Here is a 60,948-nt window from a genome sequence, read left to right as displayed (position 1 = left end):
AGTTGTGTTATAGATTGAGGAAGTCTGAAAAGCAATAAACGATCAATGCAAATACTTACTTGCATGATTTCACTCTTAGTCAGCCAATCGGAAATGTTGCTATCATAAACGTTGCTTGGTTTAGTTGTGTTTAATATAATAACATGAATAGTTTTCAAAAGTTAGTCCCAAATTAATGTTAAATTTAAAAATGAAATATGAAAATATGTTGCAAATTCTGTATTTGAACTGAAGCATTTTCTCACTTTCGACATGTCACGTTGAAGATGCACGTGAATCCGAAGTCAGACTGAATAGAATAGACGTCTTGGCATATCACATCATTCGTTTTATTTTGACAGTCAAATGTTCTTACAATTTCCCATCGGCGTCGGTAATGTTTAGCCAAAACCTGCAATTTTTGGATGTGAACATGGGACTTTATTCGGTGGTGTTTGTTCTCAGTGAAGCTCCTAAAAGGCACGTAAAGAGGAGTTTGTTATGGTATATCTGCCTTCGGCGGTAGAAAACATCACAGTTCAAGCCAACACATACGTAGATCTGAGAGGCAGATGCTAATGTCTAACTAACGACGGTTTTACGTGAAAGCTAACGTAGTGTTAAAAGTCATTTCCGATCAAAATCACCTGAAGCAAGAATTCAATATGACGCCATCGATGACAAATTTGCTGCAGCAATATAACAAAAACTACGTTTTCATTTCAGAATAAAATTATTATTATTATTTACATGACTTGTGCTGAAGATCAGCAACAATTTTTGGAATCAAATTCTAGTTGAAACTTGTTGTTTGCAATGTGGAATTTAATTGTTTCTATTGCGTGTTTGATTGCTATGAGTCAGAGGGCCGAAGGTAATGCAATTAGAATATTAAAATAATAATAATTTCGAATTTAAATACGATTTTTCTGTAGCAATAATCGTTCAATAATTCCTGGGTTATTTCAATTTCAGGCTGGATTGGCCCCAGTAAGGATCACATATCTGGAGGAAACTACTATTATATATCTGAAGAAGTCGCAACTCAAGTCGATGGTGCCCGAGTTTGTCGATTGAACGGATGGACTTTGGCAAGTGTTTTGAGCCGAAGTCAGCAAAGAACTATTATGATATTGGCACGGGACGCAAACATTGAAAATGATCTTTGGATTGGATTACAATTGTTTCGAAGTAAAGACGGAGACTATGGAGTTTGGAGCGATGGAAAACCTTTTAATTTGTCAAAAGATTCTACAGAGTAAGACGTTTTTTGAATTTTAAATCTATTTCATAACACATGTAGTAAAATTTTTTGTCTTTTTCGACATTGTTATGTTTGAACATAAACAAGCTGATGAAGTATAGCAAAATGAATATAAATTATAGTAACACAATCAATTATTCATAACAAAAATTTCAAGTTGTTCTAAATTTTATGTTATTTTTATATAGTTATAGTTATTGGCATCCACGTGAACCCATCACATACAAAACGTCAACGCAGATAACAATGCCAACATGCGTTAGGTTGTGGAAAGAGCAGCGTTGGTCTTGGGATGATTATTATTGCAATTATACGTTAACACCTCTCAGCCAATATGTATGTCAGGCTAAAGGTAAGAGTATAGTTCATGAAATGCTGAATGAATTGTAAGTTTTATCACGACTGTGAAACTACAAGCGACATGAAAACAAGTCAATATCAAATTGATCGTGCAGCGATGTATCGTGCAATGATATTTTGACAATATTTGTCTTTCCAAAAACATACAAATCTGAGTAAATGTTCTAAATTCAAAGTGTATTGCAAGTATTTAGGTGTTAGATTTAAATAATACCCTCTTCAATAGTATTTTTAGTCAATGTAATATTACTGGTTATTAACGAAACATTTAGGTATAAATATTTAGTTCCTTCACAGTCTTATAAAACGACCGGAAAACGATACAACAATAAGACAAAAGACAACTCACAAACTAGTCCTAATTGTAAATATTCCGGTATAACGAACTGCCAGATCTACGGAGAGGCGTTCTTGTATTATGAACGAGCAAATGAATCTTATTAATTTAACATTTATAAACCTGTTTGAGTCGTGATAGAAATGTTTTTGTGAAGCTAACTTAAAGTTCGAATTAAATTTAAGGTCGGGCTTACTATGATCCCGAAGATCATTTGAGAATTTCTAAAGATTTAATCAAGAACACAAAAGAAGTATCCAGCAACCCATCGAATCTTGAAAGTATATCAAATGCAATCAATGAATTGTTGGGAGTGGATGATGAGTTCCATGAGAACGATAAAAACACATCGCGAGACGTTTTGAATGCTTTTGATGAATTTATAGATAAATTTGACGTGGAAAAGGTAAATTTCGTAAATTAACTGCACGACAGGTGCAACGTTCAAACTTGAAACGCTAAAACACATATTTGGCAACTTGATACATTTAAGTTGCTTTTTATTTTGGTCTATTTAATGGTTAACGCATTCTAGCGCTTTGTTCAAATTAACAATTGACGTTTAATTAAGCAAAAGTAACCAAACTAAAAAAATCATTTTATTTGAAAACCCATTTTTCTGTATTATAAATAAATTTTAACATTGTTTTCGTTTTTTGTTATATGATCAAAATGACTGGAATGGAATGCAATATATAAAATTAAAAATCTTTTCAGAGCGGGGCTTTTCGGACAAACAAAACTAACGTTGAAATCAAAATAAATCTGGCAACGCAAAATGATTCTTACATCACTGGAGAAACTGAGATCGCCAATAACTCCATAAGCAATAACAACATACAAATCTACTTATCATCAGCAGTTTTGAACGAAGCTATTACTCGGGAATCGAAAGAACTGAACAAAACAATCGAAAAAGTGCAGATTAGTTCAATATTTTACCGAAATCCTGCTTTATTTCAAGTTAATGAAAGAAGATACAAAAAGGGATTTTCAGAAGCATCAAACTTAACATACAAATCTCGTGTTCTTGAAACTCCGATGTTTGGAGAAGATCCGAGCTTGGCTCTTGTACCCGTTCTCATCAGCGATGTTTTGTCGGTCGACATAAAAAACGTCAACATGACTGATTTGAAAAATCCCATTTGCGTGACAAATTATGACTACTTTCAGGTAACGCAACGTCAAATAAATAAAACGTGTTCAGATAACGCATTCGAGATGTTATTTTGGATATACATTGCTTTATATAGAAAAAATGAATTATTTTAGATATCAGAAAAAACGAAATATATACGCATCAATTCTCTTTCGTGTAATATTGAATATTATAATTGTACGCAAAATGATCATACTTTGTGTGGAAAAGCTTTCACTTTATTGTGTAAATAATAACTTACCTGATGGTGCCCAACTTTCACATGCTGAAGCATAATCAAATATTATGTAATAAATTAGTTTTGTTGATAATGCATTGAATAAAACTCATTTGCCCTTTTTACAGAACGCAACACCACCGGAAATACCGGACATGAAAGGTAAAATTACTCCAATTTGTGCGTTCTGGAATATTACCGCAAACGAATGGTCGACGAATGGGTGTAGAATACTAAAATCTTTAGAAGAAGAAAGAGTTTGTGGAAATTTAACTCTTTTACAAGACCGAAGAGATCGAATCACATGTATGTGTGATCATATGACCCACTTCTCTGTTTTGCTGGTAAGACGTTCTGAATTTCAATATCTTCGTGTTTTTCACAATTTTGTGTTATTGATAAAGAATAATATTAATATTGCTGCCTGTGATTTAATTTAGTCTGAAAATTTTTTGAGAATTTGGGTAAATGAAGTTGCTTATGTGTGTTAATATGAATATTATTAACGATTTGGTTTTGAACTTTCACCGAAAGCAAATGGTCTTTTCCATTCGAATTCATAGTTCGCAGACGTTTTATCACATTAACATTTGGAACTGGTATTGGTATGCAAATAATATCTATTACTAAATACTAAAAGGTGTCAATTAATGTTGAAATTAACCAAATATAAACTTTACAGGACACGACATATATCTACGCACCAAAATACCTGATTCCTATAACGATATTTGGATGCACTGTCTCGATCATATGTCTGTTTGCTACAATCGTTACTATCCTAAGTTTCAAGTATGTTTTAAACATTTCACGATTTTATTATAAATACAGTTGATAAATGACAAAATGGCTGCTACCCGGAACTCAAATCATATATTTTTTGTTTTAAACGCGACGAGACGTGGCTAAAATCGAAATTTTACCCAAAATGGATGGCTGATAACATTTTCGCTGGTATTTTTTTCGAGAAATAATTTCAATATTGACTATGGTTACCACTGGTTTATAGTTTATTGACGCGTAAATTTGGAATGATTTTTAGTTATTTGACAGCAACGTGACCAAATGACATTAATATGTGTCATGTATCGTCGGCAACAGCCAACTCAAGCGACCCGATCTGTTTTTTTAAATAAGGAGCTCAAATAAATACATTATTCAGACTTGGGTATTGGGTTACATGCGTTTCAGGACATTGCCACCCATGACATATACTTATTCTCGATATATCTTGTTTGAAATATGATTATGAAATCTTGCAATTTCAGACAAATTTCGAGTAGATTTCCATTTTGGGCTGTTTTGGCATTTTGTCTAGAGCATGGTAATTAATGATCTAAAATTAGCCCTAGTTTCGAGCAAGTTAATGCAGAATATTTGTATTCCAGATCGAACAGTAATATCTGGACAAAATGTAATCAATTACTTCAATTACAAAATGTAATCAATTACTGCTTTTATAAAATAATTGTGATTGATAATCAATATATAAAAGTACCTGATCTGTTATGTTTATGCTACTGCAGCTCACCTACTTTCTTTTGCGTAGTAACCTTCACATAACGTATAGTGCGAGGCACAAAATACTTTGTTCTGTATTAATAGTATTTATTCAAACGAAATACTAATAATACCTATCTTGCGTTGATATATGATCAAATTTCTTCTTATTGTGCCGGTATCATTGCAGCTTATATTTTTCAGGCAATTGAGGAGCAAAACCGCTCAACAGATTTTACTCCAACTGTGCATAAACCTTTTCCTCATGAACATATTGTTCTTAGTCGGCATCGATCGCCGAGATGAAATGTTGTTTTGCACTGTCATAGCGGCAATGTTGCATTACTTCCTGTTGGCGGCCTGGGCTTGGATGTTTATTGAAGCAATGTTTCTTTTTCTACGGCTTGTTGTGACATCATATAATGACGGAGTTCGAGGCAAGATCGTTCCCGTTGGAGGACTAATGGCATATGGTATGCTTTCATCCATATAACATACATATTAGAGTTCCGCGATATCCATTAATCCACCTTTCCTATGACAATAGCTATAAATGGAATTACTACTATCACATTTGCATTTACAAATATATTTATTTAGGTTTCCCCGGATTGATCGCTGGATTATCTGTTGGAATAACTAGACCCGATGTATATCTAAGTGAAAAATATTGCTGGTTGGCGATGCCCGTTCTCATTCCATCAGTACTTGTTCCGATTGCGCTGGTTTTATTCAGCAATTTGATCATCTTCGTATGCGTCCTATACACAATAACGTTCAGATCAAAGGTGAGGGGTTTTAATGTTTGCTAGAGTGTGGAACTCACTACGAGTTTGTTAACTTTGTAGGCTTCAGTACATACCGGTACCAACTCAACGTTGGTGAAGCACAATGCGGTTTTTGGTATTGGTAACTATAACTAAAAGCTATGAATGGGAAATGCTGTAATAGACATGGTCAAGATGAAAAAAATAGCATTGAGCTATGAAGTGTGTGTTTAGCCACTATAGACATAAAACACTTTATTTTATGATTTGTCTAACTCAAATGAAACCGAAGATTGATTGTATAGCACGCCACAGTTATTATCAGGGACCGCTTTTTGAGAAGTCAGGTGGCAATATAATACATAATTTTTTGTTTTTATTTGGGGATTAGGCGACGGACCAGCGACTAAAAATATTACCTTTAAAATATATTTTATATTTTTTAGATGTTTCGTAAACGAGTTGATCTTCCAAAAGTAAAACAAACCCTGATCCGAGCATTCTGTATGATTTTCATTCTTGGTATTCCATGGCTGTTCGGATTCTTCATGTTGTTGGCCCAGTCTCCAGAAGCGAAAGAAGTTTTTGCAATCTGCTTTACTGTTTTGAATACCACCCAAGTAAGAATGAATTGTTTTAAACATTCATCGACATAAGCCACGTTTTACGGCAAATAAAAAACTCTTGTGTGAAAGGTCAAGCAAGAACATAAATAAACTTCTTTTTATGCAGGGTGTCGCCATATTTTTCTTTTTCTGTGCGAGACAAGAACAAGTGAGAAAGCTCTGGATAGGACCTATGAATCAAAAATTCAGACGAGTCGTACGCCGAGTTCAATCTGTAAGAAAGAGTAAACGCGAAAGTAGCTCCAGGCACCAAGGAGTAAGTTGTCCACTTCATATGCATGCGTACTTTGAGTTCATTTTGTAAAAAAAAAATTAGGTTGAAAGCAAATTGCTTCGCTGTGGATTATATTGAAATTTCCTAAATTTTATATTTCATTCTAAGTAAGTATGTATAATCTATTTTTTTATATTCTAGTTTGTGAATGATACTGATGGAACAGCGCAAAGTGACGACACCAAGACGAACACATTTACAAACGAAAGATCTCCAGCAGAAATAACAAGCCAGACAACGGATGAGACAAACGTTAACAGCGCTAATTCATCGAGCGGAAGTGCGAAACCTTTCAGACATGGATGGTCGTGAACAAAGACATTTCTTCAGGCATGGTGTAAAAACTCGCGCCACGCTACAGGAAGTTGGAAAAAGTTCAAGACTAAAATCTCTGGATTTCGATATAATGGTTATCCCAAACGAAAGTAGGAAGACTTTCCGAAACCAGATCGGACATTCCGTAACAGTTTATTTTGTGTTCCACAGAAAGTGAAATATATATGAATGTAATTACATTTGAAACTGAAACGTTACAGATAAAAGGAACTCCTAATACACTAATTGTCGTCATGTGATGTCATTATCTATTTCGAATTTGAAAATAGGAAATGCATAGCAGACGACTATTAGGAGATAAATTAACTATATGGAAATTCGTTTTTCAGTCGTAACTTTATGTTTTTTTTATCATAGCTGGCTTTCTTATAAATTAAAATTTTTTGGCTTCTTGTAGAATGTAATGCAATAATATCATAAGATAGCATATAGTAGTGGTATATTTCTAACGTCTCTTTCTCGATTATGGTTTATGATGGGATGCTAAAATAGCTAAACGATGATAGTGTCGGTAAAGTTGCCTTAAGTTCAATGAGATGAGTGTATATTTGTTTATTAAGTGTACAGAATATTTCCTTTTTTTCCCAAAATTAACCCATTTTTGTATGTATAATAAATTAATATAAAAAATGATATTAACGTGGCTACTATGCCTAAGTTATTTTTACTTTATAATGTGAATAAATTTCAACTCAAACTTTAATTGTCAAACATTTAGCATATACCGAAAGAATGGCGGATATTCAGTGAAGTATCAGTGGTTGAGAAAATCAAAACAAAATTAAGTACTACTGAAGTATGCGCACCAAGATGTCGCACAACCTGAACCCTAACCCGATACACAACCTGAGTTCAGGTTGTGCGCCATCTTGGTGCGCATACTTCAGGAGGTCCCAAAATTGTGTAAGCAGATTGCTTAGGAAAATTTGATTTTTTTTTCAAATCTGATAAACTTTAATCAAAATCGATTAATACCAATGAATATGAAAGAAGTAGTAGTAGTTCAAAATCGCCTCACAATATTGTTTCGTCTTCATACGACGTAGGCAATAGTAAAAGACATGAGCAGAGGCAACGATGAGAGGCATTGCCATTAACGATTGATAGATTACGCCAATACCAGATCTTTATTCACAAATCATTCAGAACATTTTTGAGTTTTCTTACCATTGTTTAAATATTTAAAATAATTGAAAAATGTTTTGCTTATTAAGTGGTTTTCGATGAATTTTGCAGCACTTGTTATCATGTAAACTACAAAAACAGTTGACATAGGAATGTTATTCGGAAAACAGTGACTGGGTTTTTACATTGGCACATGCCCGACACTATCCCATTCGTTAACGCTAGCTGTAATATGCAAAACCTAGATAAGATGGAATACTTAGCCTATCATTAGTATAGGATAGGGGTGGCCAACACGTCGATCGCGTTCGACCGGTCGATCGCCACGTCTCGAGCAGTCGATCGCGTCTGATGTTAAGTGAATTTTATTGAAAATACCCCTAAAAATTGCCTCGAACCAGTTGTGTGTTTTACAACAGGAAGAATACATTACTTTACATGTGTAAAATAAAATATATATATACATCAATATTCTATCCAATTAAAGAGTCCAGCTGCACACTAACACAAATGTATTTCTGTAACGTTTCGTCCGACCAGAGTCAGACTTCCTCAGACAAGCAGTTTACGACAATGGCAAGAAATAAATTTGATAAATAAATTTGTAATCTCAAATCAAGTATGACGTAACAATACATAAACATTTAATTTGCATTTAGCCGTAGAAGTAATGATAGAAAAATTAGAACTACAAATATCAGTGGAGCTCATTTCAGATGTGATTAAAAAATATTTTATTGCATTTACGAAAATGATGGGTAACTAAATGTAATTAAGATTATAGGCACTTAGAGAACCATGAGGAAGTTTAGCAGCTGGACTCTTTAATTGGATAGAATAGTCATGTTTATTCCAGCTACAGTATCCTTGTAGTATACGCATACGGATCCACTAGCATAAAATCATGGAGAAAAAATAGGAAGTTAGTCTCGCGCAACCCAACTCAAATATACATCAGTATTTGAGTCTGGGCAAGCCTGATGAAGCATATTATTACGTAACAAATGCAAGTTTTTCCGCTGCCAAGGTTTAAAAAAGAAGTGCCGAATATCGCTCTAGCTCTAGTCTAGAGTCTCTAAAGGTCTAGACTGACAAACGATCCTCCGCGTCTGCAGTATGCGAAAGTTATTGTCTCACTCCAAAAGTAATGTGATAAATTTTATCCGCAATGGTAGCAGTGGCATCAAAATGCCCAAATTGATGCCTAATTCTAAGCAGGCGAAGAATTGCGCTTGGAGGAAATTGTAAATTAGGTACTGTAGTTTGAGCAGTTATTTAACATTCATGGTTTGAGAATATTTATTTTTTGCTGTTTGGATGATACTTGGCAAGGTTTCTTGAAAAATTTTCAACACTTATGACTAAATATTAGGCACGCATTTTATCTGAATTGTATGATTTAAATAAAACCTAAATAAATGATGAAACATTTAATCTGGGTACCATTTATAATTCAAATCAACAACTTAGAATGAAACATAAAAAATACAAATTTTGTGTCGACTTTAATAATAATGTGCCCACTCAACGTTTAATTATACATTCAGACACACGTAAATGATATACATAAAGTCAAACAATTCTAGTCGGTACACATATAAAAATAAATTGATTTTACCGTCGGCCTTGACTCTTATACATAAATGTAAATCGATTATCAGCCATGTGACTTGTTGCGCAATATTGCAATGCGAAAAAAAGGACAATGGCATGTTTAGTGAGCGGTAGAGTGAGTACCTGACAAGCTTTTTGCGAGTAAGGATCGAGCTTATTCGTATTTACTAGTGAAAGTTGCTAAATAATTTAAGACAGGTCTGGGTCCGTGGAAGGTATTGAAGCGTATGAAAGTATCCCATAGAAACTCAACCTCATCAGGGGAAGACAAATGGCTCTGATAAGACAACGTTTGCTAGAATAACTCAGGGGTGAGGAGATTCTGTGACAAGCCCTACCTGAACAAAGGGAACCAGCGATAGATTCTTAAGTCTTACGGCGCCCAGCATTTACATTCATCTATGATGACGTGTCACTTACTCGTACTGTACTCAATTCAATGCTCAATTCTATTCGTCATAGTTCAGATAAATCTTGGTATTTTAGTGGTAGCCCCCAACTCCACTCAAATATCTATCTATCTTCCTATTGTTTGAGTAAGTTCGTGTGACACTGGTTTGAACTATTTTCCTTTAACAAATTGAAATCAGTGGTCAGTGCTTGGATTCAACACTATGATAATTCATATGGTAAATAATTGCCACGCAATAATTCATGTAGCGAAAAAAGAGATTGAATCACTTGGAAAATCGAATAAAATCTTTTCCTCCAACTGCTTTTGAGTTGCATATTTGTGGTCTAATACTTTAAGCATTCAAAGTATATATATTTCTTATTCTGTATCATTTTTTGTACTGTAAAACTATATTTCAAAGTACTTTCCAGTTTGTTGTAATACGATCAATTTCTTTCTAGTGAAAAAAGACTTTATTCACTATAAAATAAATAGTTCGGATTACGCATTAAAAGAAGTTATATATATATCAGAGGCAATAAATCGCATTGTTTTAAAAAATTGTTTTTACGTTTTTGCAGTGTCTTAAACTGGATGTGCGGTGGGTAGCAATAACTTCATTGCCCAAGAAATGATGCATGCACAAATTTTACAGCCATTAAATAGTTGTAGAAAACTATATATATATAATAAATCGCAGTCATGAACGACAACTTTTCCATTATTCGAAACCTAAAGCTCTCCAAATACGTTGAATATCACTCCTGCTATTTTCGAAATAATAAACTTGCCGTTCGGGTGTTCAACCGCCTGCTACAGTTTTATAACGCGAGCTCTTGACTATTACGTATGAGTGATCGTTCACTGGGTTAAGTCGGTTGAATATTGCTGAATCATATCCATCTGCTGCGGTATGGTCGTTCCTCATTACGTAAACGTTGCCATGACGGCGGTGGTGGTGGGAGAGAGGAAGACGTGTCAGTGTTGAGAGTATCTTTGGCATTTTCATCGTGGACCTAAATGGCACATGGGAGCTTGCAATTCGATACTATAAAAGTTCAACTTATTGTTTATACAAGTATTCAAATAAACGCAAATAATGAGCAAAATTATAAATTTTCTTCTCAGAATATATCTTCGTACAGTTCATTTTAATGGTTTCCACAATCTCCTTAATTTGGAGAAATTCCTAAAGCAAAGTTTTATGGTGTTTCTTTGTCGGGCATAATTCTTTGCGTGAACAAATTCTTAAGGTTGCTTACATTGGTCTCGACTCTTTCTTGAAATTTAATCGATGGTACTGTCTTCTTTTGACATGACGTGAAAAGTGAAACGACTTTTTCGCGGAACTTTTCTTGCATCGCACAAAATACCACAAATATTACGATGCCCTGCATATATAAACAATAGTTCGTTACAGAACAATGAATATGTTTTTTTTACATAAAGCAGATTGCTTGATAATATACTATTTCTATATTCAGAAAAGCAATAGAACTATTTTTTTTATTTATCTGTCAGATTTTACAATATTTTGAAAGCGTTAAATGCAATTCACCTACCTGTAACGCGTTACAAACAATGAAGATGATCGAACATACTGATTTTAAAGTTTCATTTTGAGAAAGAAGCATCAAAAACCCAAAGGCCCAAGGGATGCCCAAGAGGAACACCATACAAATTATTCGAACTATTGTCTGTCGTACGTAATTTGGATTAATGACAGTTCGTTTGACCTGTGAAATATGTTTGAATACAATAAAGATAATATGTAAAGAGTGGAAGGTGATTGGAAAAACACTGGGACAAATACAGTGGCGTATCTACGTAATATGGAGCCAATGGCGAATTTTAAAAATACGCGCCCTTGATAGTTAGTTGACAATTTATAATGACTGTTATTGAAATGAGATTCCTATACATTATTATTTGAGTAAAAACACGAGTTCCAGGTATTTCAAATTTGAAAGTATTTTATTGAAACCTTTCGCAGTTTTTGCGCCCCTGTCTAAACGGCGCCCATGGCACGGATCCATGGCTGCCACATCCTAGATACGCCTCTGGATAAAGATCTTCAGTAATACAACATCATGAATGGGAAATAGTCAGAACACGAATAAAAAGAGTTTTAAGTAAATTACCTTCAGTCCACAAGTCATGCCATATATTGCCGATAATAAAGCGACAACGTCGAAAACCAATACACATCCTACTGGAATATTAAATGCAAAATTGATGATTTCTGAAGACAACCAACAATATCTTTTGCTCCGATACGACGTCGACAATAATTTTGACGTAGCTACTACTGCTCCAGGTATCACTGTAAATATTTAGCTTAAAATTATTCGATAATCGTGCTGGCCAATAAATGTTATCACAACTCCGATTCGAAGATTATAAATAAAAGTAGCGAATGTTTACAATTACTCATTCGGTGTTGTCAGATTGGAATTGGAAAGTACCTGCAGAGGCACCGCTCGATAAAACACAACCTTGCTTGAGAATACTTGAAAACAATTTATAGCCTCTTTCTATAACCTATAACCTCTGTACATTTAAATTTACAACCTAAGTGAACCGTTTATATATTATACATTAATCATGAAAAGTGTCTAACACTCACCATAGGCCAACAATCCACCAATGACCATCATTTTTGCACCAGGTCCACCAACATGTTGAGATAAAAACAAAGCATGAAATAGGTAAACAGCTTCCAATAACATCCATGCCCACGCCGTCAGCATGAAGTAATGAAGGGCAATCGACGTGATTTCGCACATGATTTCATTATCATTGTCGTCAATTCCAATCGGAAAAATAACATTGACGATGAATAAATTTGCAGAAATATGTAAGATTATTAAACGAATTTTGTCCGTTCTCATGCTCCTGAAATGACATAAAAAGGAAACAGATTTAATTCTTCTGTCGAAGGAATATGTCAATAAAAATGATATAACTCACTTGAAGCATAAAATTGTGATGACGGTGAAGAAATGAAATGCGGCACTCACGATACATCCAGTCAATGTTAAATAATCCAAATATTTTGGGGCATACGTGTATTCAACATCCTGTAATTTAGATTTCGAATATTTTAGATAAATACTTCAGTAAAACATTCCTGTACCCGTTTCCCGAATTTTTATGCAATTGCTTTCTACCCAAAAAATACCATTCATGGTACATAATTATTTCAAATTCTAAGACTTTTATATACGGAATATAAAAAATATCGCGTTCAGATGGATTTAGGCAGGTATTTTGGTTTTGTATCATCCTTCCAAGTTGAAAGGCTTATTTTACAAAAAACAGTCTGCTGTGCTATTTCCTCAGCTATGAATCGACATGGAAAAGGTAAATGTCATTTAGTTGAAATTAATATTTAAAAATATTGGATTGGCCCCTCTGGATTGACCACAAAAACATCTATTTCTTCAGTTTATCATATACTTACTTGAATTAAAGCAAAATGTGTCAAGTGGTTGCACTGGCAAACTATGTACTGATTTTCAGTTGTAAGATTGACAATGCCGTCGTGACAAACGTGTGTGTTGTCAATTGTTTCTATCATAGCACATCCTTCTTCAGACCAATCGTTCAGATTTGGATCCCAGAATGCACATCGTATTTTCATATTGGGCTTCATATTGTTCAGTTCTGGTAATTCTGCGTCCTGTTAAATCAACAATGTTTGATCGTCTTTGCAACATTTTAGGGGACCTACATACAAATTATAGAAATACAACTCAAAACATTTATTTATTTTTCTGCCCAAATTTAGGCCACGATTCTCGGCCATTTATCTCCAGACAGCTATGCACCTTGTTGCATGGATATTGCAGTAGATTGATTTGTGCCATTCAATACGATATGTTGTTAAACTGATTATTTGAATAAATATACAAATATATCATTTACATTCCTCCATTTATATAAATATATGCGATTGGATTGCATTTATAATATATACTCACGTTATCTTTTTTTTCTACTGATATACAAATTGGACTGGATAAATTCGACATATCCACGTGAAAGACATCAGCCGAAATAATATTCGTCAAAACTGTTGTTGCTAATTTAAGGTTCGGTTCTTCTCCAAAAATAGAAACTTCAAGATCTTTCCCCTCGTAAGTGATATTATTCGCGTCCAGTTTTTCTACGTATTCTGTTTTATTGGCTTGGAACAAACTCGGAGTTTTATAAAGTACAGACCCAACTTGTGCAGTTTGTGAAGGATTCGTTCGTTCATAACGCTTTTGAGCTTCGTTAAGAATGTCTCTGCTTAATTTCAACCTTATTGGTGTCAAATTACTTTCTGCTTTGTTGCTAATATCATCTTTTAAAATTAAGTCAACCCTGTGGTTTATTCGTTTGATGTTGATTTGCAAATTTTCTTTGCTAGAAGAAAAATCTCCGTTCTGAAAAATGTGTTAAATGTGTTCAAAGATGATAAATTCGAGAAAACATTTGAGATTATCAACACTCAATAATTTTGCTGTTTTACAGTAAGACGCGTTATGTAAGTCCTGTTACGTAATATGCAACACCAAGTCACAAAATAAAATAAAAATAGTTATTAACGGCATACTCGCTTACTTTTGTTACGTCATATTTTTCCAGAAAACTATCAAACGAATTGAGAATATTTCTCGACATGTTTTGCTGGTCGTCAAATAAATTAGAATTCGCGTTTAACATATTGTCTAAATCTTGAGAAACTGTCTTCAAATTTTCTGAATTGCTCTCCAGGTGTAAAGTTTTGTTCATGATAGATACTCCCTGTATCTGGAATTCTTCGGGTGACATCGACTTCAATCCTACTTGAGTAAAGTTACAAATTACAAAATTCAAATATATATAGATAATACATTTATATAACCAGTTGAATCCTGATATTGAATTCATCGTTCCTTTCCTTAAATACGGTGCTAAGAGGTTTGGAGTTATTTCGTTTTAACTAACCCATACTCATTCAATTTCGATCCTGAATGTTATAAAATGGGTCAAATAATGCATATCACAACGTGAAAAGTTAATTATAAATATAAATATATGTTCACCTGTTTCCTCGCAAGCGTAAGTAAATCGTTTGTCACAGTACCAATCATCCCATCCAAAAGAAAAATTTTGCCACATGTAAACGCATGGACTTGATATTTTTGATTGCGGTTCACCTTCTTCCCAGTTGTCGAAGCTGTTAGGTTGTTATGATAAGTATAAATTATCAATATGAACATGTATAATTCTGAGATATCATTAAAAAATTAGTTAGAGTATATTTGCAAAAAATTATTTCTCGAGTCTAAAATGTCCATCGGAATTAAATTGGTTACGCTGAGGCCGAATCTGTGAAAAGCACAATGGCATTTGGAATATCTAATACTTCTTTGACTAGTAGTTTTAGTCTAGTTTGGTATAAAATATAAAATTATATTGTTGCTAATATTGCGCATAAAAAATATTGCTACATCATACCTTACGGTGGAGTTGTATGGTGTTCCGTCACTCCACCAACCAGTGCTAATGCCTCCTTCTGGTCCAACCATTCTCATTCTCAGTCCTATCCAAACATTCTTCCCGTATGAAGAAACTAACTCGTTTAAAACTGTTTGTTGTTCCTTATTTTTTATTATCGCAAGCCTCCATTGGTGGCTGAGGCAATTATTGTGGGATCTGTACCAAGTGTCTGGAGCAGCCGATAAATGATATCGCTTTCCATTCACTATTAAACTTGAGGCGATGAATTCCTGGCCTTCAACTGAAAAAAATAATCTCTATAAAGGTGATCAAAATTAATAGCTAGCAATAGTGAATAAGGTTGAATGAAGTGAAATGATTGATAGGATTGCATCAGAGGATGCAAAATACAACGCCATCATTGGCAAAGTGTGTATCCGTTATCGCAAAAGACAAATTGCCTATATAATATCGATCATAGGTCATTGACGAACATGAACTGCTGCAAAATATGTGAAACAATGCGGAAGTCACCAAACAATTCGTACTTAATTTTCCTGATTCATCCTAACTAAATGGACAATTGCTGACAAATCCAAACTCCTATCACCTGAAACCTATTTTCTTAGCTCAAAAAGGTTCCAGCAGACTGATAAAAATATTTAGATCAAAAAACTAGAATTCTGAGATGGGATAAAATTCAAATAAACGAAGGTATATGAAAGTTAAGTGACATCACTTATGCGGCATTTTGTATGCCATTTTTGAAATAAAATACCGAATACGTGAATAAACACAATGTAGTTTTCTCATACTCTCAAGTTTACACTATCTCGTTTGACCACAATTTCTATTTGAAATAGTCAACGAATAACTAAATTCAATCACTTAGCTTTGTCGAGAAATACTGTTTTGCTCTACTTACCTTTGTTGTGAAGAATCAGTAGCAGGAACGCAGAGACGATATTTATGGTAACCATTTGAAATGTTTAAATTAAATATAAAATGTCTGAAAAATAATTAATCTTTACCGGAGAATCGAAAACTGTCTGTTGGAAAGACTAACTACGCAACTCTCAGAACTAGTAATTTTAACAGTTGCGGTTGTTCGTACATAGACCCGTCCGTTAGCAAATAACTAAATGAATGAGCCGCATCGTTTGTATCCCTTCTTTATGATCTACTAACTTCATATGTCAATTGAATCGACAATCTCCGTCAATCGGACACGACTTCCTTTTTCAGTATTCCCTACAGTTACATCAATGACGGACTGAACACTTTCCCAGGTTTTAAACATGAAATGACGAAATACCATTGTCTGATTTTAGTCCCATTATAGAGAATATTAACCACATTGGATGATAAATCGTTAATCTGAACTTTTATGTTGATTTTTTAAAACACCCGATATAACATACGTTGATAAAATAACAGTATATATATAAACATACATGAAAAACAAAATACTCGAATCGTTTCAAAAGGCCATTGCCATTTTATGGAACCATATTGGTCACAACTAACTGCAAAAAAAAGATATATTCGCTTGATATAGATAAAAATATTTGTTTTTGTTCTGGGGAAATTGAGACGATTTGATTAATAAATTACAAAATTATATATATGGTATGGTTTCATTAGGCAACTTACGCGATAAAAGGTAATTTTTACAAGTGCGTCACTTACGTTATACCAAAAATTTTTAAAAAGCCCACTAATACGTATAAAGGGGCTGTAATATTGCTTCAGTAAAATATCGGATATGACGATACTAGGACCGCATTATGTAAGAGAGAAGCAACGGGAAAGAAGGTAATTTTAGATTGTGGAGCTCTTTCGAAAACTTTGAACGATTATTTTTTAGTAAAACTGATGCCAATATTCTAACTCTCCTACATTCACTAAATACGCCTTGTGATCCAACAAGCGTTTACAAGCAATGTTGTCATAATTAGTGAAAACTGCCTCTGCTAAAATGATGATTTTAGTTGAGATACGTATTTAATATGAATTAAATTATATATTTTGTCAAATCTTGAAAGTTGTAAGTAATTACAGCAATAGGTCACTAACATCAGTCAAAATAGCTTTTTTTTTATTGGTGACGTTTGAATGGAGAAATGGGGTTTATGATATCTATTTATAACAACGAAAAAATCCAAAAACATTTCTGAATTTCACTTTCTGCCCTATTGTCGCCTACTTACTTAATCAACGCCGTAGTCTACGTTTAGCCAACCTTACGTCACGCAATCAGTTTAGTACTTCTGTCAGTGAGAATGGCAGTAAAATCAACTATAATTTACAGGTGACAAGAGAATCGAACTGCGTAATAATACTGGGCGTTTTTGCGATCGGGATTTCAATTTATAAAAATGCTTTGCCTGATGGTTTCGTTGAGTTTCGTTCCATTTTCGCTAGTTCCTTTCCTAAAGACCACATGTATAATGATTTCTATATATGATAGTACAAAATATGAAAGTAACAGGTAAATCCCAGGTTTTAGAGGTAAATCCCAAGTTCATGCTGGTTCATTTTAATAGCCCGATTCTAATAATTTGGTAAACGTTACTTCCGCTGATATACGCATGCCCGGATTAGCTACAAAATAACGACTTTAGTGGAAGAACGATAACCGTTGTCTACTTTTTGTGCACAATGAAGCCATGGAAATACGTAGATTGCTATCACGTTTTGTTGAAACAATGGATGCAAAATCAACTATACGGTACTATACAAATATACTACTACGCTACCAAATATCGACTTTAGTGGAAGAACGATAGCCGTTGTATACTTTCTGTGAAAACAAGCCCTTTTTTAATACATGGATTTATATCCCGTTATTGTTTATTTGTTGACATGATATCGTATAGAAAATTGTCCAAACAGTGGAAACGAAATCAGATATACGCTGCTATGGATCTGGGAAGAGACAGTTAGTACAATTATCATGGTAGCTAGCTATTCAATAACATTGTAGTTTCATCTGAGTTAGCTTTAGAACTAACAGCTGGCTAAGGTGTATTTTATTCTATCGAAATGGGATTCAGCTTTTAAAATTCTGACGGGAAATTTACTCGAACGATGATGACATTGATATGATCCCTGATTACGTTTGAGGTCCCTGTGGTTTGACTCTATACAATGCATGATATAAATGAAATATGTCACGTTTATCCCGTTCACGTCTCGGAATTCTGCGAACATTCAATGTTGATTATTTTCATGGATATATTGCTAATCGACCGGATTTTATGACAAATGATATCTATATGACTTGCAATAATTGACAATTCGCTTTTCTGGTCTGGTATATCAGAATAATATATGAGACGTAAGTGAAGCTATTTTGCACAAAATTATACATTTTCGAACGTGGAGGGTGACTCAAAAAAAAAAAAAACGGAAAATTAGGGTAATGGCAGAAGAAACGAATACTGAAAGCCGATGCTTCCGTTTTTCGGTATAATCACATATCCATTCACATTCCTTCAACACAATTCTAAACAATGCTGCTTTTACTGTCGAGTATTCAATAGTTGTGTGCAAATAAAACAGTGAACCTGACCTCTCTGATGGGCAAACTACCAACGCAATGTTCAATACCTTTGCAATATTAAGGATGCACTGACTGAGTACTATTAAACTATCTGAATTATTAAAAGTTATTTCCCTCGTAATAAAAAATCTTCCATTTCCATATCTCACATTATTTCTGAATGTGTTTCCAGCTTCGCCAATATACATGTATGACGTAGACTTTTACACATTTCCGTGTTCGTTGAATGATTTTAACAATTTATTTCAAGTTAATACAGTTGTGTCACAACTTGCGTCATTTTATCATTTATAAAGAAAAGTTACGCAAGAAATTTTCCCCGTATTCCACGAAATACAAGGTATGCGACAGAAATTGATAGTCTCTCACCATGATTTAAAAGCAGTATTTTGTGTTATGTGTGGGATTGATTAGTTTCAGTAACCACGATTTTAATGAAATATAAATAGCAGAAATAAAATTTGGAAGAGGCGATGATAGAACATAAATAACGTACAATCGAATATATCCGCTCTGGTTTAAAAACATGGTACGTCCATAAGTATCGATACATTCAAGTCTTAATGCAATTCGAAAAGAAATCGAATAATTATATGTCTAAAAAATTAAGATGCATACAATACTATTTGTCGGCGTTAAATGTTATGCGAGTAATGTCGAGTGAATGAGTTATTGATTTCAATAATTGGTGGGGGAGGCCATAATCAAATATTTTGGATCAAGAATCAAATAGTTTTTAAATCAAAACAAAAATACTGATATTTTTATAAGGTTGTAATTTTAAACGCAGTTCGCTGATTTAAAAAGCACACAAAAAACAATTTGTCTGATTCGATTTGAATAGTTCAAAATAATAAGAATTGTTATATTGCATTACACTATCTATTGTAAAATATAATAAAATATTACGTGTAATGATTTGTAATCGAATGATGATAGGTCGTGTCTGTCAAATACTAACCTTTGGTTCGAGGTCAGAAAGTCACAAAACCAGAAATTAGTGGGAATAGGCTTATTCATAAAAGTGTATTCGCTATTACCTTGCGTTGTCACTGTGGAAAATCTAAGCTTTCAACAATGCAATACAAAAAATATTCACAAATGATCTGACTATTTTTATATATATTATTTTCTAAACTGACCTTATCATATTAATTTTATTGTAATATTTATTACGGTACAGTTTTCATATTCACTGCAATTAAAATAATTTCATGTCTCAAGTGCCGATTGCTTACTGCCATGGACGTGTACAACAGACCGTTTCAATTTAAGAAATATTACGTTTGGTGTCTACAGTGCAACATTAACTTCAACTATCTCTTTTTTTCTCTCTTCATTTTTTAATAGAAATCGTTAATTACATATTCGACAAATCATTATGCTCGTACACTTTTTAAATTAAGATAAGAACATTATACTGATACTAATACTTGTTTATTCCAAATATCTCCCAGCTCGCCACGCAGATCTTTGATGTATTCAACAGATTTGCTGCCATTATCATCGATGTTAACAACTGGAAAAGTAAACAGGCGCCATGATCCACCCAAGAATTGTACAAAATATAGTAATCAACGAAATCATGATCTCTCAGCGTCACATAGAATACGCGACGCTCGCGTTACAGAGCGCCTCAGCCATTCCACATATGGAATACTCGAAACTAACATTGCAGGTAAAGCGTCGAAAGTTATTAATATAAGTGATATATCTTATTTTAGAATGTTTTAATAATCATTTTGGTGACGTTGAGAAAGTATTTGGATAAGATATTGTTATGGAGTTTGAAAAACGTGTATAAAACTGATTTGTTTTGCATTGCCCGATTTAGTACTGTAGATGTTCTGTATATGTTAAGATTTTCAATTCGATTACATTACAGGACATGATTGGGAGCGAAGTGACGAATAAACTGCGATGCTTCTATTGTTTATTCATAGACAAATATAGGATATTCCTCGTATTGTTCCATACCATACATGGCCATATTTTAAATATGAGTAAGCTTATTTTCCGATTCTGATATTTTTGAATAAATTAATAAGACAGGACTGTACAACCTTTTTTTCTATAGCCGCCGGCATTACGGTTATTTATATGGGCGCCAGTGAGACAGGTCTTTCATGGGTTATGTTTAGTTTGGGTTTATATTTATATATCTTATAGATTTAAACGAATTTACCGAATAAAAAGGAGGGAGGTCGAATATATGTATCGAATAATTTCAACAAATGCTAAATATTCGAATAGTGAATATCCGGAAGCGATACCATGGCTGATGGTCGATATTCCCGCCCTTTTTAATATTGATTTAAGGAGACTTCCTCCGTCGACTTTCTGTCGCGTTATATAAAAATTCCGCAAAGTCGTCATTGCATATGATATGCCTGCACGGTCACCAGTCCGTCAGTGATGCCTCAATGTTATTTTTCCCGTTAAATTACCAACAATAATAATAGAATTGCAAGATAGCAAATTGGTATTTCTTCAAAAATCTCGGAAATTTTAAGTACAATTATTACATGTTTTTTTGTTTTTAAAATTACAAAACGATTACGAAAATTATTGAAATTTGTGCTCTTTTGCTGCGTACTACACTAATTAAAAATTTGAAAAAATATCATGGCAATTAGAAGACAAAATACCACGTACACAACGTAAAGAATGGCACACGTACACACACATGTAGACGATATTGATGTCTCTGCCTATTCGTGAGAGCCAAGTCGCACCGGTTCGTCTGATGTTGACGAGAGCCAAGTGTTCGATTAGCGACGTGCTCTGTCCATTGGATGGCGCGGCCACGTGTTACCAGATATTCGAATAGTGAAATGTCATATTTTAATATTCACTATTCTATATTCAAATATTTTGCCTAGTTCGAATCGTAGCAATTAACTGACTCATTCCCTGATCTTCTTTGTTTGTAGATAATTTAGCCAAATGCGACGAAGACATATAACAACAAAAATGCCGCTTTGCATTATCTGTCTTCACAGTTTTACTACATATAAGATGCATCATGGTATGTTCTGTTGTCACAATTATGAATTGATCCATTTCCCATCTGTGAATAAAGCATAATCTCTCGTGATAATATTTATTTACGCTTTAGATGCATGACACTAGTAAAATTTGATAATATATGTTTATGGCACTGGTAAGATATTTTAATTTGACAATTAAAAGACACAACTACTGTTTTGACCCTACTCAATAGTCAAGCGTCAGCACCCTCAAACTTAAATTTTCTTTGTGACGACCCTTGTTTTATCTGGTAATTGATGTCATGTGATATTTTTGCTATATTTTGTGTTTCCAACACTGATGGCGCTGTGACACTGTCGATCTGCCCTTTGGTATCTTGCTAGCGTGTGCTGTGGTTGATACCGATACAGCGTGGTTGGTTTTCGGTTGGATTCTGGTCATGAGTGTCTGTGGGAGTGCCTCTGGTTTCCGGTGGGTTTTCAGGGATGTTTGTTTGTGGTTTTGTGACTGCGGGATGGGGATTTGTTGGATGTTTTTATGCTAGAGTAGACAGTAGGCTGATATTATTGTTTCAGTACAGTGCCATTGCAGTTATTTTAGAGTTGTATTTTTGATGTGTATATTCTGCTATAGCGGCTTTCCCGAGAAAGTCTTCTGACGTTTGGCATCCCGTATGAGCTCATAACTTTGAAACACTCATATCTCGCGAACCATATATTATATTCAGACAACTTTTAGATCGTGTGAAAGATAATCTACAGGACTAAGTATAATTTTAAAATTGAGATAAAATATCGTGATCATTTTATGAAAAGTGGCAAAATTGAAAAGCATAAGAAACTTCTGAAAAACTCCTAAATCTAATTGAAAAAACTTCAATTTGTTTTCGATTTAACCTAGTAGATTATCGAAAAACATTTGTAGAAGATGAAAATAGCTTTCCAGTGATACCATTAGATTAAAATTATGTTGCACCATTCAAATTTTAGAGGCATTTTTATTCGTGATTTTCTTTGTCGCAAAATCTAGGTGACGTAAATGAAGACCTAACACATTTACGCCGTTACGCAGCGACGTTAAGCAATTACGTCGGCACGTATCACGTTTACGTTCCATACGAAAAACACTTTTCCCCGCATGCTCGTAACGTCATTTACTTAAGTTCGTACTCGTGAAGCGACTAACGACTTGTAAACGATACACGGGGGAATTTACGCATTCCATCCAGCCTCGAAATCTGTTCGACTAAACACACGATATGCAGTGTTATTGCCGTTTTAATTGCATAAAGATATGAAAAATTCGAAAACACAGATTTCTAAAAACGGAATGATGGAACATATCGATGGATGCATTGTTTAGCGCCAATGCTGAACTTTATTGTGTCATATTTTCTTCTTCCGATAGATGAATACTATCCAATATTTCATCTGGACAAAGCTTTCGTTTAAAATCCATTGTAAATATAGCGATATCAGGAATGTAGCGTATATGCATAATCTCGAAAATCGAATGAGGCCGCAAAATGTAAAACACTGACCCGGTGAGCTACTGGTGCCACCATGTCTTCCGCGTTTCTGTTATCAGTTTTGTTTTTATTTAATTTTCATGATATCTAACGGTGACGAATTAGCCCCGATGTTTCCGGCGGAACCTCATAAATGCAAGGGGAACAAATACTTTGGCCATTGATTTTCGTCCCCAGATTGATAGCGCGCACCTTGTGGTGATTCCGCGTTCGTAATCTTGCTATTAGCGGATCTGCGACTGCATGTCAGAGAATCACGTGCTTCGCGAATAAGGATTTTTATGAAGGTACAGTATAGGCAACCGGGGGTCTAGTGTAGTGTACTTCTAGTGGTCGTGGCGTAACTATGTTTGCATATGTCATTCCTGACCCCACCTGACTACGTCACTCCGACGTCTCAATCCCGTCAATACCAAAATGACTATAAACCAAGTGGAGACACCGAGTGCAATGATGCATATCGGACGCCATTTTGGGTCCGACGAATCTCGTGAACGGCGCAGCCTCAGTCTGTTTTAGAGGGAGAGAGTGAGAGTTTATTTCTTTTGTCCACCAGAAAACATATACACAAAGTCAGTCTGCTGATCAGGTTTTGTTTGGAGATTTGTTACTGTTTTATATTTTATTCGGGTAAGTTTAGCATTTTTTTTGCTATTTGCCTAGTTGAACAATACTGGTATCGTGCGGTTTCGTGAAAGTTGCAATAGTTATCTTATTACTGTATCCGGTGTGAGCTATGCAACTTTGAAACCTCATATCTCACGAACCTTGCATTATATTTAGACAAGTTTTATATTGTTCGAGAGACAATCTAGGAGAATATTTATGGGATGGAGATAAAATGTCGCGATTATCGTACAAAAATCGGCAAAATTGAAAAGCGTGAAATTTTTTTGAAAAGCTTTTCAATTAAATAACAAAAAATTCGATTTGTTCTTGTTTTAATCTAATATGATATGGACACATTAGATTGAATTTATCGTGCACCAGTAAAATTGTATTAGCTATATTATTTAATGTTCTCCCATTCTTCATATGTCCGCTGCGCCAATTTGAGTTAAACAGCGACATTCCTTAATTATTTCGTTGCGCAGCGACGTTTTGCAATTACGTTGCAACCAAAGTGTTGCAACGTAGTAGCTCTGCGTTCGTTATGAAAAACACTTATCGCTTTTCCTCGCAAGTGCAAAACGTCATTAACCTAAAGCATACGTTTAAAGCAGGTATTATTGGAACCGCGGCCGATGTTACGATACTGATACAATTGGAACTCCAGCTGTGAACGACAAAATGCGCGATTGCGTAATTTAAAACGTTCCGCAGAGCAACGTCGCGTGAACGTCAATGCCTAATTGTACTCTGCGTGGTTACGAAAGCTTTGTTCTAATCGTTCACCGATTTTGTTTATTCCAGGCGTCAAAATGGGATCTCCAGATGATCCCGCAAAATGATAGTGATTCGCACTCTAGTGATATATGAATATATATGGCGAGTACTCCAGAGCCACGCCACGTAATGATATTGTGATCGTCGCGCAAAAGATAGAGATAGGTAATAAAATATGACTAAATAGCCTACATGTAATTGGAGAGGTAATTGTAATACTATTTTCTTGTAGTACCGGTACTGTGTAATCAATAATTCAATTCACGGTGATAAAGGAATTGCCATCTTTGTATTTGTTGTGAGCACACATGCTGTAACTCCATAATTCATTCACATATATTTTCAATTCACTGTGATACTTGAATTACTATATATATATATATATATATACGTACTTGTTCTGAGCACACATGCAGGAACCCCATAATTTATTCACATATATATATATATTCATGTGGTACTGTAAAATGTGGGATAAATATAACTTTCACCGTGCAATTACGCGTTACCTTACGCGTCACACATTGAACGAAAAGATAGTTGTAGTTAATTGATAGAATCCGGTAAAAATTTATTAAATAGTTCATCTGTAATATTGATTCATATATAATTAGTACTGCTGTAAAATCAATTTTATATTGTTGTGCTTGACGTGCTGCTAAATTCTCATTCCAATGCTTACTATCAAATTTATACTTTATCCAATCAAATTAAAAATAAGAAAAAATATTTTTTAATACTGTTATGTGTATAAAGTGTCTTGTGTATAACTTGCAAAATGTATCAACCTAAAATCCTTTTTTGTTTTTTTTTATTTGATTCAATTCGTCCTATATACCAAACTTCCACCCACAAAAATAAATTCAATGAATTAAAAAATTTATTTAGTTAGTTCCCCTATCCTGGGTCAGATTTGTTGATCGGTCATAATTTCCAAGCGCCTGGATTTGATGGCGAAGGAAGTCGTAAACGACCAGTGGTTGTGAAAACCATCCTGAACCGTTGTAGGGTTCAGTAATTTTCCTGCACATAATCACGGGATGTGACACGCGTAGGGGAATTATCAGAAGTGCTAGGCAAGTTTAGTCCTACGCTTAAGGTTGCCAACTGTGAAAAGTTTCAATGATGGACATAGATTACCGTCATCTTTTATTTTGTAACTTGCAGGAAAGAACATTATGAAATAAAAATTTTATGCAAGCTAAAAATGTATAATAAAACAATCTTCACGTGTTTTTCATATATGAATCAATTACTACTCAATTATAGCTATAATAAAATAGTGGTGGTTTGCCGTATTCAAAGTAAGAAGGCATTCACGTTTCGTGGCAGACTAGAAGCTTGTAAGAAAGATTTATTAAAAATCATTGTCGAGTCAGGTAGGGCATTACTTTTCGATCATTTTTGGCTAAATTGTAATGTCACCAATTTCTACTTTAAACCTAGATAACTTTAATGATTGGTAGTAAATATGGTAGAAACGGCATCGTTACCCACGGTAGACATGTTGGGGTGCGGGATAGATGTTGAAAACATCGATGAAGAGAGTATGGAATCTGTCGAATATGATGTTTACAAAGTATTTTCTACCGTTGGCTTTGTTTTCCACGCAACACGGGTGTAAGCATGTCAGTAACACATTCACATAGTAGTTGCTGTTTGGTAATGAATGTGTGGTCTATATTTTATAATACATAATCTGCGCTTACAGGCGTGAAATACGTTTTGCGTTATTCCTGTCACATTGTTATAGTCCGACAGAATCGTGGCCGAAGATCGTTTTGAGATATAAAGTTATTTTTATTCTTTAGATATAATGTCAATGACATAAATAATGATACCCAAGTGGGTGTGGAGTATATAATGTTGAGCAATTTTTTCTAAGTGGATTTTAAGGCGCTCCGGAAGTATTCGTATCAAAATGACGCACATCCTAAACCCTAACCCGGTACACATACAATGTGCATGTTGTGCGCCATCTTGGTACGAATACTTCGGGAGCACTTTTTTGTTAAAAACAATTATTTCATAACTACATGGGTTAGTTTTGAATACATAGTAACATTGAATCTCACTACAATGCCAGAAATTCAATTTTAGTACAATAAATTGTAGTTTATTTCTCTAATATAAGCCAAGTTCCATCGACAGCATCTAGCCACTTTCTTTTGCACTCTTCAAATTACATTTGTGTTGCCGCGAGCATTTCATTTTTCTGCTCGAAGCTTCCGGACTTGGGAAATATTTTATTAACAAATGGATTGGAATATTCGACCTCGTTTTTCGCTCCGGACAAGGCCGTGTAAAACCATCCACTGGTATCTAACGATGTGTAACGTGTTTTCTATTGGAAGAACCGGAACTTTTCAGGTTCAGCTTTGACTTTGTTCAAATTAATATATTCTTGTGGACATGGTATATATATATATATATATATTAATATATTCTTGTGGAAGGTATGTGTATGCGAAACCGAGATGTGCACCTGTTATGCCAACATACCGGTAGTTGAGTCAAACATTTCAATCACTAGTACATCACACACATTTTCTTGAGTGCTTCGGTTGTACGTGGTAATGCGCACATGCATCAAATTCCACCTGTTTATTGACCTATGGTTTTTGACGAGCTTTTGTGTATGATTTCATCCCATAGAATTTGTATGCTGTTCTAAAGAATATTAGTTTCAGCTTTTTCATTCATTCAAACCGCTTGTTGGAAGTAAGTTTTGTAATATTGCGTGTTGGTTTTCAACTGATTTATTGATATCCATCATTTGACATCCTCAAATCCGGAATGCTAGTAAATCTTTAATACAAAAAAAAGCAGTATCATCTGCGATAAAAACAGCAGTACACACCAAAATGACAGCTGGGGCATGGATACTCATATTATCTGCTCCATCCCGTGGCGTTTCAATATGAGACCTGTCCCGATACCAGTTTACATGAGTGCCAATTGGTATCTAAGCTCAGCCAGAGACAAAAAGTTTCGGACTGCGGTTGGCGTGACGAAATTTTTTTAAATATATATTCTACAATAAGATTGTTTGATTGCATATTACTGAAAGTTCCGCCTTATATGTTTTTTCCCATTGCACTCACTACTCCTTTACTATAATATTCGATAATAGGACGCTCATCTGACATAGTTTTTTAAGTGTTTGAATAGGTATAATATTTTCCACGCAGTTCAGATGGGAATGCTCGAATATATCTAAGAATCGCTAATATTGGTTTGCAATGCGATGAAATCCCATCTTGGCATTTCTGCCTCTCGCAATTGCTGCGTATATTTATCGGAGAAGTTCTGTGGCGTGGTTATCAAATGAAGAAAACATGGTAGTATTTTTTCTACTTCTCTACTACTCTCAAACCTTGACATTTTGGGAAAACTTTTTTTCATTCAATCTTTTTTTGAAACATCCCCAAAAACCACAGTTGATTCTGTCATTAATCTTCCAAAACAAACACCTAAAATCATCAACAGATGCATATCACTATGTTGTAGTGCATGGGTGCACAACCTTTTTGCTATTGGCGGCCACATTGCATTTATTTTTATACAATACGGCCGTCAGGAGGTTAATAGCGCGCCGAGGGCGCGTGAAATTTTTTGGCTTTATGACGTCATAACCGCGTATTTGACCCGTGCGAGGTGCCCTCTGCCCAATTATGAAGTATGTAGGACTACTTGGAAGTATAATATTCGCATTTTATTAGGATTTTTTTTTTGGTGGACCTATTCTAGAGCAGATATATTCAGCAAGTTGCATAATGGTTGCACAATTTTGAAAAAAATCGAAGGTCGGGGAGGGGCGGTCGCCCCCATTTTCTTGTCCCCAAAAGTATAATAAAATGTCAAATATTTTTATGAATTTATTCTATAAAAGTTTGCAAAGAATTGTAGCAATTTAATGACTCCTTTGGTCTTGCATGTGGGCAGATAAACTTGCAAAGTGAGGTAACTGGCAGCAAATACACCATCTAGATTGTGACGCATCATGTCGTCTGACTTTTTTGCAGTGCTTCTGTTTTGCTTCAATATACGCCAGCATAGCCGCCAAATCCTATATTTTGAACTTTTTTTTCATAGGATTTTGTATGTGGACGGCCTCATTTTTTTTCGCGACGGCCGCAGGTTGTGCACCGTTGTTGTAGTGTAACTTTTTTAGCCTCACTTTTTTGATATTTGTAGTTAGATCTCTTGGGATTCTTTCAAGCAAAGTTACATACAAAACATTGGTTGTAAGTTGCAAAACATGATCATGTTGTTGGAATAACTTGGCATTTTACCACCCGTATATCATTACGTATCGATTTCAATCGGTAAGTATGTTGATAGGTATTCGTCTGTTTGTCTGTTAGATGCACGCGATATCTCACGAAAGCGAGATTGAATCTGCTCCAGATTTTGCATGTTTTGATTCTCCAGATGTGCATTCATGATATGTCGTACCAGAAGACTATCGATTTTGAATATGTCGTATAATTAGCGAGTTATTAATTAATTAGTGATGGGACACAAGGTGTCACTATGAAGTAAGAGCGCTGTTTTGGGGGATCCCTAACTTTCGATCGATAAGTCTTCGGTCTCTGACCGATATTCTCGTTCATTAATTGTCGAGAATATTAATGAGATCATAAAATCTAAAACCTTTTCGTGAATTTTTTGTTGTAGCTGAATTCGAGGGACGACAGCATGACAACAGGCAAAAGAAGTACGGTCGCCTCTTTTAATTTATACCAGGGTTTCTTAAGCTATGTATTTTTATAGAAGAGAAGAAGAAAAAGTGTTGAGGGTCTTTGGTAGTTTGAAAAGCATTGGCATGGAACATAAACATGAATTACATTCTTTCCCAGGGACATACTATAAATGTAGCAATTTTATCATTCATGTTCTTGTGATAGCATTATCTTTCACTGCATCGTGGTGATCATCCTGCTGCATAACAATCCTTGCTAACAAATAATTGACTGTTCTCCACCTCCACTGTGCGCAATCCACTTGAACCACTGCCGACTGCATTAGCAGGCTTGTATTGTTAATTGCAACAATAGCAGGTATTTTGAAATAGTACTTCTTATTTGACGCGTATGTTTCAACAGTGTTTCCCTATCTATGCGTCGCGAATCGCGACCCAAAGCTGGGTCGCCTGCAAATATTTCCGGTACGACAAATACCTAAAAGGTATTGATTTTATTTCCTGGTAAATTTGGTGCTTCCGTAGTATGTGCATCAATATGGCGCGCAACGTGAACGTAGTATATGTACCAGGTTAGGGTTCAGGTTGTGCGCCATTATGATGCACAGATTTGACGAAAAACACTATAACAAACATCAAGCCGTAAAAAAATGCTCAATGCTGCAAACTCCACACCCATGTAGAAATGATGGGCAATGAGACTCCAAGATGAATAATCACAAATAAAAAAAACTTCATGTCTGAAGACAATGTTGGGCCCTAAAAGGCCCCTTATCTGCCGGGCTATTAGAAAATCAACGCAATACATAGTATCGATGTAATTCGAGTGAAGTTGGCAGTGTCATATAAATGCATATAAAGTCAAGCATATGAATATACTCAAATTCGTTTGCGTATGAAGACAATCCAATGTGCATAAACAGCCGATCACGTAGTGCACAGACAATGACTTCCTACAAATATACACCCTTGTATTTGACGTCATACATATCGATTGAACCATGGGCAATGTATAATACATTTTTCTTTAAATGCAATTTTGCGGCATTTGCAGTCAGACGTAAATTCTTTTGCCTTTTCCAACATCATTTTACTCTATTCTTAAACGATTCACTGAAAAGTGACTTCCCTGGCTTGCTATCTATAATACTTTCACCAAATGAGATATATGAAAATGCGCGCTTGTATACTACCTTGGATAACTTCTACAGCGAAGGAAGTATGTATAGAAAGATGCTACTGAGCTCACAGAAATATATTAATGGATGTTATATCCGATAAGCAGCACAAAAGCGGATATACGAATCAATTACTACTCAATTATAGCCATAATGAAATAGTGGTGGTTCGCCGTATTCAAAGTAAGAAGGCATTTACGTTTCGTGGCAGACTAGAGGCTTGTATGGAAGATTTAATAAAAGTCGTTGTCGGGTCAGGTAGGGCATTACTTTTCGTTCATTTTTGGCTGAATTGTAATGTTACCAATTTTCCTTTCAACTAGATAACTTTAATGATTGGTAGTAAATATGGTAGAAACGGCATCGTTACCCACAGTAGATATGATGGGGTGCGGGATAGATAATGAAAACATCGATGAAGAGAGTATGGAACCTGTCGGATATGATGTTTACAAAGCATTTTCTACCGTTGGCTTCGTTTATCTACGCAACACGGGTGTAAGCATGTGAGTAACACCTTAACCCAGTATAGTTACTGTTTGGTAATAAATGCGTAGTCTATAATGCGTACTCTGAACTTACCGGCGTTTTACGTTATTCCTGTCACATTGTTAGGAAATTAACGTAATACATAGTATCGATGTAATTCGAGTGAAGTTGGCAGTGTTATATAAATGCATATAAAGCCAAGCATATGAATATATTCAAATCCGTTTGCGTATGAAGACAATTCAATGTGCATATATAGCCGATCAAGTAGTGCACAGACAATAACATCCTACAAATACACATCCTTGTATTTGACGTCAAACATATCGATTAAAACCACGGACAAAGTATAATACTGGACTGTTCATAATATCCCGATAAGTGGAAGAATTTATAAATTCATAATGCACAAACCAATAAGCGTTTTGTGATTGCAAATTACTATAGAGCATATCTTTTCGTGTCGAAGATAAGTATGCAGATTATGCCATGCTATAAAAGCCGCAATTACATCTTGGGTTGATTGTATTGTACCAATCAATACAAAGGCATGGCCGCATGAATATCTATGAAAATTTTCAACTACAATAAATTAAGGACCGTTTATATAGCGAATGATTGCCACCAGATATATTCATCAAGGCAAGTTAAATAAATACAACACTATCAATTTATGATGTAAAGATGTCATCATTGCATTTTAACATACTTTTCTTCGGCACACGAAAGGCGTCATAATCACATTAAAAATTGAAAGTCTGCATCATGACGACGGTTATAAATTTTCCACTTTTTGAGCTGTCAAAGGCAGTCGCAATAATCAATTAAAGCATTTTTAAACGATTTACCAACAAGAATCGAGGGATCTTCTGTACAAAACCTGTGGCCTGAATACAACACTTTTCCTGGAACGATGTCAGCCCATTACACAAAAAAATAAATTCATATTTTGGAACGCCGTAATTAATTTGAAATTCGGAACAGTCCTTCATAACAATCATTATAATTCTTTCAACATTTGCCTGGAATTTAGCCGACATGCGGTGGCCATTTTAGTCAATTCACTTTGTTCTCACACATTTGAGCATTATATTTTGTTTCTTTCGCGCATGAAATATACATCTCTAACCATTGCTAATTTACAGTAAGCTTTCGAAAAGCTTATCGCTTTCAAACTTGAAAAAATCATGACGTACTCCTACCAATAATCTTTCAATGGATCGTGGAGTTTTGTCCTAAACAAAAATTAAAAAGATACAACAACTAAAGAAACCAATGCGGCGTTTGCGAGCATCGCAGCAAGCACTCCAACACGCGAGAAACGGTATAAAAACGGTTCCATTATATTTGAACCCACGACAATTGCACCCGCATACTATTGCACCTATGGAATTTTTTTTGTTTTACGGATATTTGAACCCATACTAACTAACCCTAACCCATGGGTTTTAGCACCCGCATATAGATTGAACCCGCGGATATACACAAGGGTTCAAATGTACGTGGGTTCAAATGTACGGTCACCATAAAAACACGACAGGCACACGCTCACATTTGGTGACTTAATAAACACAATAGCATAAGTTTTGTAGCATGTTTGTGCAAGACAAGAAGTTTGAACAGCTTCAAAGTCATGTAGACTCGCGGGAGGCTTTGAAAATACAACACTCTTGGCTGCATGCAATTCCATCGGCTGTCCGAAACTCAAAGTTTATTTATGAATATTATGTTGCCTGTATTCACGTACTTGGTTAACTGCAATTTAGATTTATGCAATTTCATTGGCTGTTTAAAACTTGAAGAAAGTTTATATATGAACATTGTGTTGCCTGTATTTACGTATTCGATTAGCTGCAATTTGATTGCCCATAAAAGAACATGAATTTTTTAAATGTATATATATATATATATGTTTTTGCTGCACAGCTTTTTTGCTGCTCAAATTATATGTTTTTCAATCATATCATAATGCTTGCTCGGCTACAGTAACCCATTGTCACCATTTGTAACGTAACCATTTTTTCGTTTAGGCGTGACGTTGAGGAAACCATGAAAATATCAAAACAATTTTTTGATCTCAGTCCTGACGTCAAATGCAAATATGTTTACGATGAAAACTACAGCGGATATCATAAGCTTTATACCGAAGGGTATACACTATTGCATAATATAGTAAATTAATATAGATTTATGAGAACATTTTGCAAACTATCTTAGTCTTATATGGACGACAAAAAGTTGTGTGGAAACTTTGCTATAAGCCTGCGCAAACTCTTACTGAACTAGATAAATAAATTATAAATAAATTATAATACATACAGAAAAATTATATTACATTGAACCAGAACCGTTTCAGTGAATTTCCGCTCGATATTCACGTTACCGAAACAATACAAATAATTTTTGTATTTTTTTTCTTGAATTAGCACGAACGTAAATCGACCAAAAGACATAAAAGAGGCCTACAATGTTGGAGGAATGGCACTAGCTTCGGGAAAGGGACATTGGCCAGATGCAGAAGTTGAAGGTTTCTCTGATACGATGGCAAAGTTCTATGACATCTGTCGTCGCTTAACATTGAGAATACTCGAACTATTAGCTGTTGGAATGAAAATAAAAGTAAGTGCTGGTGGAATGACATCCTTGCCGTTCTCTAATATTAACATGCGAGTAGCGGAATATCACGTGAACCGAAGCTTGTCGACTGTATCATTACGCTCAACGCGAGGCCGTACAATTGCTTTTTTCTGTCATTATAATATAACACAGGGCTGTCTGAGCAGTGTGATCGTGATTTTAATTGGGGGGTTTCTTAACAAGTATTAGAAAAATTGCTAAAGAATCGTATGATTTTGCTTGTGGAATAATATATTTTCATATTCAATAATTGGGTTCATTCATATTGAATGTTTGACATCCCTTAATTTCAATGATGAGATCAAACCCCGAGATTTCAATATGGAATTTAAAATGAATCGAAGTATTTATAATTTTAACACAAGGATTCATGCTCTTATACAAGCATTTTCGATTTATTTAAAGGACAAGGAATATTTCATTAAATGTCACTCTAGAATCGGAAAAGAAAGAAATTATACAATACTAAGAACATTGTATTATCCTCCTATTCCCGATGACGTGAAACCAGGACAGATTCGTCTCGGTGAACATTCTGACTACGGGACAATAACTCTGCTATTTCAAGACCATATCGGGGGACTTGAGGTAACAAAATATAATATGACTTGTACTATTTGGCCAACACAGTCAAAATCGCTTAGGTACTGTTTGTTTATGGGTAAACACACAACTGTTCAGGATGCTTGAGTATATTATAGATAGGCTTACCATACGTCCCGCTTTAGGCGGGACAGTCCCGCTTTACAGCGTTTTGTCCCGCCGTCCCGATAAGTCAGCCAAAAGTCCCGCTTTTCCAGCATAATACACAAACATGTTCTCGTTACTGTTGTTTCTATGTAGCGCAGCGCTAGCATACTTACTGAAGGTGAATGCGTTCGTTTCCCGCTGATTCCCATTGATGGCAGACGTATCGCATGTAAAACCAATACTAATTAGTCTAAATTCGAATTATTTGTACCGGTATCGTTAACGTCAAGTTCTTTCTATTTTTCGAACTGAACCCGATATTTGGACGGAGAATATGCGCATGAAATTTCGATAACAATATGGTCAATAAAGACAGCCGAGACAGCTTTAAATGTAGGAATGTAGGCCTATGTAGTGAAATCGGAAAATGTGAAGTTACAAAATCACAGCTAAGGGGTCGTTGTCTTTCGAGGCGTCCCGATTTGAAGTCACAAAAATATGGTAACCCTAACTATGGATTGTGTTATTTTGCTCATGGTTGTTAATCATCATGTCAATATTTCGTTTCCTCCTTTTTGTGGAAAATCACTTTTCCTATAAACTACTTGATTAAAGATTGTATTTTTCTCTAGTATGTTTGCTTATTTAAAATTTATGTGGCCTGCGAATCGGGCCTGCGAATCCAGTTAATTAATCGGCCTCGAGTCGGCTCGGGTTTAATACCCACTGGCCCGGGTCGGGTCGGGCTGGAATTTTTGGGCCCAATCTTACCTCCAATGAAAAGGGGACATGACGTTGTAAAATATTCAAATGCTTTAAAATATAAATGGGCAATTATACAAATGATATTTACATGAACTTAATGTACTATTGCCGTCTACTAAAGACGCACTAAATCAGAACCCATGATTGTCTTAATTTCTTCATCGAAAATGGACCAAATTTATTAGATTTTGTTTAAGCTTGAACTTCTGTTTATACTTGAAAGTTTTAGTATAGTCCAGGATGGACTTGTACCCGCTGCGCAAAACTGTCAATCACCCACTCATTTTTCTGCTGCCTGTGCATGCCAATAGCTAAAACATTGATTTTATGGGGGGCTCTCCGAGGCAAGTCCTACAGAAAACCTCATACTCAGTAAAATGCGCTTGGTAGTTATTTTCAAACATTGCATAACTGCCCGTATTGGTTTGAGAACGAAAATGAAAAGGTTAATGTGGAACATAAAATGGCGGTACTGAGAAAGTGCTGGACATCATTTGGAGTTTGGACGACGTGGAGGGATTGCTAGAAGTGATTAATGGTTTCAGCGTGACAGTGCGGACGAGTATTCGAAGGACAATGTGTGTGTGCGTGTTAGTGGTTGACAATTTTGCGCAACGGATGTAAGTCTGTTTGCAATGCCAAGGAGGTGGGTGATTTGGCACATATTCTTAGGCAGAACATAACTTTTGTGCAAAGAGTCCTGAAACTTGCGAGTGCATTCATGCACAAACAGAAGTTTAAACGTAAACAAAATTAACTAAATTTTCTTCATTTCCATAGAAGTAATTAAGAAATGTATGGTTACTTTGGTTTTTTGGTCCATCTTGTGCAAATGTTTGCATGTATGAATGAATGCGAACACGGGGTTCAGAAAAATGTGCGTAGGTGTGTTGTAAATGTCCATGACTGCAAGCTAATATAAATGCTTGCTTTTCAATTCAAAGGTCGAAAATCTAGACGGTCAATATATCCCAGCGAATCCGATACCAGGAACCGTAATTGTCAATATCGGTGATTTGTTGCAATTCTGGACAAAAGGAAAGTTGAAATCAACGGTATGTATATGATTAAAACCAGACAGTTAAAAAGTATTTTGGTTTTAAATGCGAGAAATTAAATTAATGTCCGAATTATTTATACATTGACGATTGACAGTTTCAATCAATTAGTATATTTAATCAATTAGTTTAATTAGTTTGAGGAGGAAGAGTTAGTAACAAAACATCCGTTTTTCCGAAAACGAAATACTTTTGCAATTTCCGTTGTTTCAGAAACATCGTATCAGAAACCCGATCGACGAAGAAAAACGTAAAAGTTTTCGCCAGTCAATTGTTTACTTTGCAAATCCAAATTTCGAAGTCAAATTATCAGAAATTGAATACGATGGATGTCCCGTGATCGAAAACCACACACCGGTTGAATGTGAATTCGATGAGAATCTAACCGCAGTCGAATACAATGAAAGAATGCTGCGTAACACTTACAAATAAAACTTATTTTTGTCGTGAAACTAATGATAACGAGGAGTTATCAATAAGGATTCAGTGTTTTATCAGGTGTATTTTATTTCATTTCACAAAAGTTTATTCTACTCTTCTCCATTCTATAAACTCGCTATATATATATAGACTATATGAAAACTATACATGAGGAATTTTGTGTAAAAAACGAAATAAAAACTAATGAGTGTTGTCGTCAAAATAACGATAAATCTTTACGATCTTTACGAGTAGGGATATTCTTATAGCAGAAGTCCAGCTGGCTTATGAACAAAAACGGATGTACCTGAACCTATTCAAGTTTTAAACTGTTCGTGCATAAAGCTAGAAGGAATAACCTGGATCCAACGGTATATAAGTGATGTGCGCACATATTTTCCTTAACGTAAAATCCGTGTGAGTAATGAATTGAGTCTTTAAAGTAAATGATCCACATCGATTGAAAACGTGAACTCGAACGCGTAGACTTCACGTGAACCCACTTTGCTGTAAATATTTTGTCAATAGGACAAGTTCCAGATTAGCACAAAACTCCAATGTTCAAACTCCACATCCACACCTAAATATTTACGCTCGAATTATCTTTCGTGTATTTTTTTAAATTCATTTCAAAGTGTTGTTTGGGGTAAGTGGGCACGTGCATCAGCACGTCTTAAATCTTTTTAAAATTTTGCCCACTTCCCTGATTTTCTGTATATTTATTTGTTCAGCCATGTTATTGCTTCATTATTTCGTTGTAACGGAAAAACTTACTTACTAGATATTAAAACTCTTGTACAATTATAATTGATGTTTGTAAAAATTATAAATATATATATATATATATATACATCTATTTGCTGCATTTCGGTCACATGTTATTTTTTGCTGCAGTTGGGCTACTCGTTTTCTGTGGCATATGGTGAGCCACTCACAGCGTTATTTTTAGCGGTTTTCAATAAAAAATGGTATGACAAAATTTCACGCAAGTAATACAGTTCGTTTTAAATATAGTGGAGTTGGTGCCCAATCGTCGTCGCCCAATTCCGAGGGACTACGTTATTTAGCCTATTTGCGGGAATGAGGAACATCATTGGATATGGTCGACACCGCGAGCTGGCTATTTAATCATAGTCCATCATTAAAAACGTTCACGCTTCCCCTAAATGCTTTGCTTGTAAGCCACTGCCCACCTGTTGAATATATTTGTAAAAATATAGTCTGCAAAACGCTCTGCCCGGAAACAGAGTTCAATGACCTGTAAACATTGAAATCACTCGAATGTGACTAGATTGACGGGTACTCGCATCCGAGACCCAAAAACCCGATTTTGCAAAAAATAAACCTCTTCCTTTGGCCTGATCACTTTTGTGGGTTTTGTAGACATCGTGACAGACCTTCTTGCCAAGTTTGGCACGGATTAGTTTCCTGTAAAATGTTCGTTTGTTCCCGAAACCCCGAATATACTTTCGTATCAAGTTTCGTCGTGCGTAACGACATCTGACTCCGACTGCGCTTTCGAACTGAAGTGCTCTCGGTTGCCTAATCACAAATGAGTTTCTCGTGTAACAGACGATATTAGACCATGCACATGAAAATATGAGACTACTCATTTAATTATTTTTATACTCGTAATAGATGACACACATGGAAAAATAATAAATTGACAGTATACATACTGAAAAGTATTGTTCAGGAATTGTTCAGAACTAAAATCTCATCGTCTACAAAATTATATTTTGCGAAGTAATTGCAATTTCAAAAATAGAATAGACTATTTCATTGAGGTCAAAGTGTAACCTGAAAAGAGATCTAATAGCGATATTTTGAAAGTTGTTCATAGTGGAGTTTTGAATACCACATGACAAAATTTCCATAATTTCATAAATTGGATTATCTGTTAAATGACTTATTGCTGAAAGTTACGAAGTCGAGAGTTAAACTTCAAACACATATAAATGAGCGAATTTTCAGTCCAACTTAATTTTTTTTTCGCATTAGTCGATGTGAGAATTTTATAATTATATCTTAAGGGAGTGGTTTCAATTACCTATATGACCTCGGACCCCAAAATGGAAAATTTGTTCTAGTGCATTTGGATTAAAATTTCTAGTATATTCGGATATATTTCAACATAAGAAAGCTAAAAATGTTATCATCAATAAAATTCGAAAAAATTGGATTTTAAATTTATTTTTTTATCGTTTTTTTCGGCCATCACTTTTGATATATTTGATGAAAACCAATGATGTCAATACCAATCACTTGGTATTTCAGAGACGCATTAAATTCGCAAATAAATGGGGTTAGAAAACTAATTATCGCATATCGAAGTTACTACAGGGTTTCATCGATTATCTCAATTTTGTGCGTTCGATGTCGTTTTTTGTTGTATTCAAATGTATTTGTCTATAATAAGTGCATTACACGTGCTTTACATCACTTTTAGGCAAAAGAACTAGAAATTATCGATTCATGATGTTGAGGGTCTTGAAATCGCCATAATTATTAAGTTGTTTTGCGATAATTTATTGTATTAACAATTGAAAGTATTTATATGAGCAAGTTAAAACTACACGTTGTATTTTGGTACCTCCCACCATTAAATCGAACCATCACCTGAATAATTACCCGTTCTTTGAAATAAAATATATTCTTCCAAATATAGTTACCATTTCCAGAAAACTTTTACCATTACCAGAAACTTTTCCTAATAAATGCAATATTTCGTGTTCTGATGACCGTAAGTTGCATAATTATATATTTAAAACGGGATAACAGAGGGAATGGGGGTGGAAAACGAAATAACTCGGCATCGTCAGGAGCAATTCAGACTTTCCGTACATAGACGTGTCCTAATTCCTGCGTTGCCACAAGTCTCAGCAACAAATTGTACCCCATTTGTTTAATTAGGAATGCTGTCGCTAAAAGAATAACATGAGCTTTTAAATATGCCAGAGTTCCAGTTCGTTAGAAAAATTTCAAGAGCTAAGTAGATCTTTTCAATCTGAATTTCAATTTCAGGCAATATATATATCTGAGTGGGATGCGTCCAAATTAGTCCACAGTGTATAGGCCATTAACTGATTTGCTTATTTAATAGTCGGAAAATAGTTACGCCAGTTAATGTAATTAATATTATGTGTTTACAACAATGCGGAAAAATCCTAGTAAAAGTACACAGTAATCAAGAATAAATATCACGATGACCGCTATATATCACGCACCACACTTTTTCTAGTATTTCGTTGTCAGCGATTCAAAGTCCAGAAACGTTATGAAGGTATTTCGAACAATTTTTACAAAATGAATAAAAATAACCTATATTCATTTGCCAAAATGGTCATGGTTTCAGAATCCAGTTTCATTTTTAAGATAAGGGAAAATCAATATGTAGATCAAAAATTGGTGCGCGTGTTTCGTGCCGAAATTTTAAAGAATTTAAAAATCAATTGAAAGATGCATTATCAGAAACTTAGAAAAGAGGGGCGATATTACATATTAGAAAATACCCTGAGTATCTTTAAGAGAGAATGTAAGAGTAAATTTATTTCTCATTTACTTTTAGTTTCACACCAACCGCTTATTCACTTCCTCATAAAGCATAAGGTACATGTATAGGTACATAAATTTTGAGTTTGAGAATTAGATACAGATGTTAAAAAAAGACATTCCTTGTCGATCACCAACATATTTTACCAGGCTCGCACCGATTTCGATTGTAGATTTGTTGGCATACTCAGAATCAACACTCACTTAGAGGCCAGCTTACAATGCTATATCACTTATATTCATGAATGGTAATAGATAAACTTTTATAGTGTACAAGAGGGGTTTGGCTGATAAATAACTTTCCAATCATACCAACGGTTTGTGGATATTCGGCCAATATGTCTTTTTTCCGATATTTGCTGAACAACTTCTTTTTTCAGATCAACCATATGATTTTTCTTGCGATATTTACTAGTTTTATCCTCACCGAATTCTTCATTCTCCAAATACCATCTTTCCTTCCGCATGTTTTTGAATGACTCCGAATTATCTTATATACTGTACAATGAAGCCCATATTTCTTCAATCATTTATTGAACCACTTTAACGTCTTTCATTTATTAAACCCTCAAAATGGAAGCAAAGCGCTTTGTTTTTTGTCTGTTTTCTTATTAGCATCGTAATTCACCACATCTGCGATTAGGAAAACCACGCTAACGTTATTTGATCTAAAATGCATCTTCAGCAAAAAAATGATTTTGTTGATTTGGTTTGGGAAAATATAATAATGTACCGGTATGAATGTTTGGCGCTCCAGGAATATGTGAACCAAGATGGCGGACACCGGTACGTAGTATGTGTACCAGGTTAGGACTAGGCCATAATTGTATTCTAATTTTCCTTAGTTCTATTACAAGGTCGGGGAATACCCAAGTGAGTCCCGTAGTATTTGTTCCTGAAATTATGGCCTAACCCTAACGTTGTACACATACAATGTTCCGATGTCCGCCATCTTGGTTCACATACTTCTGGAGTACTGAATGCTTCATATTTATTTATTGATATAGATAGGTACCAGTTTATGGGACGACGTCGCCGCTTTTTTGTTAGCTTTCAAGCAAAATATAAATAAAGTCGGCAATAGTCAAGCATGTTGTTAAGAATATGGAATATGTTGCCAAATCAAAAATTGTTATCATATGTAATATGTATTATTAGTTAATTTTCTGATTGAGCAAAGCTAGAATGTACAGAATTGATTGGTTTGAAAAACTTAATCTTTAAAGCTCAAAACAAAAACTAATCGGGTGTCTATGAAACTAATGAATATTTGACATTATGATAGTTGTTCAATAAATTATATTCACCTTCAAGTAACGAATTGAACTTTGGCAACTTCATTCACAAGTTGTGGCAAAAAGTGATTCATATCCAGGAGTTCAAATAAAACTATTAATATGCAACTTACTAAATATTAGCTGGCAGAACAAAACAACATAATAAAGTTTTTATATATGGTCCATTGAATTGATATATCAGCAAAACAGAAAAGAAACTCTATAAACACTCCTAATAATATCACGAAAAGACTCAATTCTGTCACTCTGGAGAGGATTATTATGTTTGCTCCATATATTCTCATGGCTGCCATAATTAGATAGTGAGATACTTTGCACACTTGAAGTGATATCCCCACCAATTCGATTAATTATGGGAAATCCTTACCAAGTACGGTAAGGCGAGCAAGATCCGACTGAATTTATCCTTTATTTGAATCGATAACTAAAACCGACTTCTCATCGCTCCTGACTAAGCAGATACATACTATATATGACGTAATAGGTCCAGTCTGCAAGTTTGCACATTTAGGGTGAAATTTACCATAACAGTACTCCAAGTTCCAGATATGTTTCCAGCGAATTATTGGAATACAATACGATAGTGAAAAAAATTTTCCTGTTAATCCTCAAAATCTTGTCAAAAGATAACCGGGTCTAAAAAGAGAAATCATGATATATATTTGTAGCCCCAACTTAGCAAAAACAACTACAAGATAGATAGCTGGGCCTAGAAACTGTCGACAAGAACCAGAATCACAAAAAGTTTCACACTTTTTGCTCCTAAAGAAAATAAAGTCCAAACTATTTGTGCGACAGCAAAATGTGGCCCAAATATTACCGTCGCCCAAGTACAGCGAAAATAACCCCGTGTTGTCGATCAAATCGATAAAATAGGAATACATATATATAAATTGCATATTTGCTATTTTACAACCGACCGTTATGAATATTTTCGATGGGTGCATTGGTTTCAACATAATTTTGGTAATTTAGAATACTGAGTCACCACGTGCTATTTTTGTCAGGTTTTGGCGTGCTCGTTTCAAACTAATTCCATGAGAGGAGAAGGCTGAAGTATTAATCGCAGTGCATGTTATGGATTTTCCTCAAAATCGCAATAATATATGTAAAGTTCGACTGGTTTCTATTATAGTAGCACAAGATACTATTTACCTCTGGAAATAGGAAATCTGATAACAATGATTAGCGTATTGCAAACCATGTCGAGTCAATCAGTACATTTGTGATCACGATCATTCCAATAAATTGTATTCGAAATTCAAGTAATGTGAAAATTGTGGTAAAGTGTACGAATTATTCCAAAAATGGCTAAAACATCATCAATTTACAACTTTACTCGAAGAATATAAATCAGTACATAGCCATATTTTTTTTTTATTCAGTTGTTAATCTTGGGGATAATACAGGGCTTGGCGTTCAGTTCCCGAGATAAATATAGCGAAGAGTTAATTTACGTCTGCTACTCGTATATGATGATTAGGGTGCTCGCCGCACATGAAGTTTGTGCATTCCTTCTATATGCAATCAGAGCAAAGTGTGTGTGTTTGTATAAGCAAATTTACTGAAAGCAAAGTTACGCGCATCACTCAAAAATATAGAACAATGATCTGCGCAAAGTTACAAGAGACAAATGAAGTTGAGCGAACTTCTGATACATTTTTGCACTTTTTAGCAAGGTTTCTAGTGCTTTTTGACGTTTTTTTTTTGTTGTTCTTACACGTTTTAACAAGATAATCACGGCGTAGAAATAAGAATTGTAATTGGTTAGGACTGCAACACAAAATAAAAACTTCATTACAAAACTTAGATTTTGAAATGTTTGTTTGTCGAATTCAAAATTTACCGCAATTGTAAAATTTGAATTATTCGTTTGCTGAATATGAAAATCTTATAAAACTTCGAATTCTAAACCTTTGTTTACCGAATATGAGATACAATCTTCACAGCTGTTTGCAAGTTCACTAAATGTTTCGTTTCTGCACTTGTTTCAGTCCTATACATCATTCAAAAGAATATGAGACAAAATAAGCATATGGTTTGCCTTGAAGTGGTGGGAGTGACGGTGTCGTAGCAATTGTGTTCATTAAACAGTGGGTAAAAATTTGTAATTGAGTACGCTGTGAACAATCAAATGGCGATAAACAAGAGAGTTATGCTCAAATTTATGAGCACATAGCGCAACATAGTGGCAAAATTGTGATGACGTCATATCACACGAAGAAACGAATCCCATACAGCACACCGGGATACTTGAAATAAATAAAAGTAATAGCGTTCTAGCGAAAAGTTTAGTTTCAAATTGATTAGTCCAGTAATCAAAGAGTTTTTTTCTGCTACAAAGAACAAGTACAACAACAACATAATAACAAAACGATCGTTATGTCCACTAACGTGTCCAATAACGCAGAATGCAGCCAGCCTTGCACAAAGGATATGACGGCAAAATAAATGACATGAAAGAGGAAACACTTAAAAGTTAGATATCAACCCTAGCGGTCTAGATTCACGTTGGATGGATCGTTTACAACGTAACGATTTGTATATGTGACGAATGAGAATGTAGTTATGATAAGTCTCCGCGGTCATTTTCTCACGGTGTTTCGTATTTCCACTCAGAACGAGGCTTCACGGAAACTGTAACTCTTACGTAAAAATCTGAAACTTGCGGCTTGGTAGGAATATACTGCTAGACCAAGCAGGTTTCGAACCTAAAATACTTAATTCACAACCGCCGTGTATAGAGGCAGGGTGTGTGGTAACTACATATGCGTGTTATTTGGGTTTTTAAAACACTTAGAAGTCTTCTCAAGATCCACTGCATATTTTAATCCGTCTCCTGTTCATTTTAATCGGTTCATATATTACTCGATTCCTCACTTGTACGCTTTAAATTGAGCAACTTGACATTTGAAATGTCTATATTCATTATCTCCACGTTTTAGCAACGGATAGAATTACTTATCTAGGATTAAAAAAAGTCGGTGATTTGACAACTATTTTCATTTTACCGCAATACTTCCCACTGAAGTTAAACTTTAATTACTTATTGTATTTGAGATGTTTTTACCAAATGATTAATTTCAGCATTTCAACCCATTTTTCTTAAATGTGTGATAATTATGATAAAAATACATTTGGTTATTATCGATTGTCCGAGCAAATATTCATTTCATCTTAAAAGTATTTCGAGATATTAGGAGGAAGTAAAAATCTACCACGAAGGTTTTTTTTTATACTTTAAAAAGGATACCCAAGTTCATAATATGCACCATTTCTTACGGAGATGAACGAGATCCGTCAAAGATTTTAGGCTAGAGCGAAATGTTAACAGGAAAACATGTTTCTCACTTTGGAAGTACCGTTTGCAAACGCGATGACCACTACACTACGGAAAGACATCAGGGTCGGTTTCAAGCCGATTTCACGAACCACGGGTGTATATGTTTCCCTATATAGAAGTCTCCCAAGAGTATTGTTCATTTTAATATGACCCACCGGCGTATGCGTTTCTGTACTGTAGTGGTCATCACGTTCGCTTTACACGCAAACGGTCCGCATCGTTTAAAAATTGGTATTTATCTAGTTAGTGTTAGGAATGATTTGAAAATTGGAATTTCTTGCGCATTTTTTTTTTTTAATTTTGAGTGGTAGCGAGTGTGTTTATTTTTTGCCCTAAGATCCGAAATTTTGAAACAAACGATTTCATGGTATTTAAATTTAGACACAAAGTGGTAAGAACGTCTTTTTCATTACTATTTTGCTCTATTCTAGAGCTATTCACTGATATTTGGCCGTTTTGGGGCCTACTATCAGTTCATCCTCCAAAGACTTACGCTCAGCGGCACCTAGTCGCTACCCCTGCGCTACGGTGACTGACGAGGACACCGCCGTCAAAATATTACTTATAGGCAGATTTTCCTCGAGGCAAATTCGGTAATTAACATGCTGCGTTTGTTCGTGCGGTTATATATGTTTATTGTATATTATTACTAAAAGTTTGTAAGAAAGGGATAGGATTTACATATTGGTCCGGTGTATGTAAGTATGTTTATTCGTCTCGTAAAAGCAATATAAAAGAATTTGTAATTATAAATACTGAATACGGTATGTATGCACAAGATCATACTGGCCTAAAACACGAATATGCGTCATACATCCCTTTTGATATGTATAAATTATATTACGGTACATCAAATACGTATAATATGGTCCTTTATACAGACAGTTGTGCAAAGAGGGTGGGTGGGTTTGGTAACAGAGGTAAGAGTGGAGTATCCAAAACTGTGTGTACAAAGGAGTTTGTATAACAAAACAACATCTATATATATAAATACAGACACAACACAACATGAAACACACTGCATGTAAATATAGTAATAAGATTAAGAATTTGGATGTAAGTACAATACCATTGAGTGATGATACCACATATATACTATAAAACGGGGAAATGGTCAAGTTTAAAGGGTGTGTACATATATGGTATGCACCACACAAGGGTGATAGTGTTGTGAGTGGTCTATGGCTGTTCTGGCAAAAATGTGACCCTACAAGTTTTGGTGCAATGTGATAATGTTATGTATCACTCTCTAAGGTATTACTCACTCTTCTAAGGTATTTTCGATTTTTGGATTCTGCCAGAAGCGATGAATTTTCAAAAAAAAAAAAATATGAAATTTAATAAGAAGCATTTCCACACACAATCCGGTGGGGGTGATGAAAGCCGAAATGACTGCGTAATCAAACCTGAGTACCACGCCCTTTTGCCAGGTTACTAGTCTAAGTTGTCGCCCAACTAACGACTGTTGAATATCGCGTCACCGTCGGCCTAAAGCTGACAAACTTTTTTCGGGTGGTGGCATTTTCGTTAACCGTCGGCCTAGCTTTTTGATTATCAAGTTTACAGCTTTGGTTTTGCTGTAGGTAAACATGTATGCCTAAAGGATAATGGCAAAAGGTCAACTTTTCTTCCTCCACCTCTGCCTGGTTACACTTTAAAATGCGGAAAAAATTACTTATGTTTGCTAAACTCGATTCAGTGGATAAATAATAATAGATCGAGCAGATAAATAAAAGTACTCCATTGTTACGTAACATTAAAGGCACACACTACGTAATGAAAAGTAATCAACATAGAAAGGTGAAATAATTTATTAATTCATATACCCAGCATTAAAATTAAAAAACAAAACAAAAATATCCAATCATATTTTAGGTATTCGCGGCGCATTTGGCAACTCGCTGCATTGCATCATTTTTCTTTATCAATTTCATTTTTGGTGTTCCGCGAAGCGACCTAAAAAGTGCAAGTGTTCTGTGGCTTGGGGTAGGGGTGGCGGGAGGAAGCCGCCAGCAATCCTCTGGTACTAAATTATCCCCTACGGGATTTGAACCTGCGAATCTAAGCGGGGTAGTCTTAGGTTAGAAATCAAGCGCATCCCTAGGGCTTAGCACGATGCGCCACTCAACGCAAACGTAGTCAGCTGCAGTGCACTGGCTGACATAGATACTAAATACATTATAATACGTGTATACCCTTCCCCTGGGTGTTGAAATCTCAGGATTGTTTCCTTACGGCCTTATATACCTGTATCATGATCGTTCTTTGCCAAGAGGTCTAATCTAGAGACAGACTCAAAGTGCTTCAAACGGACCTAAGGTCTCCGCGATCTATTCGTCTACTTAAAATGGCATTAATAAAATTTAAGCAGCTGCAAATACATCTGAGGTATTAAATAGAGTAATTTCAATTCACCCATCAATATTGATCGCTAAGTAACAATTTGTTTTTGTTACGTTCTTATTGTGGGGCTACGTCAATAACGGTCCACCTCTTCACGAGCTCCATAACACCTAATATTTGAATGATCTCGAATAGTTGATCTATATATCATCAGTTGTTGTCGTCGGTATGCTCTTGTTTTGAGCAGTCAATTATTTACTTCACATAGAACCAAGATTAATCTCGTTGCTGATGTTATGTCTCCGCCGTTTGGTTTGGGCGAAGAAATTACTATATAGTAGGCATCGAAACAACGTCACATTATGACCTCCCTTTTAACGACATCGCCCGCACGTTATAGTAAGAAAACTTAAAAGTATTCTTGGCTGCGCCTGTTAATGAGCTAAGATTTGTACGCCAATGCAGAGAATGCATTGATATAACGCTGAACCTGTACACGCCGTTATTCTTTCATTGAGTTGTAGGACGGTTACATTTTTGATGGCATTCACGTGCGCGTTTACTCGACAAATGTAAACAGACAAATGTAATAGAATTGCTGGATTCTTTGTACTAAGCTCCCGTCACTGATGCAAAAATGTGTGATATGAGCTAAACACCCCTGTCAAGTTTTAAAATAAAAAATGAGTAATTATGCAGTTAGGGTTTTGGGTTAGAACGATTCGAAAATTTGAATTTCCGGCTGAATCTGCATCCCTCAACTTAACTGAATAAGTACTATTTTTATTTAATTCGAGCGTTGGCGGGGTGTTGTTTTGGGGCGGGGCTTGTTACAGAAGATCCAGAGAATATTACTGTGAACTAGGTATTATACTATGAATAAAGCAAATCCAACCGCCATTTGCATTCTGCAACTTTGAGATCACGCGTCAGAAGCGTGATCCGTATCGACAACCTGGAGTAATTAAAGTAATCAGGTAAAAACATTTGATTACCAACAATCAGATAGCTTTTTTCGTCAGATATTTTTGCGCGGGAAGCCACAAGCGACATCGCTTTTAGTCAGTCACAAATGTTCGTGATAGGATAAGATTTGATTTTGTGTAGGATGTATGGATAGGCTGACTGTTGGGTTAGGACAGCGTGTTCGAAACAATATTCAGGTGAGCTAAATGTTTTTTATACCCATTGTTTTCATTGCTATTATATTGCTTTCAATTTACTATTGTATAAGTGGTAAATTAGAGGTTTTCGGGCCTATACAAATTGGACTTATTAACTAATACAGAAGTCTAGATTGATGGATGATTCTCTTCTGCATCCAACTCACTAACAGCGGATTCCATCGTTTTCTCACAAATAGGCCAAACCTATATGACAATACATAAGCTTATCATGAAGAAACTCAAACGTAACACATTGATCTACGTAACTACGTAAGCTGCATTCAACATGGTACGCTTAACATGAATGTAATGCATTACTTTCAAAACTTTCGCAAATGCAGCGCAAAATCCATGGTTTAATAGAGATTCGCCATAGCCTTTTTACTTTAATATATTATTGTGTATGGATTGGATCTTTGTACAAAGATCCTACCAACGTTCAAAATAAGAGAATTAGTAATTATCCAGTTTAAGTTAGGAATGCAGATTGCACTGGAAATTCAAATTTTTAAATCATTCCTAACCCCAAATGGATAATTACTAATATGTCATTTTAAAACGTGGCGGGAGCTTTGTGCAAAAGATCCGATAGATTCAGTTCCACTGTCCATTGATTATGCTAGCTACATTTCTGCGACAGTTTATTTATTAATATCTTAAATTTTTTCAGATGAAGAAATATTGAAGGTTAAAGATTCAAAGACACGAACTACCGGACGAGGAATATTACAAGTAAATATTATTTGAACATTTTATTTGACTTCCGACGCCTATTGATTCCTGTATACCACTGTTTTTGTTCAAAATGCTAAAAAATTCGATGCGAGCGCACGGCGTCTCTGATCTTGCGATCAGAGTCAGCATTGTTATGCCACTTATCTGATTATGTGTTTTCTCTCGAAATTGTAAGATTTATATTTTCACAAGTTTAATTGTATTTCGATTCAAAATTCCAAAAAAGTCAGATACTACTGGGTTTAAAATGCTAAATAGTTCGATGCGAGCCAACATTTGGTGCTCCTGATGTATGCGCACCAAAATGTCGCATAATCTGAACCCTAACCAGGTACACGACCTGAGTTCAGGTTGTGCGCCATCTTGGTGCGCATACTTCAGGAGGTCCGAACATTGTTATGCCGCTTTTTTGATCCTGTGCATTCTATCGAAATTGTAAGATTTAGATTTTGCACAAGCTTTAATAATTTTGTTTCGAAGCAGAAGTCCAAAAAAGTACTATAAATATAGTATCTTGTATCAAATTGGTGTACTCTTTGCGACCCCTAAAATTCGTTGCGCGCTTCCCTGCTGGATAGCGATCCCCAGTTTGCGATCTCTACCGTGAACAATGTGATAATGCTATAAATTACTGATCAGAGATAATTAATTAGTCATATACTCCATGAAAGAGTTAAATAAATTCATTGAGTATTTTATTGTTATTGTAATATTTGCAATTTGTGCAGTTTGAAGACTACACCTGATATGTTATAGAGTTTATATTTGAAATTTAATGTCAATCGCTGAATAAATTTTATTCGTCTATTCGTCTAAATTTTCTAAATTTTAAATTTTATGAAATTAAATGTCGAAATTTACCCGTTACGTATTTCATTAAAACTTACGTATATCTTTAGAAGAAAATATTCAGAAAAGAGTCTCACTTTAACAATACAAAATGAGGTACAATTTGATACACTAACATATCATTTTAACTGAAGGATGTAATTTTGGTGAAATCAGCGACATAGTTGAAAATGACCTCAATTGAATTACATAGTTGGTTTTTTGTATCTTTAGCATAAGCATAGCTTTGTAGTGTCTCTGTCAAATAACATTTGTGGGAATTAACTACCTGAAAATGGCATAGTTGGCTCAACGAAATTTAGTTTAATTCAAATTTAGAATTGGCTTACACAAAATCACAATCTATATATTGATTTTCAGCGTTTTAAAACACTGCTTGAAAGTCGACAGAACAATTTATCATTGCACCAAAAGAAATTCGTCAAGTGTCAGATTTTCATCACTGAGTGAGATGGAGGCCTATCAAGTCTGAAGAGCAAGTATGTAATCATATCATTTGAAAGCTTTCAATTTACATGTCTATAAATAAATAATATGTTGTATTTTTTTGGGAAATCGACAGACAAATTATTACTTTTAATATTTTGAGTATAATCGCGAAATTAACTATTCTGTACTACAAATTAACTGTAGCAATATCCGGTGATTAATGGCGTAGTCAGTATAGCGCTGCACGTTCAGGGGCTAACTGCTGTGTTGTCCCATCTGCTGTTGTTTCGTTTAATCGTTCAAACCGAAAGACCAATTACTATCTTGTAATGTCAGTTTAGGTAAAGTTCATTGGGTCAGCATAAATAAAAGGCGTTTCATCGCAATAGGGCGTCACGTTGTGATTACTACAAACAGTGAATTTTTTTAAACTGATACTGTAAGTTAATCCAGCAGTGTATATCTGCAGAGATACTGAAAGGATTTGGACTATGCCTCGTTGAGTGCAATTCGGTTAAAACACAACCCCAACTTAATAACCATGCAAATATTAAAACTTATTGTTTACATTGTTGTTTATCATAGGGTGCCTATATACACACTAATATGCCTAATTTGTTGAAATCGTAGTCCTGGCCTTTTTTATTAATCTGATGAGCGTTTTTGCCACAAATGGTAATGGTAATCAAGACTAATTTCTTAAATTTAACTGTAGCTCATCGTGACCTGCACGCTCTGGTAGTAAACAGTTGATAACCATGTCATCGATGTTCCCAACTATACTTCAAACTGAAATCGCCCCAAATTTCCAATAATGATATTATAAGAGTGAGTCATACTATGTGTATTAAGATAGCCGTTAATCTTACACCTTAAAGAACTCGTATCCCGACTAAAATTTTCAAAAACGATACTGTGTAAATTATATTCAACCAAGTGTAAACTTTTTTTGGTCCATATCCCCTTGGTAAAAGTGCTAAGTATTCATATGTTCATGACTGTTTAAATTTAGAGACATGGAAATATATGTCATATTTTCCCCATTGTTGGTGCAGGTCACGTCGTGTTATGCCTAATCACGTGTGGAGAGCTTAATTCATATAAACTCTCGTTTATAATCTCTACTGAATGGTGTTAGTTGAATCGTCAATATAAGATATAGTAGTTTCAAATCTCTGGAATTCTTACTTTTTTAATTAGATATTGGAAACTTGGGTGTCGCTGCTCGATAACCAGTTTAAAGATCACTATATACATGAGATCCCACCAAATTGTAAATCTACTATAGTCAGCCTATATATCCGTTGCTAGTAGTCTCAGTAATCATACCGTCCCATGTTCATAAGTTTTCGAATCTGGAAATATAATTCTTATTTCCTTATCGTTTATTCCGTAGTAATAATCTGTCCTGTTCTTATTTATATATATATATGTCTACAATGTCTGTGGCTGAAGTTATTTATTGACCTATATTTTCAGGAAGTTGCTGGGAGGAAAAAACTTGAAGGTAAAATATAACACACTAATAAACTATTAACTATTTAAGATTAAGATAATGAGATACAACATAGCACACTGACAGATCATTCAAAATAAGTAATATTTATTGATTTTTTGAGGGGCGTAAATGAAAAATTTGTTAGATTTTATCTTACCGCCTTATTTTTGATATTTTCATTTCTTGAATATGTAGCCGTATTTTCAACGTGCTCTTCGTGAATATAAATATATTTTATATGATGTGTTGCAATATTATACGCTGACAAATCATTCCAAAGTAATATTTATAATTTAGGGGGAAATCTGTGAATAATTTGTTAATGAACTGAAAATTAATATTTTCATTTTTATGTATCTAAACTCTAAAGTATAAGCATAGTTTCTCTGTGCTCCTGTCAAATTACATTTTCTGTAACTTATAAACCCAAAACTTAATAATGACGTAGTTCGAACATCTATATATAATTCAAATCAATATCATACAAAATTTACCTACATTTCATTATCTCAAATAAATTTCAGCTTTCTGAAACACTTCTTGAAAGAGGGAAAGACAATTCATCATTATATCTAAAGACATGCGGAGTTATTCGTCCGATTATGCATCACTGAGAGACGTGGCTGCCTCGAGTCTAAAGAGCAAGTATGTTATTAAAATCTATCAATCTCACAGCAGATTGAAAACGCTTTTCAGACATTGTAAATTTGTGTTATGTTAGGATTTCTTCAAAATGTATACCATATAGAAACTGAAATGGAAACACAGTAAATTGTTCGCGCGATGTACCTTTTGTCTATTTTGAAACTACCGATGGAGCCCAATACGACTTTTTCTCTGTATGTGACGATATATAAGATAATTAATGCAAAATATATCGAACATTTTTTTTTTTGCAATATTTTAAATTACAATCGTTCGTATTTTGTCGATATCTTTAAAATAATTTTGAGTGCCGAAAAAACAAATCAAATTTGATTAACTTCAAAATACGATTGCGGTCTACTTATAGTTGGCAGTTTGGGACGTATTTCGTGCAATTTTCAAATAGTGATTTTTCATTTATTAAATAATCGTAAAAGTTTTCCCGACTAAAATTCGAGTAACGAAGAACACAAATAAATTACTATGACAAGATATTTTGAATGCTCGCACCGGCTATAAATTGAATATTTTACTCGAGAGATACCTTTTTATCCTCTGCGATCTTACTTATATATAATGTCACATTTGAATTTGCGCTCGTTGTCATATTTCGACACTACTGATGTCAAATTTTATTAGTGTTATTACTTCTTTGGACAGTCACAAAATTGGACAAGTCAGTATTTTATTAAGTAATCGGAGCGCCTAAGTTTCTCCCACGGAGCACTTTGAGAACCTATGCCTTAATAGACCAGGAAAGAAATTTTCGTAAAAGTGTTTGAAGTATCGTTGTACATGTTTAATTGCTGAGTTTTTTGCAGAATATTGTACAATTTTAGCATCTCTTTGAAAATTAGCTGTTTGCATCTAATAATTAAATATTCACTCCAGCTCACCATATTATGATTTTGTGGCAACGCTTCCGAATGGCCAAAAACTTAATATGGATACGTAAATGGAAATTGCCTGTCAAATGGAATTTTTTTTGGAAAACCCCCTAATACTTTATAATATCATGATTCGGACAACTATCGTTTTTTTTCTGGCTAATAAGCGAATAAGACAAGAATGAATTTTAGCAATAAAAAACCGTGTTTTTGTCATATTACCGCCTAATATTCGGAATAAAACTTGCATTACTTTGTTCCAAATTTTCGTCATTGTTGAGAAGGAACTTTTTCCCTTGTGTTTGCAGTAATACTGTTAGTTTAGGCACCAATGCGCGCTAATATTTTTATATGGCAAAGTCTTTAGAACCGGACCGGTGTTCATTTCTTAGTATCGTTGGCATGAAATTTAATGGTATCAGCAATTATTCACTGGGCAATGGTTCTCAAAGGGTGGGGCGCGCTTTGCAAAAGGGGCGTAGACAATTTTGAGGGGGCATGTAGCTAATTAAATCTATTTTTCGTTTGTTGGACTTATTCGTGCATTTTTTAGATATTTACATTCCATCCCCGTATTATCAAGGTATTTTTGAATGAAACATAATATTTGTTATATGTAGCTTATTGCTAGCTAGGTATTTTTGAGGTGTGGCGAGCATTCTCATAACAAGAGTTACATTGTAATTACCACAATTCGTAAAAATATTTTCATAGCTATATTATACTTATGAAAAAAAAATTCTACTCAAGATATAAGTACCAGTACCTCTTTATCGATTTCTCCTTGAATCCTCCCTCGAAAGCGTCTACCTAACTGCTAGAACAGCATTGTATCAATAATAATATAGAGAGGAAATCATTAATTCTAAAACATTGAAACTCATTTCTATTTATAATGAATTAAATTGAGTACACACTGAGTTTAGCGGATACAAGGATGTCTATATATCCTGTGTCATATTTATATGTATATTGCCTTCTTTTATTGATAGCATAGTCATTATTATCTTGCATAGAATTATTGATTTAATTTTATGGGCCAATCTGGCTAATCTTATATATCTTCACGCTAATAACCGAATTGCGTAAGTCATTTTTGGCGATTTTGAGTTTTTTATAAAATAGGTATTTATGTTATGCTGCGCACCTGTCTGTTAACTCAGATTTTATTTTAGGAATTCCGAAACCCATAAAAATGGAGATTTAGTATGACATGCACATTTGTGCAATTGTTTCGTCATAATGAATTATCCTTGTTACCGCAGTACTATTGTGACGTCACAAAGGCAAAATAACCTCGGCGAAGTATTTTCGAGTTTTTGCATCTCGGATTCTAGCTTAGCGCGTATTAATTTGAATTTTTACTACAGTATAGGAAGACGTACAATTGTGATATTCACTGTCGGAGTCAAATTTACCTTGGTTACCTTTATATTGGGTGCATTGCTGTTTTATTCTTTATAATTAATCTTAGTCCTATTTCGGTGGGTGTGCAGAACGTGTTATATTGATGAAATATATATTTTTAAACATTAAAAATGATTTAATTGAAACTGATTAGCTATTTTGGGGATTAGACATTGTAGATACTGAGAATTACATTCGTTTTTGGAATGTTTAGTTTTCAGGTCTGGTGCATATAGTGAAGTTGCAAATTGCGTATGTCACCAAGTCATAGACACATTTCTGCCTAAGTCACAGTGCGCCATTATGACGTCACTTAACTGCGTCATACAAATTAACTTAAATCCGGCTACGATCAAAAAATTGAACCATGGCAAATTATTGACTCTCAATTGCATAACAAAATCATTAGGAAGTTTTTTACGTTTTTCTCAAAACTGTTAAAAATGACTTACGCAATTCGGTTATTAGCGTGACGATATGTAATTTGAAAGTATAATGGTCTATGACCATGGTAGTAACCAGTATACCGTGTCATTCGTGTTCCAAGCTAGAATTACTTTAGCTTTCCAATAACGATATTATATAAGTAATTCCAACCAAGTGTATCAATGTGAATTCTATACCATTTGCCACTGGTTAACCACGCCATGCAAGCCCCGAACTAAAATATCGTTTCCAGTGGCGATACTGTAACGCAGTGGTTCTCAAACTTCTTCGTATTGTGACACCCTCCAAAAAATATGCTCAAGTTGCGACTCTTCGTGGAAACCGTATTAATACCTTCCAATAAAGGACCTTTTTTGCAATGAGTTTTTTTTAAACGATCAAAGAAAACTAAACCAAAGTCAGTGAAATTGCATTTAATGGGATGGGAATACTTGCGTCTTTTTACAACTGTTACTTGGTAAGATTTGTGAGAGCCGCACGCATTTCTCTCTCACTCGAGATCGATATTTTGTGCGTATTACGACCATGGTCGCAAAACCTGATTCGCATGAATACGAAGTCGCAAAAGGGATCAGAGTGCGCAACGCTTTTTTTTTTACCAATGAAGGATAATCCTTATTGAAGAAAATCCAAATTTCTTTTTACATCGATTCCGTTCAAAAACGGCGAAGAAAAGCAGCAATGTATTGTTGAAGCAAGATTTTGGCCAGTGAAACATGTTATCTAATAGGCCCAAACGGCATTTAGTATCATCGCATTCCCAGTTGCAACAAAATCACGGAGCTTTACTTCTTGAACGATCCAAAGTCAATGTAGCCTACGTCATACTTGCGTTTTTAGCCTTTTCTTGTTTAGTATCATTTTCACGCTTGTATTATTACTTTTTCTACGCGCCGCAAAAGAGATTCCGCAAAAAAAAAAAATTACGACGCCCACTTTGAAAACCACTGCTGTAACGTATCAATATAGCCGTAAATCCTATTGGTAATACTTCGTTCATGTTCATAACTGTCTGAATCTAGAAATATATTTCCTATTGCTATATCGTTGATTGCAGGTACTAATATGTTAGGTTATTATGTGTATACATCTATATAAATGATGCAATAGAATAAATACACGGGTTTGTCTATATTTCTTACGTTTTATTTATACGGGTATTACGTTCTGATTATTCTACGTAGAATTCACTTGTTTTTTTCCACAAAATAGTATCATACTAAAAAAAGAATCCGACTAAGCGCAGAAATGTATCTGTAAATTATCATGGTGTATATCAGTGGTTCCTAAACTTTTTATTCGCAGTAATATATACCCACCCAGTTTACAAAAACATTTGAGGTCAGATAACAAATAAACAAGGTAAATCATAGTTTATAGTGTTTTTTTCAACGAGATATTTTAGCTTATTGGTCTTCCAGAGCAGTGATTTTCAACTGGTGTTCCGCGAGAGACATCCAGGTGTTCCGCGAAAAATTGCTCTTTCGAGGTATTATGACGTCATTTGAATAATATAAATAGCGTCGATTTGAAAACGGGGAGTCAGAGTTTTGGAAAGTCGGTATAAAAAACTTGTAACCAGATAAGAAATGACAGGCCATATTCCCTTTTAATGGACTTTATCTTCTTCCCTTTTTTTAGTGATCCATTCCATTCTTGACCAAATAATGTTTCAAAAATGTGACCATTATACTCGACTATGGATGGAGTCATCATCGGAGTAGATTACATTCGTTGCATTTTGAAGCTTTTCTTGCTGTAATAATTAGGGCGTGGCTTCATCAAAATCGTCAAGTGAAGTGTTGAATTAGCAAATTCCGTGAATGAAATTGTGAATTTCTCGGTAACGATTTTACCTATGATAATGGTCGTGGTATTGTTTTGTTGGAAAAGAAAACGTTAAAACTCGAGGTGATTAATTCTAATCAGCACAAAAGCAATTGGGCAATTCAGCATCAAGCATTTTTTTTGGCATCAGGTCGCGCATGTAAGATATCGTTAAAGAAGTGCTCTTCATCGTCATCTCGCCTAATGACCACGTAGAAATGCCTTTATTTCAGCTTTTAAATCAACATTCAGGATTCACGTAATCACAGATTTATCTTATCACAGTATCTAATTGATTTATTCCGGAAATAACACTGACACCAGTATGGACCATACGAAACTCAATTACCGTCTCAATAAATGTGTGCGATAATATTATTCGCTTAAAACTGGGACGTTTAATTTGCCAACGGCGATGAGTTAGATCCAAGCCAGCGCAAAAGATAAAAGTTAGAATAAAATTGGAATTTAAAAGCGCTCCTTAATGTCATTAACATCTGTCGCCGATGTGAACGCATATAATTCTACAAAAATTTGAAACTTCGATCTCCGCCGATCGGCAACAATTAATACGTGCGCACAAGAACAACAAAGGTGGTAATATGAAAACGTTCAGGGGGCAAAAAAAGTAGCGATAATGACGAAATTAAACAGTAAAAATCGCTTTGCTGCCAATTTTCATTGTTTCTAATAATTTCCAAATCGACCTCCGACCTTCTTTCTGAACTCCTATTGCGTATAAAAAAAAAAAACGCGAGAGATTGAGAGCTGTTGAGAAAGAGCTGCGTGTTTGTCTCTCCACAATTACAGAATAAAATATTTGAAAATCATCGAAACAGACCTAAATATCACAATAAAATACCATTTCTGTTTCTAGCTACCGTAATCATAGTATTCATGAGCAAACTTGCAAAAACATTCATTTGTAGCTCTGAATCGGAATGTGTCACGTCTTTCCCAGCTAAAGTTGACAAGCTATATTATTGATTTCGGTATTTCATTTTCATGCCGAAATGATCGACGTCAGTTAATTGCATAATATAGTTTATTTTCAAAAATCTCGTTTGGAGTTCCGCCACAATTTTAAATTGAAAAAAGTGTTCCGGAGTACAAAAAAGGTTGAAAAATCACTGTTCCAGAGAGTATTTTTTTCTTTAATTTTTGGTGACATTTTCGTCAGCCACAATCTCAACTCAACCCGTTTACTAATTGAATGGCAATTTTTTTTTGATAGCACTTGTATCATTGTTACAAACGAGTTCGTAAATGAAAGAATCCAGGTTTCTGACTTCTGCCTTTTTTGCATGGTTTGTCAAATTATGAGAGATTTTCATTAAAAAGATAAATCTTTATAAAAATCACGTATCGATGCATTTCTCAAATATAACATATGGATTTTATTTCCGCATTTCATTGCATTTCATGGAGCTCCATTTGAATTAAATATTTTCTGCGCTGTTGGAACCCTGCCCTGTGCAGCGTGTTCCCATTCGTCTAATTATATTTAAATTGTAGGATCGTTAAACGATTAACTGTTCACTAAATTATCAAGTTATAATATAATTATAACCGCCCACTCTGGGAATCACTGGTTTATACCACCTGGTAGTAAACAGTTAATAACCATGCCATTCATGTTCCAATCCAGAATCGCAATAAATTTTCAATACTGGTAATATTGGAGTGAGTTTAATCAAGTACATTAATATAACCGTGAATATTACTAACTTCGGTACTGGTTAACCATGTAATTTGTGTCCCAAACTGAAATTTTCAATAAGGATAATATATAAATTAGGCCAATTGCACAAATGTAGCCGTAAATCCTACACACCCGACTAATACTTCCCTTGGTATTCCTAGTAGCCAATACCCATACGTTTCATGTTGATATGTGTTCGAAGCTGGCAACCCTCGGTACTACCAGTAACCATACAATTCATATTGATAAGTGTTCGAAGCTGACAATCCTTGGTAGTCCAAGTAACCATACGATTCATATTGATAGGTGTTCGAAGCTGGCATTCCTTGGTAGTCCAAGTAACCATACGGTTCATACTGATCAGTGTTCGAATCTGGCAATTCTTGTTAGTCCAAGTAACCATACGGTTCATATTGATAAGTGTTCGAAGCTGACAATCCTTGGTAGTCCAAGTAACCATACGATTCATATTGATTCAAGTGTTCGAAGTAGGTTGATAAGTGTTCGAAGCTGGCAATATTCCTAATGCGCTGTTATTAAGTGCGAGTATTCATATCTTATATTCATGCGTGTATGTAATATGTATGACGCTTTATTATTGCAAATATTACGACTCTAAAATCGTTTATCATGAGGTACCAAAGCTAACATGTCCTTATCATTCTGCATACCATGTACCATTTTTTTTTATTAATCTTGGAACCCGTTTTCACCAGAGGGTATTAATGTAGTTGTTAATCCCCTCTCCCAAAATTCGTGTCCTAAAATTAAATTTCCTATGATATACTATAGCCGCAAATACCTTATAACCAGTATAGACCTACATTGGTAGTGTTCCTAGAACCCATGCCCCTCATGTCCATAAGTTTTCAAATCTAGAAATATATTCCCTATTTCTTCATAGTTTATTTCGAGTATTGATATGTTATTTTCTTATAATGAATGTAGAATGTCTACAATCCCTGTGGCTAATTTAGAGGACCTCAATATTAGGTAAATATAACGCACAATGCCTGTGGTACACAAACATTTTAAGCCGTTCAAGTTTGGAATATCTCGCGTCTCGTGTAAATTACTTGTATATCTATCAATAAATAATATCTGCAATTTTTTCGGGAAACCTGCTGACAAAGTTTTATTTTTATTATATTCAGTATAAGCTCAGCTTTGGTTTGTCTGTCAAATGGAATTTATTTTGAAAAATCCTCTAGTCTAAATACTGTGTAATATCATGATTCGGACAACTATCGTTTATTTCTGGCTAATAAGTAATTCCAACCGAGTGTATCAATGTGAATTTGGCATTGGTTAACTACGCCATGCAAGCCCCAAAATAACATATCGTTTCCAGTGGCGATACTGTAACGCAGCAAATCAGCAAATAATTTTATTTAAACGAAAAATTAATATTTTTATTTTTTTTGAACTTCTAGTATAAGCTTAGCTACTCTGTGTCCCTGTTAATTACAACTCCAAAGATTGATAAGGACATAGTTTAAAAGACTATGTCTTTAACCAAATCTCTTTTCTGTATTTCTGTTAAATAGCATTTTTTGTGATTTAAATAACTTGATAGTGTCTTAGGTCAACGAAATTTAGTTTAACCTAAGTTAGATGGACTCGGTATACACATGAACATAACATTGGATTGATTTTTTTTTTATGTATTTTTAATATAAGTTTACCTTTGCTTTACCTCTGCCAAACACCCCTTTTTGTGATTTATAAATCCCAAACTTGATAATGAAACTATATATTTATTTTCAGTTTTCTAAAACACTGCTTGAAAGAGTCATTGCATCAAACAGAATCGACATTGTTAATAGTCTGGTGCATCACGGAGTGAGATTGACGCCTATATAGTCTAAAGAGTAAAGAGCAAGTATATATGTAATCTTATAATCTTTCAATTCATATTTTGTCACGTATAAACTGATATATATATCATGTTCAATCCCGCTAGTCAGGAAGAGCTGCAAATATTTCA

The 60,948-nt window shown here is 34.8% G+C and overlaps 3 protein-coding genes and 1 long non-coding RNA gene across 6 annotated transcripts in view; 3 read left to right on the top strand and 1 right to left on the bottom strand.

The window, feature by feature from the left end:
• Positions 1–723: 723 nt before the first annotated feature.
• LOC120345833 (uncharacterized) lies at positions 724–7,674 on the top strand. The gene is made up of 12 exons (XM_039415394.2): positions 724–853; positions 955–1,237; positions 1,432–1,595; positions 2,126–2,346; positions 2,658–3,113; positions 3,445–3,660; positions 3,999–4,108; positions 5,021–5,289; positions 5,417–5,604; positions 6,030–6,203; positions 6,316–6,465; positions 6,625–7,674. Exons 1-12 carry the CDS (start codon positions 796–798, stop codon positions 6,793–6,795), a joined length of 2,460 nt encoding a protein of 819 aa, XP_039271328.2. The 5' UTR covers positions 724–795; the 3' UTR covers positions 6,796–7,674.
• A 1,837-nt stretch (positions 7,675–9,511) lies between these two features.
• LOC120345897 (adhesion G-protein coupled receptor G6-like) lies at positions 9,512–16,540 on the bottom strand. Of its 3 annotated transcripts, none has more exons than XM_039415482.2 (12): positions 16,347–16,540; positions 15,440–15,722; positions 15,025–15,158; positions 14,561–14,784; positions 13,936–14,382; positions 13,416–13,634; positions 12,923–13,032; positions 12,579–12,847; positions 12,094–12,275; positions 11,515–11,688; positions 11,215–11,343; positions 9,512–10,968 (listed from the first exon to the last, which is right to left on the bottom strand). In XM_039415482.2, the coding sequence occupies exons 1-12, from the start codon at positions 16,399–16,401 to the stop codon at positions 10,846–10,848; spliced, it is 2,349 nt and encodes a 782-aa protein (XP_039271416.2). In that variant the 5' UTR covers positions 16,402–16,540; the 3' UTR covers positions 9,512–10,845. The 3 variants fall into 3 exon arrangements, with proteins under 3 accessions (XP_039271416.2, XP_077971807.1, XP_077971808.1); XM_078115681.1 differs by having other exon boundaries at positions 14,561–14,781; XM_078115682.1 differs by having other exon boundaries at positions 14,561–14,757.
• Positions 16,541–31,071: 14,531 nt separating this feature from the next.
• LOC120336891 (uncharacterized) lies at positions 31,072–38,002 on the top strand. The gene is made up of 6 exons (XM_039404669.2): positions 31,072–31,280; positions 33,294–33,413; positions 33,690–33,882; positions 34,306–34,488; positions 36,300–36,410; positions 36,627–38,002. Exons 1-6 carry the CDS (start codon positions 31,123–31,125, stop codon positions 36,843–36,845), a joined length of 984 nt encoding a protein of 327 aa, XP_039260603.2. The 5' UTR covers positions 31,072–31,122; the 3' UTR covers positions 36,846–38,002.
• Positions 38,003–52,560: 14,558 nt separating this feature from the next.
• Positions 52,561–60,948, top strand: part of LOC144425587 (uncharacterized) — a 17,160-nt gene continuing 8,772 nt past the window's right edge. The window contains exon 1 of the long non-coding RNA XR_013477539.1: positions 52,561–52,691. This is a non-coding gene — a long non-coding RNA (uncharacterized LOC144425587). The remainder of the gene's footprint in view (positions 52,692–60,948) is intronic.

Source organism: Styela clava, chromosome 8 (genome assembly GCF_964204865.1).
Source record: "Styela clava chromosome 8, kaStyClav1.hap1.2, whole genome shotgun sequence".
Lineage (NCBI taxonomy): Eukaryota > Metazoa > Chordata > Ascidiacea > Stolidobranchia > Styelidae > Styela > Styela clava.
Note: the sequence above shows the minus strand (reverse complement) of the source record. Positions and strands in the feature narration are given on the sequence as shown.

Bases quoted from the DNA above. Each gene is read 5' to 3' on its own strand.
- LOC120345833 (XM_039415394.2), top strand. From the start codon at position 796: ATGTGGAATTTAATTGTTTCTATTGCGTGTTTGATTGCTATGAGTCAG. The intron at 3,114-3,444 runs GTAACGCAACGT...CCCTTTTTACAG, and splicing joins CAAATTATGACTACTTTCAG to AACGCAACACCACCGGAAAT. The intron at 6,466-6,624 runs GTAAGTTGTCCA...TTTATATTCTAG, and splicing joins GTAGCTCCAGGCACCAAGGA to TTTGTGAATGATACTGATGG.
- LOC120345897 (XM_039415482.2), bottom strand. From the start codon at position 16,401: ATGGTTACCATAAATATCGTCTCTGCGTTCCTGCTACTGATTCTTCAC. The intron at 15,723-16,346 runs GTAAGTAGAGCA...TATTTTTTTCAG, and splicing joins ACTGATTCTTCACAACAAAG to TTGAAGGCCAGGAATTCATC. The intron at 14,383-14,560 runs GTAAGCGAGTAT...CACATTTTTCAG, and splicing joins AAAAATATGACGTAACAAAA to AACGGAGATTTTTCTTCTAG.
- LOC120336891 (XM_039404669.2), top strand. From the start codon at position 31,123: ATGGTAGAAACGGCATCGTTACCCACAGTAGATATGATGGGGTGCGGG. The intron at 33,883-34,305 runs GTAAGTGCTGGT...ATTTATTTAAAG, and splicing joins CTGTTGGAATGAAAATAAAA to GACAAGGAATATTTCATTAA. The intron at 36,411-36,626 runs GTATGTATATGA...CCGTTGTTTCAG, and splicing joins AAGGAAAGTTGAAATCAACG to AAACATCGTATCAGAAACCC.